Source organism: Oncorhynchus clarkii, unplaced genomic scaffold (assembly GCF_045791955.1).
Source record: "Oncorhynchus clarkii lewisi isolate Uvic-CL-2024 unplaced genomic scaffold, UVic_Ocla_1.0 unplaced_contig_13482_pilon_pilon, whole genome shotgun sequence".
Classification (NCBI taxonomy): Eukaryota; Metazoa; Chordata; class Actinopteri; order Salmoniformes; family Salmonidae; genus Oncorhynchus; species Oncorhynchus clarkii.
Genome location: NW_027258659.1, coordinates 1 through 61,109, shown reverse-complemented (window position 1 = coordinate 61,109; position 61,109 = coordinate 1). Strand labels below are relative to the sequence as shown.

The following is a 61,109-nucleotide window of genomic DNA, read 5'->3' as shown; positions in this document are numbered from 1 at the left end:
ACCACAGGTTGACTAATGGATATGTAATCACACCACAGGTTGACTAATGGATATGTAATCACACCACAGGTTGACTAATGGATATGTAATCACACCACAGGTTGACTAATGGATATGTAATCACACCACAGGTTGACTAATGGATATGTAATCATGACCACAGGTTGACTAATGGATATGTAAACTTGAGCGGTGCTAGCAGAATATTTGATCAAGGTGAGAGTCTAATATCAGCCATTAAATATAGATGAGAGGTCTATGATATGCAAATGTCATTAATACAGCTCAAATTGGGTTTTGATTAATGTATCAAATGAGGTTGCTTAGTGACTGATATATAGATGAAGCTTGGTCAATGTGTACGGATCATCACAATAAATACATTCATGGAGCCGACCAACAATTGGGAATATGTCTGTTCTATGCATTTAGAGCCTTTTACATTTATAACTTTAATGACTACTCCTTTTATATAAGGTCATCCACTGAATACAGACATTGAATACAGAAACTGTAGCTCTCTTGCCTCATGTACATTCATGAAAGGCACTGTGGCGCAAGTCTAAGAAATACAAGCAACGTGTTGTGCACAGTGTGCAGTCTGAACAATGTTGACATGATTATGAAATACTGTAGGAAGAGCTTTAACCCATGAATGGTAATTATAGACTGACCTTTAGAAAACATAGAGCTTTGAACATTTGCAAGTTGCAACATTGAACAACTTGATTTACAATATCACTGCTTAATCTGAAATCAAATCAAATCAGTGTGCTTGCGACTTGCTAAACTGTCAGAATGAATGAGCATGTTTGTTGTGACGTCTGGGTAAACAAACTCTAGAATATTGGAGGTTAATTAGTAGACTGTGTGTGTGTGTGTGTACGTGTGTGTGTACATGTATGTGTGTGTGTGTGTGTACATGTGTGTGTATATCTTGTCCGTATTTCCCGACTTTGCATCTGGATGGGACCATGCAACACTGATTTAGCACAATACGCATAATGAGTTTGGTTTGGCCAATTAGAAACCCTAATCAGCGTGGTATGAGAACACAGAACGGCCAATCTCAGCGTAGACAGGTGATTAAAGTGTTCCGTGATCACCATATTGATTGTGAGGAGCACTTTGATGTCCCCAGAGGCCTATTTCATTGACGTGTTACAGGAATGTATAGGAACCTACAGAGAAAGACGCTGCTCAATAAGTATGTTCAACCGTTCCAATTGTTTCATTTAATTGAGGATCAAGAACACAGAATCCTTTTTCACAGTGAACTACTGTGACTCATCACATACGCTGCTGTTACTGTTCATTATCTACCCTGTTGCCTGGTAACCTTTATCCCTACCTACAGTATATGTACATATCCACCTCAATTACCTCGTACCCCTGCACATTGACTCGGTATTGGTACCCCGTGTATAGCCATGTTTACTCATTGTGTATTTATTCCTTGCGTTTTTATTTTTCTATTATTTCTCTTGTTTTCTCTCTGCATTGTTGGGAAGGGCCCGTAAATAAGCATCTCACTGTCTACCTACACCTGTTGTTTACAAAGCATGGGACAAATATCACATATGGAATCATGTAGTAACCAAAAAGGTGTTAATCAAATGGATATATATTTTAGATTTTAGATTCTTCAAAGTAGCCACCCTTTGCTTTGATGACAGCTTTGCACACTCTTGGCATTCTCTCAACCAGCTTCATGAGGCAGTCACCTGGAATGCTCCACAATCGGGTGGTTGTGGAGACCAGGTCATCTGATGCAGCACTCCATCACTCTCCTTCTTGGTCAAATAGCCCTTACACAGCCTGGAGGTGTGTTTTGGGTCATTGTCCTGTTGAAAACCAAATGATAGTCCCACTAAGCGCAAACCAGATGGAATGGTGTATCGCTGCAGAATGCTGTGGTAGCCATGCTGGTTAAGTGTGCCTTGAATTCTAAATAAATCACTGACAGTGTCACCAGCAAAGCACCCCCTCATCATCATCACACCTCCTCCATGCTTCATGGTTGGAAACACACATGTGGAGATCATCCGTTCATCTACTCTGCGTCTCACAGAAACACGGCGGTTGGAACCAAAAATCTCAAATTTGGACTCATCAGACCAAAGGACAGATTTCCACCGGTCTAATATCCATTGTGTTTCTTGGCCCAAGCAAGTATCTTCTTCTTATTGTGTCCTTTGCAGCAATTCAACCATGAAGGCCTGATTCAAGCAGTCTCCTTTGAACAGTTGATGTTGAGATGTGTCTGTTACTTGAACTCTGTGAAGCATTTATTTGGGCTGCAATCTGAGGTGCAGTTAATTGCGGATTTCTGAGGTGCAGTTAACTCTAATGAACTTATCCCCTGCAGCAGAGGTAACTCTGTGTCTGCCTTTCCTGTGCTGGCCTCATGAGAGCCAGTTTCATTATAGCGCTTGATGGTTTTTGTGACTGTACTTGAAGAAACTTGAAAAGTTCTTGACATTTTCCAGATTGACTGACCTTCATGTCTTAAAGTAATGTTTGCCAACCCTACCGTTGTATGTAATAATACAGGCACCACTCTCACTTCAGTGCGTGCCATGTTGCGTTATGCTATGTGGGTCAATGTAAGGTCCATCTGTTCCTTGTTTGGTGATGCGTTCTTCGTGCAGCCCATTTCCTATTCTTTGTCTGATGGAGATTCTAATGATGATGCACTGACACACAATCAGCCATCGATCTGAATGGGGAGCCCTTTCAGACAGGCAAAATTGCCATGAAAATTGCTGTCATCAGTTGTTTCCGTACAACTACATGAGCTGGTTTTGGGTTTGATCTACTATGGGCAGTTTCCAGACATAATCAGACATAGGACGATAGGAAAGGAGAATGCATGTCTTTTTCAGTGAATTACATTCAAATATGTTCAGTTGTTATAGCCACATTGAAGCAGAACAGATTCATGTTCTCAAAGAGGCACAGTATTCAAAACCTCTCTCTCTACTGAGTGTAATGATTGCCAGGCCAAGGTAAAATATAAATCCCAAGATGTTCAAAATAAACCAGCCTATGACCGTGACAGTGGACTTTCTCAGCAAGCAGCCTGATACATGATCTTTCCCAAGGGGGGTTATAGCACAATGCTCTCTCAAGCTGAGGTACTCTGTTATGATTAAGTGAATCACTAGAGGGAAACAGACAACATGAAAACATAGAGGAGCTTTTCAATTCCACCATGTCACCTCACCTGTCATCACCCCTCCTCTCTCCTCTGTCCCAGTTTTCAGTTAGAATGTGACTACTTTGAAAAGTGTGTATATTTAGATAGTTACACTCCTATTCCCAAAATAGTTCAGACATTCATTGATATAGGCTAGTCTAACTAGAGCGAAGGAAAAACTTAAGCACTATGCTTATGTATATTTGTAATAGCCTATTATGCTAATATGCACACTCCATCATCAGTGGCAATGTTAGCATGTCAATCTTGGTGGGGCAAAACACATTTTTTATTGGGGGGGATGCATGCCAGCAAAACCACTACACAACACAACACTAAACAATTAATTGAACAATAACGGTAACAAACAGTGCCCAAAAACTATTAGGACCTATATGAAGCTGTCCCAACAGCAGTCCCAACACCTAACCACCGCTACACCTGTCTTTCAGCGGAACCTTGTCTGGCAGTGAAACAGTTCATTCAGCCTCATTTATTGCCTTTTAAAAAAACATAGCGGATATGGCTGACTTGCTTAAACAAATGTGGTTTCTACTGACAATTGAGATGTACAAACTATGGCATTGTAACGGTTTTCTTTAGGTAAAGGAGAGTCGGACCAAAATGCAGCGTGATGGTTATTCATGGTTTTTAATGAAGAAAACTATACATGAATAAACTAACAAAACAACAAATGTGAGAAAACCTAAACAGCCTATCTGGTGACAACAAACACAAAGACAGGAACAATCACCCACAAACACACAGTGAAACCCAGGCTACCTAAGTATGACTCTCAATCAGAGACAACTAATGACACCTGCCTCTGATTGAGAACCATACTGGGCCAAAACATAGAAATAACCCAAAACATAGAAAAACAAACATAGACTGCCCACCCAACTCACGCCCTGACCATACTAAATAAATACAAAACAAAGGAAATACAGGTCAGAACGTGACAGGCATAAGGGAATGATGAGCGGATAAGAGGCAATCCCTAATTTAGATTAAGACATTAATGAGCTAGCTAGGACGAACGTAGTCAATATAACTATCTGTTTAGCACTTCTGAAATGCACAGCGACAGAATTCAGAACAAGGGCCGTTCTTACAGTATTCTCCCTGTACACCAAGTCAGAGCCACAGGATAAATAAAAGGGGCATATACAGACAGTGAAAGCTTGTACAATATTCAATGAGGACATTTCTCTAAAACAGGCTACCACCAAGTCAGAACAGTAGGATAAATAAAAGGGGCATATAAGCAGACAGTGAAAGCTCGTACAATATTTGATGAGGACATTTCTCTAAAACAGGCTACCACCAAGTCAGAACAGTAGGCTATGTTATGAGGGGGAAAAGGACAAAATTATTAGGGTGAGGCACATGGGCTACTAACAGCTTACTACACAACACACACTTAGTATTACTTTTTTAGCTACAGTATACATATCTCCCTGGCATATTACATAATTTATGCAGCAGCATACAATACATTTTTGTTGTGCTATGCTCACTTGAACAGCAAAGTGGCGCGGTGGTCCTTCCTGTGGGCAAATTTGGTCATCTAACTGGATTTATGTCATCTCTGGATTTATGGTGCTTTCAAGACAACTGGGAACTGAAAAAAAACAAGGTTGAATCATGACGTCAGTGATCTTGAAGTCGGAGCTCTAGAAAGAGCCCGAGTTCCCGACTTGAAATTCCGAGTTGGATGACCGTTCAAAACGTATTTTCCCAGTCGGAGCTCGTCATTTTCCATGTTTCCAGTTGTCTTGAACTCACTGAAGTCTGAGATTGCCCAGTTCCGAATTTCCATTTATTTTGAACGAGGCAGAAGTCATGGCCAATGTATTCAACCTTTTCTGGACCATGGTGTTGCATGTGAATGTCAATCATTTTAAGTTTGGAAAAGAGACCCTTAAACACACCCTTTCCACTGAATAGCAGGCTAGTGATTGCTTTGCAACACTTACAGTTATCCACTGATTCCTTCCAAAACACTCATTGTTGAATTTACGATTTCCAACTTGTTGTGTAATGTTTATGTCCAATGACCGATGAGCACCGATATGTTTTATCTATCATTTCACTTCATATGACAATGATTGAAAAGGATTTGCCAGTAGATTGTCGACTTGATTCCTGATGATGACTGATTGTCTAGCTTGCTATTTGATCATTACAATCAAAGCTACAGTAGATATAACATGATTTGACGTCATTTTATGTGTGACCTTGAGCCTTCTTGGATGGGCATTTCTAATATAAATCTATGGCATCACCAAAGGGGCTTGAATTTCTAGAGCTCACCCTGTAGATTTGTTGGTGACGTGGTGTCCCCATGAATGACAGGACACTGAGCCAATCACGGCGCAGCTAGAGAACATTACCAACCCTATGCTCTGTATGTTCTGCTGGCTGCCCCTCCCACCACCACAGAAAGCACTGAGCTAGACTGAAACACCTGCATTTTGGAGCTGCCTTACTCAAGAAAGTAAAAAAGGCTTTATTAACTCAATTATATATATATATTTTTTACATTGTTTGTAAACTGATATGTGACTAGTATTACTGCCAAAATAACATGCAAAACAGGCGACAACAAAAATATATATATAAATATTGTTTTAGCTAAAGAGGTGGGGCATAAAACAGATGGGGCTGCACCTGCGCTGAATGACGGGTCGCCACTGCCCGTGATAAACAATCATGTCAACTGTTTCTCTGCTGGGGCTGTGCAATGCTGTAATCTACTGTTCTGTCTCAAGTTATTTAGAAAGGCTAGAAGTCTTCCCATGTTTTTTGAAATCACAAAAGTTATTTTTTTGCCAGAGAAAGAGATATTTGACTACAATAGATCATCTTCTAATATCAAAGCATATGATCAGTTTAAGTTTTAATCCCAAACGATTTTTTCATGATATAATGTTATGTACGCGATCAATTTAAATGGGAAGTTGTTCAATTGCAGCGGAATAGCGGATTTTTAAATACTTGGGTTGACGTCACTAAACTTTTCAAGAAGCGGTGCGCGCCGTCCGCGTTTGTGAATAGAGACAGAACAGAACCGTGCATGAACGAGAGAGAGCTGGGCGACAAGGAGACCGTACAAAACAAGGAATCTTTCACTTCATTCGGTGGGTTAATGTTTTCTCTCTCTTTTCTCTGTAGCCTATTAGGAAAAGGGGGAATGCATAGGCTACTTTTTGTGCAGACTTTTAAGTTTTCCTATGAGTTAGCCTATAACTAACGATGTTATGGCAATTTTGTTTCATTGCATTGCTGGTTCGATTAAACTGAATGTCTGCTGTTTTTGACAGCGCTGCGTTAATATACTCACTGTTTTTGTTATGCCGGGATTTCTTGCTGAATGGATTCTGCTGGAATAGGCTACGTTGTGTTTTTGCTTTTCTTATTTGTCTAACTATGGCAGGTGTCATTAAAGCGATTTTTCATGACTGATTTCAGACACGTTCTAAGAAGAGCTACACACGTGCTTATTTAAAAATATATATTTTTAAATACTCAGTATTTACAAATGAGTAAACAGCCAGAGTTAAAATAAACAACGTTGTAGTGAAAAGGGGGTTAATTTGTAGAAGGGTCACGTGTAATGTTTTAATAGCTATAGGCTATGTTGAATACAGGTTGTTTTTTAAAGACCTTAAATACATTAAGGGAGCATCTTCCTTTTAGCAAGGTTTGTAATGTGCAGCACACTGGTGTGTGAGCAGATCTGGCCATTCTAGGTCACTGTGGGTTATTGTGTTGCGCAACATTTTAATAGAGCAAAACGTTGAGTTTTAAGTGTCTCTCTTCCCCATTGTTAGACTGAAGCAGAGCTGGCCCGTGATGATAAAAGTTATGCTTGAGGCAAGAGCTTGAATTAGAAGATGTTCCCTGAATTGTATTCACCCAATGAGAATGTCCTCTTTAACCCCAAGAACAAGGCTTTATAGCAGAAGTTAAAACAGCCTGCAGGACAAATGCAAAAAGAGTAAATGATAATGAAGAGTTTTTTTTCTGCTCTAGACATGGAGCTTTGCAGCACCATGCTGTGATAGCTGATATCTATAACAGTCCTGCACTCTATACACACTAATAGACAGTGCTGCTTCTCCAATTTCAAACCTAACCACGTTAAATGCTCCCCTCTCTAAAGCTGCCGAATTTCACTTTGTTGATGCAAGCCACGCATGACTCTGATGCAGCTCATGCTTTGCTGGAGTCCACATGGACCACACATGTGTCAATCAATCAAATGTATTTACAAAGCCCTTTTTACATCAGCAGTGCTTATACAGAAACCCAGCCTAAGCCTGGCTAAGTCTAGTTTTTACCTTTTTTAATCAGCAACTGGTTCCGAATAAACTTAGTTTAGTGAGCTGGCTCTATGGCCAATTGATCAGACAATTAGGCTACAAGGAGTTATTGATAACAGCAGAAAACTCAGACAAGCACTGGACTCTACATTTATTTACAGATATTGTATGCTGCCACTGTTCGTACAGCCCTCACTGTCACATGGAATCAGTGCTCTGCTTTGTCTTGTGCTGAGGATGGCACCTGCTGCTGGATCCCTGTTTCTCCTCTCTTTATAATCATTAGCAGTACTCTAAGGCTCAAGTGAACCTGAAGCGGTGGCTAGGGCAATCCCATGCTGCTTGGTTAGCGCATCACTGTCAAATTAAACCCCTCGTTTGCTTCGTGGTCTGTCCTGACCACGGAGACGTCAATCCACCTGCCCTCTACAAACAGACATTTCCAGGCATCTCCCAGGGGTTGTAGTGACCTTTTACCTGAGGCTCCTTCCTACTTCCTGTGGGGATTCTGATGTTGCTGGCTCTACCTGCTGCTCTCTAGGAGAAGAAGCATCAGCATCACACAAGTCTGTCTGACAGCAGCACCCTACTCAGCTGTCAGAACACATTGATTCTCAAAGCAGGAGGAAGCTTAAGCACCCTGTGAAGAAGTTTCAACTCAAGTGAATCCATAGTAATACCGGCTAGTTATGGTTCTCTACTTTTATGTAACAGCATTAATGTCTTCCATATTAAGGTGGACTTCATAGACCAGTAAATGGATGCTGTTTTTGACGGTGCAATACACCACATAGCTCCATTATACTTGTCTGGACTTGCAGGCTGTTGAGGGTTTTACTATACTGTAGTTTTGGCATTCTCATTAGAAGGATAGCGGTTTAATTGGCTGAGCTTGATTAAGTGTTATTTCATAAACTGATATTAATTACGGGCTGCTGTACAGTTTGGCGATCAATGCTCTATAATCAAGATGCTTAGGCTAATTAATTGGTCACGTCGACTGGTGAGAGACTCGTCCTGAAACGATTGATAGTAAAAGAGTGATGCTCGATAGTGTCTGGCCGGCTGCCAATATGAGCACCTGTATTAAACCACTTTCTCACTGAAAAGTATTTTGTCACTCAGCCCAGAGAAAATGGAATCAGATCAGTTTGTATTGAGACTGTTTGGTCATGAAGGCCTATTTCTGTGTGCTTGAATCTGTTTTTTCCTGATTGGAAAGATGTGGCTCGTGTTAGTCAGCAGTACCTATATCTCTGAGTGATTTGTTTCAACATTTTGTTAAAAGTTTTAAAAGTTTTAAAAAGATTGACATCACACAGCGCTGTTAATTCAGACTCAATACTCAAGTTATAATATTTAATTCTTTGCTCATATAGAACGATTTGTGACTGGCCATAGAAATATGATCTATAGATTATATTTCTATGCGATTGGCTTTTTCTAGAGTCTGGAGAGAATTATGCTTCTGCATATAAATTATAGACATTTATTCATCTCCATTTTTCACTTGATTGGAAAGCTTTATTGATTAAAAAAATGAGCAGCACAAAATGGGACATTTCTCATTCATGAATTGACTTGTTTTAATGGCGGCAGCATCTCATTAAAAACGCCTGAACTGCCTTCACTCATTCATTATGGAGACTGCTGCAAGTTCTTTTGAAAATGGTCAGTTTAAACAGTTATTTAAAGTTAAAGAAATCAAATGAAATCAAAGTTCAAAACAAATCTAATAAACTTTTTTTAAAGTACACACTCCAGGCTCAAAGCTCATTGCCTTTAAAACGAATTCTGTAAATAAAGACAAACTCTGCAGCGATTTGATTGAGTCCCCAGAACACTGTGGCTCCACACTGACCTTCCTTTAGGGAAATACAAGGCGTGTTTAGACTGGACTTGTTCACCATCCATGCATGAATGGAATTGGATGTCGTTTTCCAATTATCTTATGCGACTATGTTGGGTTTCCCAGTGAGTGCTTTGAATTAGATTTGAATTCCACTTGAATTCCACAGTGGGCCAACTTCACTGTCATGCACCTATTTCACTGTCTGGGAGACAGTATATCGACTGATGTGCTCCAGAAGTCAGAAGTGTAACATTTATGCAATACACAATGAGGAACTGTGTGTGTAGCGTGTGCATAGTGTTTTCTTACGCATACTTTTCATACATAAACATTGTTTCGATCATAAAAGATAAGATATATATATAAGTTTTTAATATTGGAGGAACTAACATGCAGTAATTAAGCAATAAGGCATGAGGGGATGTGATATATGGATAATATACCATGACCAAGGGCTGCTCTTTTCACGAAGCAACGCGGGGAGTGCCTGGAGACAGCCCTTAGCCGTGGTATATTGGCCATATACCATAAACCCCCGAGGTGCCTTATTGCTATTATAAACTGGTTACCAACGTAATTAGAGCAGTAAAAATAAATGTTTTGACATACCCGTGGCATACGGTCTGATATACCACGGCTGTCAGCCAATCAGCATTCCGGTGCTCGAACCACCCAGTTTATAATGGTGAATAATGTTGCTTTCTCTCAGTCTCGACCATAGTTGTCAATGAGGTATGAGCACAATACTATTGTTCTACTACTCTGTCCTTAATCAATCAAATCAAGAGAATGCGTCAAATCAAATCTTTATTTGAAGTGCATTTTAAATTGGAACACACTTAACATTAAAACAACCAAATGAAGGAGAAATGAGCTCTTTAATATTGGTTGTTTCCAGTCACCAGTATAATGATCTAATTCATCCTCATGGTATAGTGAGTCCCTGTACACTGCTCAGTCATAATTCTCTCCTGAGGCAGAAGCACATTAATCACCTCATTGCTTTGGTTTGGCAGGTGTCCTTCCTATGACACACACAGATTAATGATTTAAATAACCCAATTGATCTGCGTAGAGGTGGCTAAAAAGACCCGTGTCCCAAAGTAAGCAGAGAAAACAAATGAAATGGAAATGTTGACAGAGCGAGAAGTCATGGTAAAACATAAAACTGGCTTCAATCTTGTTTTATATTGTTGTGAAGAACAGTTGTAATTGTTTTGTTAGTGAGCGTATTGAGTCTGTGGTCCCACTTTGCTGTAATCCAATTGGCTTTTCGTCTAAACAGGTCAGCCATATTGTTTGAGTGGAAAAGCCTGAAACCCCAAATCCTGCCCTCCTTTGACTCATATCATTCTAACAAGACTAATAATGCTCTAGTTTCTACTGTATCATGATGATCCTAACCAGACTAATATTACTCTAGTTTCTACTGTATCATGATGATCCTAACCAGACTAATATTACTCTAGTTTCTACTGTATCATGATGATCCTAACCAGACTAATATTACTCTAGTTTCTACTGTATCATGATGATCCTAACCAGACTAATATTACTCTAGTTTCTACTGTATCATGATGATCCTAACCAGACTAATGTTGCTCTAGTTTCTACTGTATCATGGTGATCCTAATCAGACTAATATTACTCTAGTTTCTACTGTATCATGATGATCCTAACCAGACTAATATTACTCTAGTTTCTACCGTATCATGATGATCCTAACCAGACTAATATTGCTCTAGTTTCTACTGTATCATGGTGATCCTAACCAGACTAATATTGCTCTAGTTTCTACTGTATCATGATGATCCTAACCAGACTAATATTACTCTAGTTTCTACTGTATCATGGTGATCCTAACCAGACTAATATTACTCTAGTTTCTACTGTATCATGGTGATCCTAACCAGACTAATATTGCTCTAGTTTCTACTGTATCATGATGATCCTAACCAGACTAATATTACTCTAGTTTCTACTGTATCATGATGATCCTAACCAGACTAATATTGCTCTAGTTTCTACTGTATCATGGTGATCCTAACCAGACTAATATTACTCTAGTTTCTACTGTATCATGGTGATCCTAACCAAACTAATATTGCTCTAGTTTCTACTGTATCATGATGATCCTAACCAGACTAATATTGCTCTAGTTTCTACTGTATCATGATGATCCTAACCAGACGAATATTGCTCTAGTTTCTACCGTATCATGATGATCCTAACAAGACTAATATTGCTCTAGTTTCTACTGTATCATGATGATCCTAACCAGACTAATATTGCTCTAGTTTCTACTGTATCATGATGATCCTAACCAGACTAATATTACTCTAGTTTCTACTGTATCATGATGATCCTAACAAGACTAATATTACTCTAGTTTCTACTGTATCATGGTGATCCTAACCAGACTAATATTACTCTAGTTTCTACAGTATCATGATGATCCTAACCAGACTAATATTACTCTAGTTTCTACTGTATCATGATGATCCTAACCAGACTAATATTGCTCTAGTTTCTACCGTATCATGATGATCCTAACAAGACTAATATTGCTCTAGTTTCTACTGTATCATGATGATCCTAACCAGACTAATATTACTCTAGTTTCTACTGTATCATGATGATCCTAACCAGACTAATATTACTCTAGTTTCTACAGTATCATGATGATCCTAACCAGACTAATATTACTCTAGTTTCTACTGTATCATGATGATCCTAACCAGACTAATATTACTCTAGTTTCTACTGTATCATGATGATCCTAACCAGACTAATATTACTCTAGTTTCTACTGTATCATGATGATCCTAACCAGACTAATATTGCTCTAGTTTCTACCGTATCAAGGTGAATACCTTCTTTCTTTGATACACATTCTACCCCTGCATCAAATGCTGAAGAAAAGTAAAAAGGTACTTCAAATGGAGACATGGCCAGATGGATGGCAGAGCACAATGGATCACTTCTCTAGGACACTCGGGGAAGAGGAACAAAACAAGTTCACCCTTGAGCTGAGTCATGTGAATATGATGTACTAGTGTTGTAGAAAGGAACTCTAAGGGGCCAGACACAGTACTTGGGAGTCTGAAGTACAATGATGTTTCATCCAGTGTTGCAGTAGTTCTCCAGGTGCAGGAGATATTTACGTTTAGCCCCCAGTGGTTTAATGTAGGATCTCGGCAGAGGGGGCTCTGATCCAAGACCCGTTCATTAGAGTGCAACTTCTCTTTGAAGCACATATGATGACCTAGGAATGTTGAACTTTAATGATTGGGAAAAAGCTGACCTTAGACCAGAGTGCTCTGATTGGATTCCCCTCTGCCTGAGGAGCGAGGAGGGCTTTTAGGTTGGGATCTGGGTAGAGAACTGATCTAGGGTCAGTTCAATGTGTTCTCGAACATCTCATTCTAAAATTGTGGGCATTAATATGGAGATGGTTCCCCCCTTTTGCTGCTATAACAGCCTCCACTCTTCTGGGAAGGTTTTCCACTAGCTGTTGGAACAGAGGTCAGGGCTCTGTACAGGCCAGTGAAATTCTTCCTCACCGATCTCAACAAACCATTTCTGTATGGACCTCACTTTGTGCACAGTGGGCATTGTCATGCTGAAACAGGAAAGTGCCTTCACCAAACTGTTGCCATGAAGTTGGAAGTACAGGAATAATCTAGAATATCATTGTATGCTGTAGCGTTAAGATTTCCCTTCACTGGAACTAAGGGGACTAGCCCGAACCATGAAAACAGCCCCAGACCATTGTTGTTCCTCCTCCACCAAACTTTACAGTTGGCACTATGCATTGGGGCAGGTAGCGTTCTTCAGGCATCCGCCAAACCCAGATTTGTCCGTTGGACTGCCAGATGATGAAGCGTGATTCATCACTCCAGAAAACACGTTTCCACTGCTCCAGAGTCCAGTGGCGGCGAGCTTTACACCACTCCAGCCGACACTTGGCATTGTGCATGGTGATCTTAGGCTTGTGTGCGGCTGCTCGGCCATGGAAACCCATTTCATGAAGCTCCCGACGAACAGCTTGTGTGCTGACGTTGCTTACAGAGGCAGTTTATACCTCGGTAGTGAGTGTTGCAACTGAGGACAGACGATTTTTACACACTAAGCGCTTCAGCACTCGGCGGGTCCCGTTCTGTGAGCTTGTGTGGCCTACCACTTTGCGTCTGAGCCGTTGTTACTCCAAGACGTTTCCACTTCACAATAACAGCACTTACAGTTGATCGAGGCAGCTCTAGCAGGGCAGAAATTTGACTAAAGACTTGTTGGAAAGGTGGCATCCTATGACGGTGCCACGTTGAAAGTCACTGAGCTCTTCAGTAAGGCCATTCTGCTGTCAATGTTTGTCTATGGAGATTGCATGGCTGTGTGCTTGATATGTATACACCTATAAGCAACGGGTGTAGCTGAAATAGCCAAATCCACTAATTTGAAGTGGTGTCCTCATACTTTTGGGTATATAGTGTATCTCCCAGCACCCACCTCACCCAGACCTCTGTTTGCAACACTGGGTGGGGACCACTGCTTCACAGAAAAACACTGAGGGTGCACTTCAATAGCCATAGCTTGGCAGTGTGTGGACACAGACCAGGGTAATGTTGAGATATGGGCAGGTCTAAAATAGATCAAATGACTTCACAGTGCTGTATTTGTATTAATGAATGATTAGATCTGTTATTCTGTTAATAAAATAGGACATTACGTGATATACCAGATCAGTATCTCAGCAATTACAATGCTTGTTTTAGACTGGGCGGTGTGCGTGTTGCTCAATTTCCTTTCGCGTTGGAGAAACAGGAAGGGATTTCCGGGGGCTGACAGAAATGGGACTTGGGTCTGATTTGAACCAAAATCCTATATGCCTGTCTACCACAGGATATAAAATCCATCTTATCATGGCCTGTCTGTGTGCTTTGATCCAGTTAATGGATATCGGTGGCTTGGTAATGTTTCACAATAGTCTCATATACTGCTTTCACATAGGATTTACGGTATTTTGTCTGTAAAAAAAAAAATTGGGCAAGGTTTATATGAATCTCTTACAAACAGGCCCATTTTTACCACATTCTTGCCTGCATATACCTTTTATACCTCTGTGGTGGTGGTTATAGTGGTGTTTGTGGTGTACAGATGTGGGTGGGCATCTATTTTAATAAATCCATTGAACACTGTATACACCATGAATTTGTTTAGGCAGGTCCTAAGAAACACAAGACTAATAAAATGTATTTTCATAACAATAGAATGCCATATTTTGAGTTTGTTACATCCAAATAGAATGAAATCAATAGTTATTATTTTGTTCAATAAATAGACAAGACACACCGACTGGATCACAGTCAACACACACATATTTTGAGTCTGTTACATCCAAATAGAATGAAATCAATAGTTATTATTTTGTTCAATAAATAGACAAGACACACCGACTGGATCACAGTCAACACACATATTTTGTAGTAAGAATATAATGAAATATAACAGAATAAAATACTACTCATATTTTCCCCACAACTTCCCTCACAGCAACGTGTGTAACCGTTGTCATATAAAAACGTGTGTAACCGTTGTCATATAAAAACGTGTGTAACCGTTGTCATGTAAAAAAGTGTGTAACCGTTGTCATGTAAAAAAGTGTGTAACCGTTGTCATGTAAAAACGTGTGTAACCGTTGTCATGTAAAAACGTGTGTAACCGTTGTCATGTCAAAACGTGTGTAACCGTTGTCATGTAAAAACGTGTGTAACCGTTGTCATGTAAAAAAGTGTGTAACCGTTGTCATGTAAAAAAGTGTGTAACCGTTGTCATGTAAAAAAGTGTGTAACCGTTGTCATGTAAAAAAGTGTGTAACCGTTGTCATGTAAAAAAGTGTGTAACCGTTGTCATGTAAAAAAGTGTGTAACCGTTGTCATGTAAAAAACGTGTGTAACCGCTGTCATGTAAAAAAGTGTGTAACCGCTGTCATGTAAAAAAGGGATATTTCGAAACAGAGCCCAAGGCAAGCCCATTCTTTTTTGATCGGATTAGTAATAGCAATCTATATTTTAAAAAGTATGTGAATCTCATGTTCATATTTCACAACCTCTGCAGGCTTTTGGAGTTGCCTTTACGCTATCGAGCAAAATAATAGGCTTACGCTTGATTTAGGCTACATTATTGCATGCTAAATGTTTCTGATCAGTGATAGATGAGCATACAGAGCTATACCACCAACTTATTTGCCCAGCCAGAGAATTAACCTCATGTACAGACAGAGATTGTGTGAAACAAAATCACATCGATTAGCAGAAAACCGTGTAGGCTAATGAACACATAGTTAGTCATCACTTCTTGTAGGCTATTTGCTGCTGTTTTTCACTAAATGAACATGACATCCACTGTCCCACTACTAACTTTACCATCGAATCTATATTGAGATGGGTTGATGGAAATATGGTGTGTTTTCAGTGCATGTAGATTACAGGAGGTACAGTATGTCCAACAGAGAACACAGAACACTGCTCAAACAGAGCACTTCTCCTTTGATCTCGTTGGCTGTTTTCCGTCAGTCTCAATGTATTCCAGCGCGGAATCCGCTGGGTTCTAAGGCATTGTTGGATTTGGAATGTGTGACTGTTCAGGCCAGTGGAAGCCTTGTGTATGGAATCTGCTGTGTGATTGTCGTGGTAACGGGCTTAGTTGAGCTTGGTGTTTGCAGGAGCTAGATAGCAGGGGCTGGAATAGGGCTATGGTTGGAGCCTTGGCATCCATTAGGAGCTCAATGTTACAGTCCTCCTTCCCCCTCAATGGGTTTCTGTCGTGTTCCTGCTGCAGTTATACACTACAGTATAACTGAAACATGAGTCCTTGTGGCATACGTACAGGCCAATAAGGGGTTCTCTCTCGCTCCTACTTTTGAATTGTTTGTATTTTCCTGTCCTCTCTCTGACCAGAGTGGTGAGTTTATGCGTGATGGATATTCGGCTGGAGCGGGAAGGAACTGCATTACCGAGATATGATAGCATAATAAAGCTGTCATCTCTGTAGTAAATGTGTTATGGAAATGCATTGTGGCTGGAGAAGACAAAGGAAGCGACCAACGCTGTGTTATGTAGGCACAGAGATGAATGACCTGGTGAAGCTACAGTTTTATCTTAGTTAGCTTTTATAAGGAAAATATAAATCTATTGTGTGGATAAATCCAGAGCTATATATAGCCCTAGTTTCCCTCACAGTGCTACCTTACTGTAGAATCCTCTTTATTGCTCATCTAGACAAGACCGGTATGACATGTCTGGCATATTGATTGGTCTCCTCAATGCTTATATCTGGATTGAATATTAATGAGGAAATATTAGTTTGCATAATAGACATGTAATATAATCCCCCTAAATAGTCTACATACAACAATACAAGTACTTTATATTCCAGTATAACTGGCCAAACACCATTCGTCAAGATAATTGACCTACATTTGGTAACAAAGGCGAGAAACAATATTTTCATTGTTTGGTGTGTCGCCCCCACCCCGACTGCTTAGAGAGGGTTTTATATTATTGTTATTAACAGTGCTTAACAGTGGAAATATAGGTCAATCTCTACAAAACCAGACACTCTTTCCAATGCTCTAGACATGATCATAAATCCTGTTTTGAATATCTTACTTGTCATTGGTCAATGTTTTAAGGTGGCTTATGAATCATCATTGTAAGAGAAAGGGATAATTCAGGAAAGTTAGGGTTATTGCTAGGTTTAGGGTTGAGCTGGGGTGTGGACATGAAGCTAGGTTCAGGGTTGAACCAGGGTGTGGACATGAAGCTAGGTTTAGGGTTGAGTTGGGGTGTGTACATGAAGCTAGGTTCAGGGTTGAGCCGGGGTGTGGACATGAAGCTAGGTTTAGGGTTGAGCTGGGGTGTGGACATGAAGCTAGGTTTAGGGTTGAGCTGGGGTGTGGACATGAAGCTAGGTTTAGGGTTGAGCTGGGGTGTGGACATGAAGCTAGGTTTAGGGTTGAGCTGGGGTGTGTACATGAAGCTAGGTTTAGGGTTGAGCTGGGGTGTGTACATGAAGCTAGGTTTAGGGTTGTGGGGTGTGGACATGAAGCTAGGTTTAGGGTTGAGCTGGGGTGTGGACATGAAGCTAGGTTTAGGGTTGAGCTGGGGTGTGGACATGAAGCTAGGTTTAGGGTTGAGTTGGGGTGTGTACATGGGGTTTAGGGTTGAGCTGGGGTGTGGACATGAAGCTAGGTTTAGGGTTGAGTTGGGGTGTGTACATGAAGCTAGGTTTAGGGTTGAGTTGGGGTGTGTACATGAAGCTAGGTTTAGGGTTGAGTTGGGGTGTGGACATGAAGCTAGGTTTAGGGTTGAGTTGGGGTGTGTACATGAAGCTAGGTTTAGGGTTGAGCTGGGGTGTGGACATGAAGCTAGGTTTAGGGTTGAGTTGGGGTGTGGACATGAAGCTAGGTTTAGGGTTGAGCTGGGGTGTGTACATGAAGCTAGGTTTAGGGTTGAGCTGGGGTGTGGACATGAAGCTAGGTTTAGGGTTGAGTTGGGGTGTGTACATGAAGCTAGGTTTAGGGTTGAGCTGGGGTGTGGACATGAAGCTAGGTTTAGGGTTGAGCTGGGGTGTGGACATGAAGCTAGGTTTAGGGTTGAGCTGGGGTGTGGACATGAAGCTAGGTTTAGGGTTGAGCTGGGGTGTGGACATGAAGCTAGGTTTAGGGTTGAGTTGGGGTGTGGACATGAAGCTAGGTTTAGGGTTGAGCTGGGGTGTGGACATGAAGCTAGGTTTAGGGTTGAGCTGGGGTGTGGACATGAAGCTAGGTTTAGGGTTGAGCTGGGGTGTGGACATGAAGCTAGGTTTAGGGTTGAGCTGGGGCGTGGACATGAAGCTAGGTTTAGGGTTGAGCTGGGGTGTGGACATGAAGCTAGGTTTAGGGTTGAGCTAGGTTTTAGGGTTGAGCTGGGGTGTGGAGGGTTGAGCTGGGGCGTGGACATGAAGCTAGGTTTAGGGTTGAGCTGGGGTGTGGACATGAAGCTAGGTTTAGGGTTGAGCTGGGGTGTGGACATGAAGCTAGGTTTGGGGTTGAGCTGGGGTGTGGACATGAAGCTAGGTTTAGGGTTGAGCTGGGGCGTGGACATGAAGCTAGGTTTAGGGTTGAGCTGGGGTGTGGACATGAAGCTAGGTTTGGGGTTGAGCTGGGGTGTGGACATGAAGCTAGGTTTAGGGTTGAGCTGGGGTGTGGACATGAAGCTAGGTTTAGGGTTGAGCTGGGGCGTGGACATGAAGCTAGGTTTAGGGTTGAGCTGGGGCGTGGACATGAAGCTAGGTTTAGGGTTGAACCAGGGTGTGGACATGAAGCTAGGTTTAGGGTTGAACCAGGGTGTGGACATGAAGCTAGGTTTAGGGTTGAACCAGGGTGTGGACATGAAGCTAGGTTTAGGGTTGAGCTGGGGTGTGGACATGAAGCTAGGTTTAGGGTTGAACCAGGGTGTGGACATGAAGCTAGGTTTAGGGTTGAGCTGGGCCAGGGGGTGAACCCATATTACTCACACACTCTGTAAAATAAACAACTATTCTCTTTTCCTGTCAGTCTGTAAATACTCTGCCTGCAGGTTCAATGTTAGGTATTTTGAAGCAGTATTTCTTCCCTTAAAGTCTCTGCTTCAACTTATCTTGACTGTCATCAGGTGACGTGGGTAATCGATCAGTTATGTCTAGAACGGCTCAGGCAAAACACTATTTGTCATACAGAAGTGTACCTAAAGTTTTTCTCTGACTTGCACCATCCAATTACATTTATTAAAAGGGAATTTTCTGTCCAGAACTATTCATCTGTCAAGAAATAGACAGTTTTGCCATTTTAAATTAGAGACTTGTGTGTTAGAAGGTGCAAAGAGAGGGTCTGGTTGAGTGTGTTTCCAGGGGTCCCCTGAGGGGGTTGACTGGCTATAGGGAGAGGGCCTGGCTGGGTGTGTTTCCAGTGGTCCCCTAAGGGGGTTGACTGGGTACAAGGAGCGGGCCTGGCTGGGTAGGTTACATGGTACTGGCCACAGGGAGGGCTTTGGGGGATGGCACAGACTTATCTACTCCAGACAGAGGACTGCAGATCAGTCTTAACGGGGATAGGGTTTGTCTCAATTGGCAAAATTAGATCTCCAATGTCCTCTGTGCTGAGCTGTTGTTTTCAGAGATGCAGCACAGGGAAACCAATACAGGTATTCACAGGGCCTGGAGTGTTCTGGTCCATGTTGGAGTGTGAGGGAGAGTGGATGATCCAACAGGCTCTGATACGACAGCTTCTACTAGAGGTCGAACGATTATGATTTTTCAACGCCGATACCGATTAATCGGACAATTAAAAAAATATATATGTATTTGTAATAATGACAATTACAACAATACTGAATGAAGACTTATTTTAACTTAATATAATACATCAATAAAATCAATTTAGCCTCAAGTTTATTTTTTATTTTTTTAATTTCACCTTTATTTGGCCAGGTCGCAGTTGTAAATGAGAACTTGTTCTCAACTAGCCTACCTGGTTAAATAAAGGTGAAATAAAAAAAATAAAAATAAAATAAAAAGATAAAGCATAGCAGTGTGAACAGACAACAACACAGAGTTACACATGGAGTAAACAATAAACAAGTCAATAACACAGTAGAAAAAGTCTATATATATATTGTGTGCAAAAGGCATGAGGAGGTAGGCGAATAATTACAATTTAGCAGATTAACACTGGAGTGATAAATGATCAGATGGTCATGTGCAGGTAGAGATACTGGTGTGCAAAAGAGCAGAAAAGTAAATAAATAAAAACAGTATGGGTATGAGGTAGGTAAATTGGGTGGGCTATTTACCAAAGGACTATGTACAGCTGCAGCGATCGGTTAGCTGCTCAGATAGCAGATGTTTGAAGTTGGTGAGGGAGATAAAAGTCTCCAACTTCAACGATTTTTGCAATTCGTTCCAGTCACAGGCAGCAGAGAACTGGAAGGAAAGGCGGCCAAATGAGGTGTTGGCTTTAGGGATGATCGGTGAGATACACCTGCTGGAGCGCGTGCTCCAAATAATGAAACATGTTCAATTTGGTTTAAATAATGCAAAAACAAAGTGTTGGAGAAGAAAGTAAAAGTGCAATATGTGCTCTGTAAGAAAGCTAACGTTAACGTTCCTTGCTCAGAACATGAGAACATATGAAATCTGGTGGTTCCTTTTTAAATGAGTCTTCAATATTCCCAGGTAATACGTTTTAGGTTGTAGTTATTATAGGAATTATAGAACTATTTCCCTCTATACCATTTGTATTTAATTAACCGTTGACTATTGGATGTTCTTATAGTCACTTTAGTATTGCCAGTGTAACGGTATAGCTTCCGTCCCTCTCCTCGCTCCTCCCTGGGATCGAACCAGCAACACAACGACAACAGCCACCACATCGAAGCAGCGTTACCCATGCAGAGCAAGGGAAACAACCACCCCAAGGCTCAGAGCGAGTAGCGCGCGCTAACTAGCCAGCCATTTCACTTCGGTTACACCAGCCTCAAGTCGTAAACAGCGCAATGCTTGACGCACAACGAAGCGCTGCTGGCAAAACGCACAAGAGTTCTGTTTGAATGAATGTTTACACGCCTGCTTCTGCCTACCACCGCTCAGTCAGATAGTTAGATGCTTGTATGCTCAGTCAGATTATATGCAACACAGGACACGCTAGAGAATATCTAGTAATATCATCAACCATGTGTAGTTAACTAGTGATTATGATTGATTGTTTTTTATAAGATAAGTTTAATGCTAGCTAGCAACTTACCTTGGCTTACTGCATTTGCGTAACAGGCAATCAGTCTCCTTGTGGAGTGCAACGAGAGAGAGGTAGGTCGTTATTGCGTTGGACTAGTTAACTGTAAGGTTGCAAGACTGGATCCCCTGAGCTGACAAGGTGAAAATCTGTCGTTCTGCCCCTGAACGAGGCAGTTAACCCACCATTTCTAGGCCGTCGTTGAAAATAAGAATGTTCTTAACTGACTTGCCCAGTTAAATAAATATTAAATGAAGGTGTAAAAAAAAAGAAAAAAAAGGGCAAATCGTCTCCCAAAATGACCGATTTCCGATTGTTATGAAAGCTTGAAATCGGCCCTAATTAATCGGCCATTCCGATGAATCAGTCGACCTCTAGCTTCTACCACCAGGCCATCAGACTGCTGAACAGATAATCCTAGCTGTCTGCCTGCACAGACCTGCACCTTAGAGACTATTTGACCTCGCACTACACATCCAACCCATACACACACTTACACAGACACACTTACACAGACACACTTACGCAGACTGCTGTTCTATTATATCATATTTATTCGACTGAGTGATTCATACTTTTAAACAACATCAACAGAGACATTGCTTAACCAGGACAACAGGTTTCTGGATCAGATTCCCTCCCATGTAGAAGGTGCTCCAGGACAACAGGTTTCTGGATCAGATTCCCTCCCATGTAGAAGGTGCTCCAGGACAACAGGTTTCTGGATCAGATTCCCTCCCATGTAGAATGTGCTCCAGAACAACAGGTTTCTGGATCAGATTCCTCCCATGTAGAATGTGCTCCAGGACAACAGGTTTCTGGATCAGATTCCTCCCATGTAGAATGTGCTCCAGGACAACAGGTTTCTGGATCAGATTCCTCCCATGTAGAATGTGCTCCAGGACAACAGGTTTCTGGATCAGATTCCTCCCATGTAGAATGTGCTCCAGAACAACAGGTTTCTGGATCAGATTCCTCCCATGTAGAATGTGCTCCAGGACAACAGGTTTCTGGATCAGATTCCTCCCATGTAGAATGTGCTCCAGAACAACAGGTTTCTGGATCAGTTTCCTCCCATGTAGAATGCGCTCCAGGACAACAGGTTTCTGGATCAGATTCCTCCCATGTAGAATGTGCTCCAGGACAACAGGTTTCTGGATCAGATTCCTCCCATGTAGAATGTGCTCCAGGACAACAGGTTTCTGGATCAGTTTCCTCCCATGTAGAATGTGCTCCAGGACAACAGGTTTCTGGATCAGATTCCCTCCCATGTAGAATGTGCTCCAGGACAACAGGTTTCTGGATCAGATTCCTCTCATGTAGAATGTGCTCCAGGACAACAGGTTTCTGGATCAGATTCCTCCCATGTAGAATGTGCTCCAGGACAACAGGTTTCTGGATCAGATTCCTCCCATGTAGAATGTGCTCCAGGACAACAGGTTTCTGGATCAGATTCCTCCCATGTAGAATGTGCTCCAGGACAACAGGTTTCTGGATCAGATTCCCTCCCATTTAGAATGTGCTCCAGGACAACAGGTTTCTGGATCAGATTCCTCCCATGTAGAAGGTGCTCCAGGACAACAGGTTTCTGGATCAGATTCCCTCCCATGTAGAATGTGCTCCAGAACAACAGGTTTCTGGATCAGATTCCCTCCCATGTAGAATGTGCTCCAGAACAACAGGTTTCTGGATCAGATTCCTCCCATGTAGAATGTGCTCCAGGACAACAGGTTTCTGGATCAGATTCCCTCCCATGTAGAATGTGCTCCAGGACAACAGGTTTCTGGATCAGATTCCTCCCATGTAGAAGGTGCTCCAGGACTTTCTGGATCAGGACCCATGTAGAATGTGCTCCAGAACAACAGGTTTCTGTAGATTCCTCCCATGTGAATGTGCTCCAGGACAACAGGTTTCTGGATCAGATTCCTCCCATGTAGAATGTGCTCCAGGACAACAGGTTTCTGGATCAGATTCCTCCCATGTAGAATGTGCTCCAGGACAACAGGTTTCTGGATCAGATTCCTCCCATGTAGAATGTGCTCCAGGACAACAGGTTTCTGGATCAGATTCCTCCCATGTAGAATGTGTGGCAGAATACACATAAAGAAGAAACGAAGATGGAGCCAGTCATTTCTCTCTCCACAGTGCAACCCTGTTAACTTGCATTGCTGCCTGATTGATCGAATGGACACACAAATAATTTCTCACTGCCTTAAAAACCATACGCTCCATTAAGAGTGTTAGAATGTATACAGCTATGAGAAATGTCTAATGTATCTTCCATCACACACAAGCTAAATGATGGGTATGTCAGGAGAAGGGGATAGTGAGCCTTAGCCTGTTTTTGTCTTTTAAGCTTGTCATGCAAATAACTGTCAAGTGTCCTGTCAGAAGATGATGATATGAACACCAGCCCTGTTTTCACATTACTGAGACGTGTCCTAAGGGACATTGTGAACGTATCATTTATACTGTATGGATAAGCACCGTTAAATGTTTCTGAGAGTTTTGTCTTTGAAATGGGCAACGTGCCATATTATAGATCCTGTAGGGGGGCCATATGTTCCCTATAGCAGCTTTCCCTCAACCTCGTCCTCTTTCTCTTTTTCTCTTTCTCTCTTTTTCTTTCTTTCTTGTTCTCTCTTCCTCTCCTTTAAATAAAAATCTTTCTCCCTCCCATCTTCAAGTTCTATCCTATTTTTGGTTCTGTATGTTCATTGGTTGAATATCTATAAGGGGAAAAGGTTAAGCCATTTACTGTTGTAGTGTGGGCTGTCAGGTTGCTGTGGTGATGCACATTATATTCTAATGGAAGGAAAATGTTCCAGGAGCCAAATCTCAGTTGGGATTTGATGTGTGTTATTTTCCCTGGGAGAGAAATGGAGAAAATACCATTACTCCATCAGTATTGGTTATAGAAACAATGTCAGGGGGCTTTATACTCTCTACTCCATAGTATACTATGATACACTACTGTATATACCAATATTGCATAACCTATTATGCTTCATGTTTGAATCCGTGGAGCAATATAGATGCAGATGATTAGAGCCTTGTCTAATATAAAAATGTGTTCTTCCAATTTGTAGTCATAATCTTCCAATATTTTATGCCTTAAAGAGATGTCATATTATAATAATGTACGGTTACCATGAGAAGATCCTTCGTAATCATCATGGGGATGATAATCAATACTTCCTCTGTTTTTCTCTCAACAGGAGAGAGGGAACTGATGAGTCAGAGGGGAGGATAGATGAGTGACAGACACTACTAGTGGGTTCCAGACACACAAATCCAAACCAAGAAGGTACATTCATCTTCCTCTCGTCACAACATGTTGTTCCCTGAACATTTCATAAAGGTACAGGACCACTCCTGTTCTTCTACATGATAATGGAAACGTATTGCAGGTGTAAAGGACAGGTAACACAATACTGTTCCAAATGGAGCTCTGTTGAGTGTGTCAGTTAGTGAGCATTCTTTAGTCCTGTCATGTTCCCTGATTGGTCACATGCAGTATGTGCTACAGATGTGGGATTGTAATTTGATCACCCTTTTCAAGGAGAACTTTGCTCCATTGCATGACATTTAAAACTAACAGTGTATTTGAGATTTAAAAAGGCTTCTGAAGTTTAATTTCCACTTTTAAATTTAAGACTTTAAATTTATCAACCCCTACAAAAATGTCCATGAATTATAATCCACATAATAATTCACATTTCCTCTTGTTGAAGGATTTTTTTTTTCCTGCTTTAGCAAACAGTCTCAAATTTAAGATCCGACATACAGGTCTTTATTTATTTGCAATCCGGTACAGTATGTGCAACATTAATACCAAGGTCAAGGAGCTGAGTATGTCTTATAGTAATGGTATAGCTGGGATATGTTCTCCCTTGGTTAGAAAAATAAGTCTTAACAGTGCCATCTTCGGCTTTGACAAATGTTTCTCAGAGAGTACTGAACTTGCAAAGTTCTCTATTTTCTTTCTCTCCTTCTCTTTCTTTCTTTCTTTCTCTCTTTTTCTTATCCACTGGAAGTAAAAAGCAGGACCATAGTTTTAAACTTAGTTTAGTCTGTCCTTGCCCTCGAGGGCTTGTATTTTCTCAGCCTCTGAGAGAACCACTTCCCCTAGGAAATCAATGCTTGACAGTAAAATATGGTCACATTATGAATGTCTCGGTCTGGTATTCCGTGGGTAAAAGTCCTTATCATGCAAAAACAGCCATGAAGATTAGAGTGAAATTATTAAAAAGGGTTTAAGCCTTAAACGGTTCACCGGGAATCACTCAGTGAGATTTATAGACCTGCCTCATTATACTAGAGTGCTTTGTCTTGTCGTCTCTCACACACACACACACACACACACACACACACACACACACACACACACACACACACACACACACACACACACACGTCTCTACAAAGCAACGAAACGACTAGCTCAAGAACTTTGAGAGCGGCAGACATCAGTCATGGCCTCAAATCAACTTCACATTGCTCAACTTCACATAGCATAAAGGCACACGCCACCCCAAAACAACAGAACTACACTTCCCCCTCCAACCCATGACAACCATTGCCACATAACCTATCAGAAAGGAGAAGAGAAAAGAAAACGGGCCATAGTGTTTGAAACAGCCGCCTCGCACCCGGCACTTGAAACTGCCAATCAGATTTGGAATTTCCTCATGACTAAAGTAAGGTTGTGTCCCATAGGGCTCTGGTCAATAGTAGTGCACTATATAAGGAATAGGATGCCGTTTGAGACGCAGTCCAAGTAATTAGTATGAATGCTATTCTAATCTGGCTAATAAATGAGCACAGTAAAATAGGTTAGTTAAAAGGGGCAGTCTGCAGTTTCCAGCCCTATCCCTCAGCCTTTTTACCAAAACAGTGGTGTTGTAACAATTGTTCCAACTGCAGATTGCCCCTTTAAGGGGGTTCTGAGTACCTCTCTGGGAGTAACTATGAATCTAATAGCCTTCATTAGTCAGAATGGGTCCCTGATGGACACACACTGTTGTTGTCTTCCTAGGTCACACATTCGTTTCCAAGAAGTGTCTGGATCATCATTTGAGTAGACAGTAGAGGCTAAATCCTAACTTCCGTCTAAGCTGAATTTTCACTTAGTCAGGCATTGATGTCAATGGGAGACTAAATATACATTTGACCCCAGTGGAATTTAGGATACTTGCATATGTGAGAACATTTTCTTGATGACTAACACTTGGGTGAAAAGTGTTTGAGAAAACCAACCGATGTCTTTGATTTCTCTTCAATTATGACAATTTATTCCGTCAATGGGTTTTCTAACTATGCATGTTATAGCGCGTTTTACACTTCCTGGGTTTGTAGGATTGTCTTTTGACATTTCTTACAGTCATCGGTGCCGTGTACGGCCAATTCTTTTTAACTGTAATGGTTGCTATTTGACAGCCATAAGCAGTGACGGCCTCAATCACCCTGGCCCTGTTTTATTCTGAGTGAGGACAGACTAAACTCAGCTCCCACCAAAACACGTTCCCCCAAATGTAAATGACCTGTTCAGCGTGGAGATTTGATCCACGGATCCCTATAATGGAAGACGATTTAATAAGAGGTTAATAAGGTTCCTGGAGGAAGGAAGACGATTTAATAAGAGGTTAAGGTTCCTGAAGGAAGGAGGACGATTTAATAAGAGGTTAATAAGGTTCCTGGAGGAAGGAAGACGATTTAATAAGAGGTTAAGGTTCCTGGAGGAAGGAAGACGATTTAATAAGAGGTTAATAAGGTTCCTGGAGGAAGGAAGACGATTTAATAAGAGGTTAATAAGGTTCCTGGAGGAAGGAAGACGATTTAATAAGAGGTTAAGGTTCCTGGAGGAAGGAAGACGATTTAATAAGAGGTTAATAAGGTTCCTGGAGGAAGGAAGATGATTTAATAAGAGGTTAAGGTTCCTGAAGGAAGGAAGACTATTTAATAAGAGGTTAATAAGGTTCCTGGAGGGAGGAAGACCATTTAATAAGAGGTTAATAAGGTTCCTGAAGGAAGGAAGATGATTTAATAAGAGGTTAATAAGGTTCCTGGAGGGAGGAAGACCATTTAATAAGAGGTTAATAAGGTTCCTGAAGGAAGGAAGATGATTTAATAAGAGGTTAAGGTTCCTGAAGGAAGGAAGACCATTTAATAAGGTTCCTGAAGGAAGGAAGACCATTTAATAAGAGGTTAATAAGGTTCCTGGAGGGAGGAAGAACATTTAATAAGAGGTTAATAAGGTTCCTGGAGGGAGGAAGACTATTTAATAAGAGGTTAATAAGGTTCCTGGAGGGAGGAAGACCATTTAATAAGAGGTTAATAAGGTTCCTGAAGGAAGGAAGTCACTTCTTTTTTCTCCTTTTTTTTTCTCGTAACTTTAAAATGGCTTCCTGTCTAGTATTTTCAATTTAGATTTATCTGGTGTTACCATGCATCCATGGAAATCTAATTACACTTCCGTTATAGTCCATGTGCCACATTTAAAGTATTAAAGTATTTAAAGCATGTAAATTGAAAGTCGTTCACTCTCCAAGGCTTTGAGAGGATGGATAATACTACTTAGAGACACTTGTCAATGGAAGTGCATGATGGAAGTCCATTTTAATGGATCCTTTATGGGTTTATATGGTGTTGGATTGTCAGTGTATGACTGACATGTTATTGAATTGATGACAATGATTTCTGAGGTTTCCTCTTTGTATGCGTGTAATGATGGTCCATTAATTTCTTCCCAATACCCTCAATCTGCAATAAGTGTATTTTTGAAACTTCTGTACATGTTTTTCATGACAAGAATATCTGTCTTGGCTACAGCCAGTGTATTCATTTTTTACATGAGGTGTAGTCTCACCAAGAACAATGAACTGTGATGTCACCCATTGAATGAAATAACAATAACTGACCCTTGACCCTATGACTTTCTTTTTCAAAATCAATATTTTGGCTCCTTTGTGTCTGTCGTTAGACCATGCATTGATTCTAGCCTGTGGAGCTTAAGTACATGTTGTGATTTTGAGTCTGACTGTGTTGCCCTTAATTAATTCTTCATCTCAGACCCTGTTAGATTATGTCCCAACAAGACCAAAACAAAGCTGCTTATACAAAGCTAATTTAACACATATATATTAGACGTAGTTAAACCTGTCTATCTGTGCCATGACATTTTTTTAAAGTGTCATTTAAATAAAAGAATGAGGTCATTTCACAGAGGTTGGCGACAGTTTCAGGGAGGAAAGACTTTTCTCTGTGTCTAAGAAGATGGAGTAGGAACCATATCAACTATGAAAGTCTCCACTGCATACAGATGTAGGCTGTTAATTTGATCACCCTGTTGCAGGACAACTTTCCTGCATTGTAGGATATTTTCAACTTGTAGTGTATTTGAGGTTAAAAAAGGCTTCTGGAGTTTGTAATTTCCACTTGGACATTTCAGACATGATTTTTCCCTTACACAAAATGTATCAACCCCTAGAAAATTGTGCATTAATTATAATTGACATTTCATGTTGCTGTAGCATTATTTTCCAGCTGTAGCAAATTGGCTCAAATAAAGAGCCTACATTTGTACCTACATCCACAGCTGTCAGAAGTCTCCGTCCTACGATCTTAGTAAAAAGGTGAGGAACGTGGCAGTACGTTGAGAACTCAAGCTACTTGCAGCATGTCAGCCTTTTCGCTCCATCAGGCTAAGAAGCTGTAGTTGGTGAGGAATATAGGAAGACATTCCAGTTAAACAAGAGTTTATGGCTGATATAGGGATTTTCCACCTACAAGTGCTACTGAACATGATAGTGGCCTTGGTTATACCTTTGGTAACGTTGATGGTAACGTCCATGGTGTGAGAGACCGTTCAGCTGAGTCACCACCAAGCCTCACTAGTTTACATCTCATGCACTTGTCATATAGGGAAGTGAAATCATGAAAAATGATAAACCTCTGACCTAATCGTTTGAACTGAAATGAACTGGTCTGGCGATATGGAATATGCTACATTCACAAGCAGACTGTTCACTAGTGTTACTCAAGGCAACATGTTTATTTTTGCAATTGTGTTAACAAAGGGATATTGTTGCTTTTCTGTGGGATGACTGGGTTTAAGGCATGACTGTTTAAGTCGAGCGCTGGCTAAAGCTTAGCATGGCTTGAATGATTGGATCAGGGATAATCGTATAGAGGTATACATTCTAAAGGCTGAACATTGTTTTTGGTAGAAGCAGAAATGTATTGAAAGAAATGTGTTGTGTGTGTGTGTGGGGGGGGTTTACCACTAGGTGCATCCATGTGAATGAAGGTCACAATAGTCCTGTCCTCTGTCTCCAACCCATATTTCCTTTACCTACCAACACCATACCAAACGTCAATCTAGCTCCTGTTTTCTTTAGATCCCAACACCAGACCAAACCTCAATCTAGCTCCGGACTCCAGTCATTTAGCTTCACATTGATCTCTCACTGCACCAGTTAGCCAAGACAAGCCAATACAGATGGATGTCTCTCTCTGAGTGTGTCTCAAATAGCTCCCTATTCCCGACGTGGTTTTGACCTGCTTTTGACCACGTGCCTTAATAACCTTTTTGGGATAGGGGGCAGCATTTTCACTTTTGGATGAATAGCGTGCACAGAGTGAACTGCCTCCTACTCTGTCCCAGATGCTAATATCTGCTAGCGGAACGGGGCTCTGGTCAACAGTAGTGCACTGAATAGGGTGCCATTTGGGACGCTGATCTCTCCTTCCCCAGCCATCCCCTAACCCACAGCCCCTCAATGTCCTTGACCTTGACTTGGTGGTGTTTTCTCCCTCCAGGCTCCTGATCCACTGCAGAGCCCAGGTCTCAGTACCACCATAGAAGCTATCGCAGTATGAACCGAGCTTTCAACCGGAGAAAAGGTAACAGCTCACTGTATTCATTGAGTGCATTTGAAATAACACCATGTTTCTTATACACAAACAGCACAGTCTTTTGAAAGCATGTTGACCTCAAGTACTTACCCACTGGGCAAGACCTGGTTGAATCAACGTTGTTTCCATGTCATTTTTAATCAAATTTAATGTGATGACGTTGAATCAGAGTGGAAAACTGGATAAAAATAAATCAATGTAAGGGATTATTTTTTTTTTTACCTAAATATAATCAGATTTTTTGGGGTTTGATTTCATGTTAGTTGACAACTGAACCAAATGTAAATCAAACTTTGACATTGAAATGAGGTCTGTGTCCAGTGGGTAGAGACATTTCATGTTGTACTTCTTTATGGAATATATGTGTTACTTACAGAACATAATGTAAAGGCAATTTGTACCTACTCAGGTCAATTTAATTCCTGATGAACAAATGTCTCAATTATCTCAATCTCTTCATTAGTGTCTCTTTCTGTCGCTCTAGTAGTGTCTACACTTTACACTTACATGCGACTTCTGCTATCATAATACGAAGACGGATCTAGACGCACAAAAGTGGCTTTGTCGTCAGATTGTGTTCAGTTCTGTCTGACCACTTCAGGAGGTGGTCAGGGATGCATTGTGTGCAGATTTCTCCTCAGTCTGGATGCAGTCAGGCTACCGAAACGCATGGCGTGGGCGACGTCATCAGCACTCCTCCCACAAGTCTCCAGAAAACTTGTGTTTTGGGACTGAGAGGCACCATTTCATTAGAACGTTGGCGGAAATATGTTACTAGCATGTAGGGAACCTGTTTGCTGGCCTCATGGTATCCATCTAGCTAATATTTAGAAAAAATATTTGGCTAGAGTCATGCTGACTCGTTTGCAGTCCCTTTAGCATTCCTTATTAGCTTGCTGGCTAGCTACAGTAGTTAGCTACTGCCATCAGCTGTTGTGGTGTTATCATATTTTGCCTATTCCGCCGTTTGTAGAATGCATACTTGATTTTGAATATTGTGCGGGAATGGACACAATGTGGACACATTTTAAATGTAGACAGACGGATGACGTGTTTGGAATTCCATAATCAGAACTCCATTATCAGAATACAAAAGCTGCGTGAACTGTCAAGTCTAGACACAATCTCTCGTTCTCGCTTGCGCTCTCTAAGCTGCAAAAACTCTAGACATGGCTGGTTACATCTGTCAGTGTGCTGATACAGGTGTCTCTGACCTGATGTTTTACTAGACTAGTGACTTTCCTCCTTTCCTAATATGCGTGCACATACGCCGCCTCTGGCCTCCGATGCTCCACCGTCTTTACCTCACCACCAACGTCTGACCAGAGTTTCTCACTTAGCCGTCGCAGCAGTAGCTGGGTTTGGTGGTCTGAATATTTCATAAGGATGCTGTGAGGCGCATTCTATTCTGTTGTCAACCCCACTCTACAAATGTCCACTCACTTTCCTGCTACTACTTTTAAACATCCATAATAGTGTGTGTGTGTACTGGATTTTAAAGCAGCCTCTACTGATGACAGTATTTCCAGGATTAGTTAGTAGACACATTGTTACTCTCCCACAGTCCCATTTCATGTACACACTTTTATTTATTTGTATTTTATTGTTCATTTTGTCATTTGTGATGTCTCCTATCTCAGAGACATACAGTGCCTTGCGAAAGTATTCGGCCCCCTTGAACTTTGCGACCTTTTGCCACATTTCAGGCTTCAAACATAAAGATATAAAACTGTATTTTTTTGTGAAGAATCAACAACAAGTGGGACGCAATCATGAAGTGGAACGACATTTATTGGATATTTCAAACTTTTTTAACAAATCAAAAACTGAAAAATTGGGCGTGCAAAATTATTCAGCCCCTTTACTTTCAGTGCAGCAAACTCTCTCCAGAAGTTCAGTGAGGATCTCTGAATGATCCAATGTTGACCTAAATGACTAATGATGATAAATACAATCCACCTGTGTGTAAGTCTCCGTATAAATGCACCTGCACTGTGATAGTCTGAGGTCCGTTAAAAGCGCAGAGAGCATCATAAAGAACAAGGAACACACCAGGCAGGTCCGAGATACTGTTGTGAAGAAGTTTAAAGCCGGATTTGGATACAAAAAGATTTCCCAAGCTTTAAACATCCCAAGGAGCACTGTGCAAGCGATAATATTGAAATGGAAGGAGTATCAGACCACTGCAAATCTACCAAGACCTGGCCGTCCCTCTAAACTTTCAGCTCATACAAGGAGAAGACTGATCAGAGATGCAGCCAAGAGGCCCATGATCACTCTGGATGAACTGCAGAGATCTACAGCTGAGGTGGGAGACTCTGTCCATAGGACAACAATCAGTCGTATATTGCACAAATCTGGCCTTTATGGAAGAGTGGCAAGAAGAAAGCCATTTCTTAAAGATATCCATAAAAAGTGTTGTTTAAAGTTTGCCACAAGCCACCTGGGAGACACACCAAACATGTGGAAGAAGGTGCTCTGGTCAGATGAAACCAAAATGGAACTTTTTGGCAACAATGCAAAACGTTATGTTTGGCGTAAAAGCAACACAGCTGAACACACCATCCCCACTGTCAAACATGGTGGTGGCAGCATCATGGTTTGGGCCTGCTTTTCTTCAGCAGGGACAGGGAAGATGGTTAAAATTGATGGGAAGATGGATGGAGCCAAATACAGGACCATTCTGGAAGAAAACCTGATGGAGTCTGCGAAAGACCTGAGACTGGGACGGAGATTTGTCTTCCAACAAGACAATGATCCAAAACATAAAGCAAAATCTACAATGGAATGGTTCAAAAATAAACATATCCAGGTGTTAGAATGGCCAAGTCAAAGTCCAAACCTGAATCCAATCGAGAATCTGTGGAAAGAACTGAAAACTGCTGTTCACAAATGCTCTCCATCCAACCTCACTGAGCTCGAGCTGTTTTGCAAGGAGGAATGGGAAAAAATGTCAGTCTCTCGATGTGCAAAACTGATAGAGACATACCCCAAGCGACTTACAGCTGTAATCGCAGCAAAAGGTGGCGCTACAAAGTATTAACTTAAGGGGGCTGAATAATTTTGCACGCCCAATTTTTCAGTTTTTGATTTGTTAAAAAAGTTTGAAATATCCAATAAATGTCGTTCCACTTCATGATTGTGTCCCACTTGTTGTTGATTCTTCACAAAAAAATACAGTTTTATATCTTTATGTTTGAAGCCTGAAATGTGGCAAAAGGTCGCAAAGTTCAAGGGGGCCGAATACTTTCGCAAGGCACTGTATTTACATGGAGACCATCTGATGCAGCGAGGGTCTCCAAATGGGCCCCTATGGGCCCTGGTCAGAGAGAGTGCACTGTATAGGGCCATACGGTCGCATTTGAGACACTGCGTCTTTATAGCCTTTCCTGTTGGTCGTAAACTGTAGAGACACATTGGCACTGAATGTGATTAATCAAGGTGAATGAAAAATATATAGTGTTTTCATGAGAACTATTCATTAGGTGTGGCTGTTCCATCCATACCTTGCAGTTAGTGTATATTATCCCCGTCAAAGTGAGAAAGAGTTGGAATAAAATGAGGCTGTGTGCTTTCCTACCAGGAAAAAACACAATGCATTTTCTTTATATCTGAACCACAAACCTCACTCTCATGTGTCCCTGTTATATTAATTTACATTAATATTACAGATCAACTTACAGTACAATCAGTGCCAATGTGTCTACAGTAGGCAGAACCAGCACATTTCCAACTGACTGAATGTGTTTCTCTTACACCAATACTACCTGATGTGTTCATTTACATTGAGTACAAAACATTAAGAACACCTTCCTAATATTGAGTTGTCACTATATGGAGATTACCCTAATACTACCTGACCTCTATATGGAGGTTACACCAATACTACCTGACCTCTATATGGAGGTTACCCTAATACTACCTGATGTGTTCATTTACATTGAGTACAAAACATTAAGAACACCTTCCTAATATTAAGTTGTCACTATATGGAGATTACACCAATACTACCTGACCTCTATATGGAGGTTACCCTAATACTACCTGACTTCTATATGGACGTTACACTAATACTACTTGACCTCTATATGGACGTTACACCAATACTACCTGACCTCTATATGGAGGTTACACTAATACTACCTGACCTCTATATGGAGGTTACCCTAATACTACCTGACCTCTATATGGAGATTACCCTAATACTACCTGACCTCTATATGGACGTTACACTAATACTACCTGACCTCTATATGGACGTTACACTAATACTACCTGACCTCTATATGGAGGTTACCCTAATACTACCTGACCTCTATATGGAGGTTACCCTAATACTACCTGATGTGTTCATTTACATTGAGTACAAAACATTAAGAACACCTTCCTAATATTGAGTTGTCACTATATGGAGATTACCCTAATACTACCTGACTTCTATATGGAGGTTACCCTAATACTACCTGACCTCTATATGGAGGTTACACTAATACTACCTGACCTCTATATGGAGGTTACACTAATACTACCTGACCTCTATATGGAGGTTACCCTAATACTACCTGACCTCTATATGGAGGTTACCCTAATACTACCTGACCTCTATATGGAGGTTACCCTAATACTACCTGACCTCTATATGGAGGTTACCCTAATACTACCTGATGTGTTCATTTACATTGAGTACAAAACATTAAGAACACCTTCCTAATATTGAGTTGTCACTATATGGAGATTACCCTAATACTACCTGACTTCTATATGGAGATTACACCAATACTACCTGACCTCTATATGGAGGTTACCCTAATACTACCTGACCTCTATATGGAGGTTACACCAATACTACCTGACCTCTATATGGAGATTACCCTAATACTACCTGACCTCTATATGGAGATTACCCTAATACTACCTGACCTCTATATGGAGATTACCCTAATACTACCTGACCTCTATATGGAGATTACCCTAATACTACCTGACCTCTATATGGAGATTACCCTAATACTACCTGACCTCTATATGGAGATTACCCTAATACTACCTGACCTCTATATGGAGATTACCCTAATACTACCTGACTTCTATATGGAGATTACACCAATACTACCTGACCTCTATATGGAGGTTACCCTAATACTACCTGACCTCTATATGGAGGTTACACCAATACTACCTGACCTCTATATGGACGTTACACTAATACTACCTGACCTCTATATGGAGATTACCCTAATACTACCTGATCTCTATATGGAGGTTACACCAATACTACCTGACCTCTATATGGAGGTTACACTAATACTACCTGACCTCTATATAGAGATTACACTAATACTACTTGACCTCTATATGGAGGTTACACTAATACTACCTGATGTATCCCTCTATATGGAGGTTACCCTAATACTACCTGACCTCTATATGGAGGTTACACTAATACTACCTGACCTCTATATGGAGGTTACCCTAATACTACCTGACCTCTATATGGAGGTTACACCAATACTACCTGACCTCTATATGGACGTTACACTAATACTACCTGACCTCTATATGGAGGTTACCCTAATACTACCTGACCTCTATATGGAGGTTACACCAATACTACCTGACTTCTATATAGAGGTTACACTAATACTACTTGACCTCTATATGGAGGTTACACTAATACTACCTGATGTATCCCTCTATATGGAGATTACACTAATACTACCTGACCTCTATATGGAGGTTACACTAATACTACCTGATGTATCCCTCTATATGGAGATTACACTAATACTACCTGACCTCTATATGGAGGTTACACTAATACTACCTGACCTCCTATATGGAGATTACACTAATACTACCTGACCTCCTATATGGAGATTACACTAATACTACCTGACCTCTATATGGAGGTTACACTAATACTACCTGACCTCTGTATGGAGGTTACCCTAATACTACCTGACCTCTGTATGGAGGTTACCCTAATACTACCTGACCTCTGTATGGAGGTTACCCTAATACTACCTGACCTCGATATGGAGGTTACCCTAATACTACCTGACCTCCTATATGGAGGTTACACTAATACTACCTGATGTATCCCTCTGTATGGAGGTTACACTAATACTACCTGATGTATCCCTCTGTATGGAGGTAAAATCTGTATTCTCTCTCTCTCTCAGTGACCTTTCTGTAATCTCCATGGTTCTGTATGGAATGTGGAAGGAAGGCTTGAGCACATGGGGAGCAGTAGCCTTTGATGTTGGAACTCAACTCAGCGGGGCCACTGGTCTAATGCCAATGCTAAAAATTGCTGTGGTTATGCTCACCTGTTATGTGAAGGTTAACATAGACACAGGCCTCATCATTGATGGCATGTATAGATAACTCCTGATACAAGACACTAGTTCCTCTTCTTGTTGTTGCATTAATAAAGATGAACACAATCACAGCAAATGCATCATTGGTTTAATTGTCTGTTACCTTTTTTTAAATATGATTTGTTTGTTCTGCCATCACTTTCTATCTAATTATTTAGCTTATAGATACTGCAGACACTTTCTGGGGAAGAAGAACCCGGTTCAGTTCTAATCCTGCATCTGTTTAAGGCTTGGATGGCAAAGAATTGTGTATATATGTTTTAAATCTTAAATATGTACTTTTTTTCTGTATCACATTTCAATACATGTATGTACGGTTTTAACCTTCGTTTGTTTCAGATAAATCTGGAGGGATGACAGGCCCCGAGGCTTTGGCCAAGAATCACATAGTGTACAATGTCAAGGTAGGATCTTCTAATTAAACTTCCGCCAGGCGTTGAGCTCAGAGGGGAATAGCACCATCTACTGGACAGAAAATGATGTGCTGTTTTATCGTGTTGCAGTTCCTTGGCGTGACAGAGGTTGACCAACCAAAAGGCACAGATGTCATAAGGATAGCAGTGAGAAAGCTGAAGGTATGCTCTTAAGAATTTCCCCCAGTACTCAAACAATTTTGATTTTATAGGAGCTTAGATTTGTCACTTCCTGTTCACCCCGTTATCATCCAGAAGGCGAGGTCAGTACAGGCGCATCAAAGTGAGCACCGAGACATTAAAAAACAGCTTCTACTGTATCTCAAGGCCATCAGACTGTTAAATAGCCATCACTAGCACAGAGGCTGCTGCCTACATCCAGACTTGAAATCATTGGCCACTTTAATAAATGGAACACTAGTCACTTTAATAATGTCACTTTTTTAATTTAATAATGTTTACATATCTTGCATTACTCATCCTATATGTATGTTCGGCATTCTATCCTATTCTACTGTATCTTAGCCGATGCCGCTCTGACATTGCTCGACCATATATTTACAGTGCCTTGCGAAGTTATTCGGCCCCCTTGAACTTTGCGACCTTTTGCCACATTTCAGGCTTCAAACATAAAGATATAAAACTGCATTTTTTTGTGAAGAATCAACAACAAGTGGGACACAATCATGAAGTTGAACGACATTTATTGGATATTTCAAACTTTTTTAACAAATCAAAAACTGAGAAATTGGGCGTGCAAAATTATTCAGCCCCTTTACTTTCAGTGCAGCAAACTCTTTCCAGAAGTTCAGTGAGGATCTCTGAATGATCCAATGTTGACCTAAATGACTAATGATGATAAATACAATCCACCTGTGTGTAATCAAGTCTCCGTATAAATGCACCTGCACTGTGATAGTCTCAGAGGTCCGTTAAAAGCGCAGAGAGCATCACGAAGAACAAGGAACACACCAGGCAGGTCCGAGATACTGTTGTGAAGAAGTTTAAAGCCGGATTTGGATACAAAAAGATTTCCCAAGCTTTAAACATCCCAAGGAGCACTGTGCAAGCGATAATATTGAAATGGAAGGAGTATCAGACCACTGCAAATCTACCAAGGCCTGGCCGTCCCTCTAAACTTTCAGCTCATACAAGGAGAAGACTGATCAGAGATGCAGCCAAGAGGCCCATGATCACTCTGGATGAACTGCAGAGATCTACAGCTGAAGTGGGAGACTCTGTCCATAGGACAACAATCAGTCGTATATTGCACAAATCTGGCCTTTATGGAAGAGTGGCAAGAAGAAAGCCATTTCTTAAAGATATCCATAAAAAGTGTCGTTTAAAGTTTGCCAGAAGCCACCTGGGAGACACACCAAACATGTGGAAGAAGGTGCTCTGGTCAGATGAAACCAAAATTGAACTTTTTGGCAACAATGCAAAACGTTATGTTTGGCGTAAAAGCAACACAGCTGAACACACCATCCCCACTGTCAAACATGGTTTGGGCCTGCTTTTCTTCAGCAGGGACAGGGAAGATGGTTAAAATTGATGGGAAGATGGATGGAGCCAAATACAGGACCATTCTGGAAGAAAACCTGATGGAGTCTGCAAAAGACCTGAGACTGGGACGGAGATTTGTCTTCCAACAAGACAATGATCAAAAACATAAAGCAAAATCTACAATGGAATGGTACAAAAATATACACATCCAGGTGTTAGAATGGCCAAGTCAAAGTCCAGACCTGAATCCAATCGAGAATCTGTGGAAAGAACTGTAAACTGCTGTTCACAAATGCTCTCCATCCAACCTCACTGAGCTCGAGCTGTTTTGCAAGGAGGAATGGGAAAAAATGTCAGTCTCTCGATGTGCAAAACTGATAGAGACATACCCCAAGCGACTTACAGCTGTAATCGCAGCAAAAGGTGGCGCTACAAAGTATTAACTTAAGGGGGCTGAATAATTTTGCACGCCCAATTTTTCAGTTTTTGATTTGTTAAAAAAGTTTGAAATATCCAATAAATGTCGTTCCACTTCATGATTGTGTCCCACTTGTTGTTGATTCTTCACAAAAAAATACAGTTTTATATCTTTATGTTTGAAGCCTGAAATGTGGCAAAAGGTTGCAAAGTTCAAGGGGGCCGAATACTTTCGCAAGGCACTGTACATGTTCTTAATTCCATTCCTTTACTTAGATGTGTGTGTATTGGGTACAGGTTGTGAAATTGTTAGGTATTACTGCACTGTCGGAACTAGAAGCACTATAGCGCTACACCCGCAATAACATCTGCTAAACACGTGTATGTGACCAATAAAATTAGACTTTGATTTGACGTTTCAATCCTGCAGTTCCAAAGGCATATCAAGAAATCAGAGGGACACAAAACACCGAAGGTGGAGCTGCAGGTATCCATCTACGGAGTGAAATTATTAGACCCCAAGACCAGAGTAAGTCCACTGTGAGGGGCCTCATAATAGGCCAGATTCATTGGGTATTTTGTGAAGAATAAACTCACCAAGCAGTCAGCCCTTACTAAAGCGGTCTCTGTCTTAATATTTTGTTTATGAGTAGAATTAGATGAAGCTCATTTATCTTCATTCATTATAGGATGTACAGCACAATTGTCAGCTTCATAGGATATCCTTCTGCGCGGACGACAAAACCGACAAGAGGATATTCACCTTCATCTGCACAGAGCCAGAGACCAAAAAACACATCTGTTATGTGTTCGACAGTGATAAATGTGTAAGGAAAAAAAGTATAATTTAGTGTTTGTTTTTCATGAGTTTTTATATGGATTCTTTAGAGGTTATAATAACCTTCTATGAATCTTAGATGTCAATTTATTAGAAGTTAGTCCATAGTATGAGGTCACGGTGGAATGGTAGCATTATTGAATTCATCCTAGCTAGTTGTTTCAGGTTTAAAGAGGTGTTAGGGGTTTTCTTTTTAAGCTAGTAGTTCTGAAAATAGCGGTCAAGAGCAAAATAGGCCCCGGAAAATCGTGTACTACATCATAAATAGCGGTCAAGAGCAAAATAGGCCCCTGAAAATCGTGTACTACATCATATATGTGCAACACATCAAAGGGTACTTTCACTGGATGTTTGAGGATACCCATGATGCACTGGATGTTTGAGGATACCCATGATGCACTGGATTGCAGGCAGAGGAGATCACCGTCAGCATTGGTCGAGCATTTGACCTGGCGTACAGGAAGTTTCTGGAGTCTGGCGGGAAAGACGTGGAGATGAGGAAACAGATCGGCAGTCTGCAGAAAAGAGTAAGTCTTCGTTCCTTCTACAGTGGACTACTGTTGATCACAACTCTCTGGTGCACTATTTAATCATGGGGAATGTAGTGCCACATCCAAACATAACTAGAGCATGAAAAAGGCCTAACAAAATGGGACCTCTTAGATTATGATCTTGTGTTTGTTGACTTTAGATTCTGGAACTGGAAACTGAAAATTCCAAGTTGAAAGAACGACTTCAAGATCTAGAGGATCACATGGCAGTTTGTCAAGGCTCACCGGTAAATTAGCTACTAATCTAACAGTTTCTGTCTCACACTAATCTCTAGAAATGTCTGCCGTAACAATACCTTACCTTCCTGACATCAGTGATAACAAATCGCTACCCGTTTCTTCTTTCTCTGGCTGATTTCTCCTCAGCTTCTACACTTGAACTCTTCTAACGAGGCCCACATGCTGCCGAGTCCCTCATCTATGTTCTGGGGTGACAGTGTCAGCCTGAACGCCCTTTCCTTTCTAGAGATGTCCTCTGTGGCTCTAACCCCAGCCAGCTCTCCAGACTCCAGTATCTCCGCTGGTCTACTAACACCGCCACCCAGTAAACCTTCCCAGCCCAGGCTACCGCAGCATTATGGAGGTTGCTTACCTCGACCGCGAGTAAATAGCTACTTCTCTCTCGCTTTTCCTTACTACACTGCTAGAAGAAATTCCGCTATAGAGAAGCAAAAGGGTTCTATGGTTCACCTCATATACAGAGGTTATATACAATCACAGAAACGCCCTTATTTTAGACTGTGTGTGTGTGTGTGTAGTTATGACTTTAGCCTTAGTACGACATCCAGCTGCCATTCAACCTCTTTGTATTTGGTTGTCCCCCCCCCTCAGGCATGGAGCACCATATCCAGGCGTCCCCCGACGGACGTTTTCGACATGGTTCCATTCTCCTCAGGGTCTCCTATGGCAAGGAAACCTGCCATCAATGGGTCCTCTCCTCCTCCTCCCTCCTTTTTCCCTCCTCCACCTCCTCCACATGTTTTCCTGAGAGAGAGAGGTGACTACTCTGCCGCACTATGCTCCTTTTTACATTATGTCGTAATGAAATTCATTGATAAACTGTTGTATTAGTATTTATGCAATTGCATACAAGTTGTTCAATGAACAATTTCACACATACAGTATGCTGATTCAACTCCTGTCTTCCCTCTCTGCTGTGTATTTTCCCCTCCCTCATCCTTCCATCTCTCCCCTCCAACAGGAACAGATATTTTGGGGGCGGAGCCTTTTGACCCGTTCCTCTGCAACACGTCCTTTCCTCCTGACGTCCAATCTAAACTGGATGAAATGCAGGTGTGTACATTCATCTGTAGGAACAGCAGTGTTTCTAGAGCGAGTACATGTCATGCTCATATTTATGTTAAAAAGGGGCATATTACCTATAATGTCAAAGTACACAGGCATTATGTGCTCAGTCATTGGTGTAAGTAATAGCATTGCCTCTAAACAAATATAGCAAAGCTCTACCATTATGCTGATTAGCTGTTTATCAAAGGTAAAATACTGTATGCTTTGGCTGCGTTCCAATCGACATGGATTCTGCCTTTAGAATGGGACCCAGCCCTTCCAGAGTTTATACTGGACCCGTTTTATAAGAGTTGAATGTTCATCTTGTCATTATTGTAATGCCGTATACTGTTTACATGGTCTGAGTAAATATTTTACATATATTAAGTATAAACTCAGGAGAAAAAAAAACGTCCGTTTTTCAAGACCTTGTCTTTCAAAGATAATTTGTAAAAATCCAAATAACTTCACCGATCTTCATTGTAAAGGGTTTAAACACTGTTTCCCATTATTGTTCAATGAACCATAAACAATCAATGAACATGCACCTGTGGATGATCGTTAAGACACTAACAGCTTACAGATGGTACGCAATTAAGGTCACAGTTATGAAAACCTAGGACACTAAAGGGTCTCTGCTCATCTGGGTCTCTTCTCATCTGTGTGAACGTGCCTTAGGAATGCTGCAAGGAGGCATGTGGATTGCAGATGTGGCCAGGGCAATAAATTGCAATGTCATTACTGTGAGACGCCTAAGACCGAGCAACAGGGAGACAGGACGGACAGCTGATGGTCCTCTCATTGGCAGACCACATGTAACAACACCTGCACAGGATCGGTACATCCGAACATCACACCTGTGGGACAGGTACAGGATGGCAACAACAACAACTGCCCGAGTTACACCAGAAACGCACAATCCATCCATCAGTGTTCAGACTGTCCTCAATAGGCTGAGATTGGCTGGACTGGGGGCTTGTAGGCCTGTTGTAAGGCAGGTCCTCACCAGACATCACTGGCAACAACGTCGCCTATGGGCACAAACCCACCATCGCTGGACCAGACAGGACTGGCAAAAAGTGCTCTTCACTGACAAGTTGCGGTTTTGTCTGACCAGGGGTGATGGTCGGATTTGCGTTTATCGTCAAAGGAATGAACATTACACCGAGGCCTGTACTCTGGAGCGGGATCGATTTGGAGGTGGAGGGTCCGACATGGTCTGGGGCGGTGTGTCACAGCATCATCGGACTGAGCTTGTTGTCATTGCAGGCAAACTTAACGCTGTGCGTTACAGGGAAGACATCCTCCTCCCAAATATGGGAGGAGGTACCCTTGTGGTACCCTTCCTGCAGGCTCATCCTGACATGACCCTCCAGCATGACAATGCCATCGCACACAGAACAAGCAGTATGGCTGATTTCCTGCAAGACAGGAATGTCAGTGTTCTGCCATGGTCAGCGGAGAGCCCGGATCTCAATCCCATTGAGCACTTCTGGGACTTGTTGGATTGGAGGGTGAGGGCCATTCCCCCCCAGAAATGTCCGGGAACTTGCAGGTGCCTTGGTGGAAGAGTGGGGTAACATCGCACAGCGAGATCTGGCAAATCTGGTGCAGTCCATTAGGAGGAGATGCACTGCAGTACTTAATGCAGCTGGTGGCCACCAGATACTGACTGACTTGATTTTGACCCCCCCTTTGTTCAGGGACGCATTATTCCATGTCTGTTAGTCACATGTCTGTGGAACTTGTTCAGTTTGTCTCAGTTGTTGAATCTTGTTATGTTCATACAAATATTTACACATGTTACGTTTGCTGAAAATAAACACAGTTGACCGTGAGGACGTTTATTTTTTTGCTGAATCTAACAAGATTATGACCTACAGTTCATCTCACTATATATAATCTAACTGTAGATTGTAAACGACAGTATATAATCATATTCTCTCTCTTCACTGTGCAGCGTCAGCGACGGTTAGTTTACTCTCACCTATGTGTATGCTTCACAATGCCCATCACATATTTTTTTTCCCATGAAACATGCATTCACATTTTCACTGATGTCTGCCTCTATTTATCTCTCATGAAAATCCATTATGTACATAGAGGCCAACTGTCAAAGTACATTATGATTGTAGCATACCATGTTTGCTCCCAGTCCTGCTAATTTCCTATCAATTAGCCATCATTTTGCTTTTGTCATAACATAGATTAAGTGTAGACCTGAATTAAAAAGCAAGGTTTCTTGAGAATCTCAATTGAGAATGTGTCTAGGATACTGGCCCGTAATTACAGCATTACTCATTGTTGTATAGGACACACTGCTCTAGACTTCTGTACTCTCTGGTTGGATCACTGACCTGTGTGTGTGTGTGTCTCTCTCTCTGAAGGAGGGGTTCAATATGGGACTAACCCTGGAGGGCACCATCTTCTCTCTGGACCCAGTGGACAGTCGCTGCTGACCACACCGCAACCCTAACATGGACAGTTGACGCTGACCACAACGCAACCCTAACATGGACAGTTGATGCCGACCACAACGCAACCCTAACATGGACAGTCGACACTGACCACAACGCAACCCTAACATGGACAGTTGACGCTGACCACAACGCAACCCTAACATAGAACAGTTGACGCCGACCACAACGCAACCCTAACATGGACAGTTGACGCTGACCACAACGCAACCCTAACATGGACAGTTGATGCCGACCACAACGCAACCCTAACATGGACAGTCGACACTGACCACAACGCAACCCTAACATGGACAGTTGACGCTGACCACAACGCAACCCTAACATAGAACAGTTGACGCCGACCACAACGCAACCCTAACATGGACAGTTGACGCTGACCACAACGCAACCCTAACATGGACAGTTGACGCTGACCACAACGCAACCCTAACATGGACAGTCGACGCTGACCACAACGCAACCCTAACATGGACAGTTGATGCCGACCACAACGCAACCCTAACATGGACAGTTGATGCCGACCACAACGCATCCCTAACATGGACAGTTGATGCTGACCACAACGCAACCCTAACATGGACAGTTGATGCTGACCACAACCCTAACATGGACAGTTGATGACCCCAATGCTTTCATTTTTGTAGAAATAATTTAACTGGTAAAGAAGTATTTGTATAAAATCAACATTTCTGGGACTACAGAAAGGGAAAATAGTATTTGATCCCCTGCTGATTTTGTACGTTTGCCCACTGACAAAGAAATGATCCGTCTAATTTTAATGGTATGTTTCTTTGAACAGTGAGAGACAGAATAACAACAAAAAAATCCAGAAAAACACGTCAAAAATGTTATAAATTGATTTGCACTTTAATGAGGGAAATAAGTATTTGACCCCCTCTCAATCAGAAAGATTTCTGGCTCCCAGGTGTCTTTTATACAGGCAACGAGCTGAGATTAGGAGCACACTCTTAAAGGGAGTGCTCCTAATCTCAGTTTGTTACCTGTATACAAGACACCTGTCCACAAGCAATCAATCAATCAGATTCCAAACACTCCACCGTGGCCAAGACCAAAGAGCTCTCCAAGGATGTCAGGGACAAGATTGTAGACCTACACAAGGCTGGAATGGGCTACAAGACCATCGCCAAGCAGCTTGGTGAGAAGGTGACAACAGTTGGTGCGATTATTCGCAAATGGAAGAAACACAAAAGAACTGTCAATCTCCCTCGGCCTGGGGCTCCATGCAAGATCTCACCTCGTGGAGTTGCAATTATTTCTTTGTCAGTGGGCAAATGTACAAAATCAGCAGGGGATCAAATACTTTTTTCCCTCACTGTACGTATTGGTTTAAATGGTGACCAATGTCATGATAAATGCACTGCAGTAGATGACTATTTTTCTACCCCATAAATAAAATGTATGTGTAATTTTTGTTTGTGGGGGGTGCATTGCTTTTGTGATTTGGATTATTGTACAGTCATTAAATGTGATTAGTGGTTGACAAGATTGGAAGACCATTAGCTCATTGACTTCCTGTCATTTTATAGACTCATGCCCTTCCTTGCACTTTAACAAATATTTTTCTGTGTAATTTTTCACCAGGAAGCTCTTTTTAAATTACTTTACCTTTCATTGTTGTTCGTCAATAAACGTTGTATTGGTTAGAGGTAAAGAGATTTGTTTGGCGCCAGGCAGGTATTAACCCTGCCGAATGGAAGAGTACCACACCAGACAAACATCAGGAGAAGAGGCCTGTTTGCTAGGTAGCCAGTGGAGAGAAAGGATAAGGCGCCATATAAAACACACGTCACAGCACAGGTGTGACCCAACCAAATAATACCTCATACAATAATAATGGCAGAGCAATTTAAAAGGCAACGTCATCTAAACAATTGACAAGGAAGAACCCTGTCATAACACTTAGAGAATTTGCAATATTCGGTATTACCTGGGAGTAATGAGAGTGTGTGTGTGTGTGTGTGTGTGTGTTCAAAGACTAAACAAATAAAGCCTTAATGCCCAAAAACTTCTTGGCCAAATGTCAAGTCAATACTGTTCAAACCAACTCACACAACCTCCCTTTAACCCCCCTGCTGCGTTTCTGGTTGAATTGGACCGATTTACAAGTTCTCTCTCTGAAAAATATACTTCATTTGATCTGTCATAAGGTTCCATGATCGGGCATCTGAACACACAAAATACATTTGATTGTCATTACATGTTGGGTATTTGACTTTGTACACCTGTGGTATTCCCGGTCATTAGAAGTCAATGGGTGAGACTACAATTAGTTTATAAAATTGAGTTCAGGCACATGCCCATTCATAAGATGGACACACTTCTCCTAGACTCCCATATGCATGTGTTTGAGCACACACACACCTCACTCCCCTTCTTGGCTTCCATGGCAACCCCCACAGGAACCTTTCCCCAATAGAATCTTTCCCCCACTGGAACCACACCTGGCACTCACAAACAATCGCAACATTGTTTCAATAATATATGTAACTTTTCTCACAGTATGTAAAGCTTTGAGGTCATGCTCACAATTCATTATTATTGTGGATTTATAATCAGCTATAACGGGGCGGTCATTTTGAACCGGGAACACAATGAATTAACATGAAACGAACACAACATGAGGGTTAACTAAAATGTCTAGCAGTCATAACGTGCATTATTAGCTCACCAAAGGCACTGAACATAAAAATGGAGCGCAGCACAAAGCAAGCAATTATTTCAGTGTAAAGCACTGAAGAAGGAGATGGTCTTAGTTGATGCATCCAGGGTTGAACGTGCATTAGTCCGTCCTACACAATCCTTGGTTGTTTGTTTGACAAAAGCTTGCAACAATGTTGCTAGTAATCCATGAGATCAAACGATGCAGGGTTCCAACTCGTCAGGAGTAGCGCCGTAACAAAGGCGATCAAACTCAGAATTTTTAAGCACGCTGAATTTTTAAGCACGCTGACTTGTAGATGACCTGGAGCTAGTGGGTCTGGCGACGAATATGTAGCGAGGGCCAGCCGACTAGAGCATACAGGTCGCAGTGGTGGGTGGTATAAGGTGCTTTAGTACAAAACGGATGCCACTGTGATAAACTGCATCCAGTTTGCTGAGTAGAGTATTGGAAGCTATTTTGTAGATGACATCGCCGAAGTCGAGGATCGGTAGGATAGTCCGTTTTGGCGGGGTGAGTGAAGGAGGCTTTGTTGCGAAATAGAAAGCCTATTCTAGATTTGATTTTGGATTGGAGATGTTTGATATGAGTCTGGAAGATGAGTTTACAGTTTAGCCAGACACTTAGGTACTTATAGATGTCCACATATTCTAGGTCGGAACCATCCAGGGTGGTGATGCTAGTCGGGCATGCGGGTGCAGGCAGCGAAAGGTTGAAAAGCATGCATTTGGTTTTACTAGCGTTTAAGAGCAGTTGGAGGCCACGGAAGGAGTGTTGTATGGCATTGAAGCTCGTTTGGAGGTTAGATAGCACAGTGTCCATGGAAGGGCCAGAAGTATACAGAATGGTGTCGTCTGCGTAGAGGTGGATCAGTGAATCGCAGCTAGAGCAACATCATTGATATATACAGAGAAACGATTCGGCCCGAGAATTGAACCCTGTGGCACCCCCATAGAGACTGCCAGAGGACCAGACAACATGCCCTCCGATTTGACACACTGAACTCTGTCTGCAAAGTAGTTGGTGAACCAGGCAAGGCAGTCATTAGAAAAACCGAGGCTACTGAGTCTGCCGATAAGAATATGGTGATTCACAGAGTCGAAAGCCTTGGCCAGGTCGATGAAGACGGCTGCACAGAACTGTCTTTTATCGATGGCGGTTATGATATCGTTTAGTACCTTGAGCGTGGCTGAGGTGCACCCGTGACCAGCTCGGAAACCAGATTGCACAGCGGAGAAGGTACGGTGGGATTCGGGATGGTCAGTGATCTGTTTGTTGACTTGGCTTTCGAAGACCTTAGATAGGCAGGGCAGGATGGATATACAGTGCCTTGCGAAAGTATTCGGCCCCCTTGAACTTTGCGACCTTTTGCCACATTTCAGGCTTCAAACATAAAGATATAAAACTGTATTTTTGTGTGAAGAATCAACAACAAGTGGGACACAATCATGAAGTGGAACGACATTTATTGGATATTTCAAACTTTTTTAACAAATCAAAAACTGACAAATTGGGCGTGCAAAATTTTGGGGTTTTGGGGGTCGATTCCTGCTGAGATTGCCACAGGAAAAGTGTATTAAAGTGGTTGCAAAATGTGCATATTATATTCTGTGGCTTACTTCATCTCCTGTCATTGGTCTGCACAGATTTGTTTTGACCTATCCTGTGACCTCAAATTGTTGTAACTAGAGGAGGAGACAAGGGGAGAAAGAATAAGAATAAGACTGTAACGCAACAAAATGTGGAAAAAGTCAAGGGTTCTGATTACTTTCTGAAAGCACTGTATATCCATAAAAATTAAGCTGATTCATGTTTTTGACTGGCTGAGAAAAGCTGCCTGCCTGTCTGTCTCATCCCAACTCCCGAGACGTTTATTACTATGGAACAGCTGGAGATCAAATTTGAATATTGAAACAATGTTGAAAATGTCAGAGAGACAGACAAGAAGATTTATACAAATCTCCACTGTTGATAACTAAATGTTAGTCTAAAAGAAATAGTGTCTATGGTGTTTATGGTTTCCATTGTACTCTACTGATTTAGCAGGTTTCAGCACATTCATAATCCCTCTTCTTTAAATCCTTTTTAAGTCAATATCAAACAATAAGAATAGGCCTTTTATGCAGAGGGGGAGGATCGTCACTATGGACAATTTCTTACTTTGTTGGCAAACAAGTTGCTTACAAAGAAAACAAGTCTGGCTGGCACCATGAACAAAGTGAGATGGGAGCTCCCTCCCTTTGCGCAAAATAAGGCTCCTTGGCAGCCGAGACATTTACACACTAAGAGAGACAGACAGGAAGGTTTATACAAATCTCCACTGTTGAAAACTAAATGTTAGTCTAAAAGAAATAGTGTCTAGATGTTTTTTTATAGTGGAGATCAAGGTTATAAATTGCCTGGCTGGGCTGATGAGACAGTGGATTGGCAGTCAGATGGAAAATCGGCATTTTAAAGTCCTAGATTTAGCCGGTTGGTAACTTGTGGAATAGACACTGGCTGGAATGCAGTTTTAACCAATAAACATTCCGGATTAGACCCACCCATTGTATAAAGTGGGCTAGTACAGTAGGCTAGGGTGAGTACTATAGCGTCATAAGTAATAGCATGTGATGGAGTTCCATAAATTGTAATTGGAGGATAGATGTGAGGGTTATTGAATCAGGATCAAATTGTCTGTTCTCCATTCTGTTTAATATGACATGGAGTGGCCTGATAACTTGTAGATGCAGGCTTGTACCTAAAAATGTCTCTCACGCTACAGTAGCTTCATAGGTGTGGCCACATCACTCATGGAGTCCCTGTTTTGGGGAGGGAGGGGTGGCAGACCATGTTGAACCGAACCTTGCTTTCACTTTGCTGTGGCACAAAAGGTTGTCCCACAGTAGATGCTTATCATTCACTTATCTAACACAGAGGTAGAACATACGGTGCAGCCCTACAGACTACTACAGATCATCGGTTGAATTCACACAAGAAGCCTCACAACATCACAACAAAGAGAAAGAGCTTAAAGTAAGTTCATATTTGTCATAAAGGGCCAATGTTGTAAGGAGTGATATTCACAACCTGGTCTCAGAGCATTTTGTGTTATTCTGTATTTATATCTGAGACGTGCCATTTAGCATGTTATGTTATGTTTCATGCGGTATGTATTCAATTGTGGATGTCCATCACCCATTTTGTATGGTATGTTACAAATTACAATTCGTATTATAAGTTGTGATTTTGCAAACTGTACAATGTGTTACGGACCTGCAAAACTTACTATATGTTACAAATTTTCAAAACGTATGATATGCTACAAATTCTATATAGTTCGCTAATGTTAACTATCTGGCTGATGTTAGCTAGGCTAGGGGTTAGGGTTAGGGATCAAGGTTAGGGTTTGTCACGACTTCTACCGAAGTCGTTGCCTCTCCTTGTTCGGGCGGTGCTCGGCGGTCGACGTCACCGGCCTTCTAGCCAATATTGATCAATTTTTCATTTTCCATTGGTTTTGTCTTGTCTTCCCACACATCTGGTTTCAATCCCATTCATTACCTGTTGTGTATTTAACCCTCTGTTTCCCCTCTTGTCTTTGTCAGAGAATGTTTTATGTCAAGTGTTGTTTTATGTTGTATAGGTGCGCGGCGACGAGTTCTTGTACCCATGTTCGTTTATGTATGTACGTATTTAGTGTTTGGAGCATGTTAAGTGGACTTATATTAAAAGGCTCCATTTACACTCCGTTTAACTCTCCTGCCACCTATACACACGACTTTGACAGGGTTAAGTTCATGAGTTAGGTTGAAGGGTTAAACTTAGTGTTTGGGGAAGGGTTAGCTAACATGCTAAGTAGTTGCAAAGTAGATAAAAAGTAGTAAGTAGTTGAAAAGTTGCTAATTAGCTAAAACGCTAAAGTTGTATGTGATGAGGTTTGAACTCACATCCTTTGGGTTGCTAGACGGTCGTGTTATATGCCTCCCCATCCACCTCGTCCAACCACCCTACTTTTGTTATTGCCCTAAGTAACCATCTATCTTATGTAACCATACAAAACGTAGCATATCATACTAATACATATCATTCTAGTGTTCCGGATTTACATTTACTATGTTACGGCTAGTCTATGAGACCAGGCTGGTATTCAAGGTGGGTACACAATTAAATAATTTAATTGTGATTAATTGTCAGAAATCATGAATTGATTGTGGGCAAAAGTTGTCTTGATCTTAATGTTTTGCCAAGAGAAATTGTAATTCAATTCAATAGTTTTTGTCACGTTCTGACCTCTATTTCCTTTGTTTTGTATGTAGTTTGTATGGTCAGGGCGTGAGTTGGGTGGGCAGTCTATGTTTGTTTTTCTATGATTTGGGGATTTCTATGTTTCGCCCTAGTATGGTTCTCAATCAGAGGCAGGTGTCATTAGTTGTCTGTGATTGAGAATCATACTTAGGTAGCCTGGGTTTCACTGTGTGTTTGTGGGTGATTGTTCCTGTCTCTGTGTTTGTTGTCACAGGATAGGCTGTATAGGTTTTCACGTTCCTTTTGTTGTTTTGTAGATTTGAGTTATTTCATGTATCGTTCAGTTTTCCATTAAAGAACATGAGTAACCACCACGCTGCTTTTTGGTCCGCTTCTCCTCCTACAGACGAACGTCGTTACAGTTTTGAATTTGTATTCCCCAAATTGAATTGAGTGCATACTTGCACTTTATGATTAAAACATTCAGGTTAAAATGTATATTTCAATGTATTAAAATAGCCTATTGAAATGATGAAGAATAGCCTATTGAAATGTATTACATTTATGTAAACCTATTGAAATAATGACAGTATTGGTATATTACATTTAAATAGTCATATGTTACAGCTTTATTATTATTATTATTAATTGTGTCCAATATTATTATAATTATTATAATTATTATGTCCAATATTATTATTATTATTATGTCCAATATTATTATTATTATAATTATTGTGTCCAATATTATTATTATTATTGTGTACATTATTATTATTAATATCATCATCATTAATAAGAATACGATTATTCTATTATTATTATTATTAATATTATAAATACGATAGAATGTGCCCTAGTGGGCTAAACCGGCATTGCAGCTTGTTTGACAAAAGGGGAGTGGGGGGTCGACTGAGAAGTCACTACAGAGTTAATAATTATAACAATTGAAATGCTAATCCTTACACATGAACGCTCACTCAGTCGGGAACAATTGCAATCAATATATATATTTACGCTCAGTGTGTCGTCTTGATCGCTGGTGAAAAGTACAGTTATTTTGCAGAATTGTCCGTCTCTCTCCCTCTCTCTCTCGGTTGTGGTTAGAAAGAATTGTTCAGAGTGACATTCGTTATAGAATGGATGTTTCGGCGGTTGTCGTTCTTCGCGTTCAATGATGCCGAATTCCTAGCTGCAGACTAGTAATTAGTATCAAAACGCACCAGTTCATAGCTGGAATCTTCACTGATCTTTTTACACTTTCTCTGAAACATGAAATGTGTTCGTACCTCACGTTCTGTGAGGTGGAAGGATTTCCTTTGTCTCCATGAAAAACGACTCTCTATAACTGTGTGTCCATGAGGCAGGGTCTTCCTTAGGAGTTTACGACCTCACTCTGCCCACAGCATGATGCTCGATGTACTCAAAGAGGGCAACATCATGACACAGGTTTCAGCACATTCATAATTCCTCTTCTTTAATTCCTTATTAAATCCATATCAAACAATAAGAATAGGCCTTTTATGCAGAGAAAAGTCAAATCAACTGTCTGTACTCGGAGTAGGCTACACAGTGAGAGCATGCGCAATTTTACATGTTGAATGGCTTTCAATATCTGGGAAAATATCAACATCGGGCAGCAGGTGAGCAAGTGTCAGAATGTGGTGATGAGGCTTGTGGAACCTTACCTTGGTAAGGGAGGATCGTCACTATGGGCAATTTCTTCCTTTGTTGGCGAACAAGTTGCTTACAAAGAAAACAAGTCTGGCTGGCACCATGAACAAAGTGAGATGGGAACTCCCTCCCTTTGCCCAAAATAAGGCTCCTTGGCAGCCGTTGCACCCCAGAAGTGCTGAAGAATGACAAGGGGACAGGGACACAATAAAGAGAAAACAGGAGACATTTACACACTACAACCAAACAAAGTATGTCAAAGTGTGACAAACAAGTGAAAGTTAAGACGATTTTGCCATCTGTTAGAACCAGGGATAACAGCTAAATGAAATCCAACTGATGCCATTGGTGAATACACACAAGCTGACAATAATTGACTATTTTTGACTGCTGTCATGTGATACTTATATTAATTTCAATGCCATTATTGATTTTCACTATTTATCAAGGCCACTTGGCCCTTATGATGATGCTTAGGCTACGGATGTTGTCATCATTTGACCGCGCGTCTTGACTGGTCTGGGTGGTTGAGGTGTTTTACTTTTTATTTTGTTTTTATAAAAATAAGCTGTTACCATGTTCCAACACATGTGCTTTCTGTTTCATAGTTTTAACAAAGTCACTCCACAAATAAAATGTATGTAATGCTTGAATGTTTGTGTTTTTTGTGTTTTTTAGTTTGTACATACAAACTAACTACATACAAACTACATATAAACTAATGAAAATGCTATTGTGTTATTTAAAATAAAATAAAAATGGTAATCTAATGTTGTTACCCAAGGCCTTCATAAACACAACCAAAATATTATTTTAGCTTTAGCATGCTGTATATAAAATGTATTAATTACACTGTTAGAATGTTGCTGTCAGAATGACTGCTCATTAGTTTAAAGGGGGGCCCTTAATGTAACCTATGTTGATTGGCCATCCAGAGCCCCCCTTCATTTTCCTGGAGATGTTGAGAAGAAGAGCAGCACGGTCATCTGGACATGAGCCTGAATCTCTTGACTGCCCCCCTGAAACTCCTGACACCAGAGAGATGAGAGACTCCCCCACAGCCCCACTGACTGACAGAACAGACCAGGAGGTGGAGGATCACACAGACAACAGGTAAGTATGGAGATATCAGGATATATGTTTGGGGGGACCAGCTGGATTAAGCTGATTGAAAGCCAGTTTGCCTTGATTTTCCCTGTCTGATTGTTCAGTGCATCACTGATAATATCCCTGTCAATGTTTTGATTATGACAGGGATAGTGAGTATGTTGTGATGATGATGATGATGTTGTTGTTATCATCGTTGATTGTTGATTGTGACATGATCCTCCTATAGGTCTCCAATAGATCAAATGGCTGACATGCACCAAACCAGGAGTCAGAAATGGAAAGTGGTTTTGATCATCCTGTGTCTGTCTGTCACAGTATCTGTCACACTGTCTGCCCCTTTGGTGACTTTCAGGACCAACTCTACTCAAGCTCACTCCCTTCCTCCCCCTGTTCTCTCTACCTGCCCTCTTCACACAGCCAATGAGACTATAACACCAGTCAAGGGTTCAACTCATCTAATGGTGTCTGCATACCAGGACCACAGGGAAAGGGGAGCCACGCGCATCATTGCCATGGTCAACAGAGACCGACCCATGTCTCTGTACTGTGTGTTGTGCTGCTCAGGACACGCCCCCCAGGTCGCTCCAGCTGCTGTCGTAAGGCACAGCGTCCACTATGGTTACTCGTATGTGGCAGCAGACATGCTTTGCCTCGAAGAACCAGGATGCAACGCCACACACCTCACTCTTGGCACATCCCTCGACATCCAGGACTCCCTCAACCAGACATTTCTGAGCATCCAGAACCGGGAGAGACGGGAGGAGGACTTCCCCTTTTACCTCACCGTGTGCATGTCCAGCATGTTTGGAGACTACAACAACGTCCAACAGTTTGTCCAGACCATGGAGTTTTACAAGCTCCTGGGGGTGCGGAGGGTTGTCCTCTACCTCACCAGCTGTGGACCTGACCTGGAGAAGGTCCTCCAGTACTACGCAGAGGAGGGCACTCTGGAGGTGATTGGCTGGCCCATCAACCACTTCCTCAAGCCCTCTACTGGGTGGAAGGCCCAGGAGCTGGAAGGGGATATCCACCTCAACGGCCAGCTGACCATCATGAACGAGTGCATCTACAGGAACATGTACAGGTCACGGTACGTCCTCCTGGCTGACGTTGATCAGCTCCTGGTCCCGGCCTCACACAGCTCTCTTCTGCCCCTCATGGAGGACCTGCAGGGGCAGCATCCCGACGCAGCCGTGTTCCTGATGGAGACGCACCTCTTCCCTGCCACAGCCGGTACTGCTACGCAAGACCATTCCGCACGGAGAAGGGCGCCGGGGGTGGATCTGCTGGACTACGTCTACAGAGAGCTTGTTCTTGAAGACGCCTTCCGCTCCTACAAGATGGTGGTCAACCCCCGTCTGGTGCTGCAGACGGCCATGTTTGAGGTGACACAGAGCTATGGGGACTCTGTCAGGGTTCCGTCCGACGTGTGTAAGATCATGCAGGTGAAAGAGGCTCAGAGAGAAAGCTGGACCAATGAGCAGCTGATCCTCGACAGAAGGCTCTGGGAATTTGGAGATTATCTTGTGCCCTCTGTTGATGAAGTTTTACAGAAATTAGGAATTCAGACATCTCCTTGGGAGCGTGTAGTACTGTAGTTGGTTAAATGCTTTCCAATGTTTTTCATTTGATAGAGATGAGAGAAACAGTGAATGAACTGTTACCTGCCTCTGATCTTCAGTCTATGTTGTTCGACTCAACCTTGAACTTTTCTTCTTGTTTGGATGTGTGGTAATTTTTCCTGGGGGAATTGAACTTAATTAATTATGCCTATAATTGTTACTGCTTGTTCTAAACTTTCTTACCGTTTTTAATGCTGACTTTCATGTAAAAGCTCTTGTAAGATTTATTACGCATGACAAATAAACAACTTTTTTAAATCAAGATGCCGTGTTCATCTACCGTGGTGCTCTAACACATTGGCACCCTTGCACTTTACAATGGAGCGCAATAGAGCAGAATATTGTGGTTTCTATTGTCAAAACTGGTTGAATGGCTAATTTGACCCTGTAGGCACCTGCAACTTATCACCTTTAGTCCAGGCCATTTGAGTGAAAAATCGAAATTTCAGTTTATAATTTTTTCTCTTGGTCCTGTGCAGTTATAAATCAAACAAATACACGTGTGAACACCAAATGGTTTTTCACTTATTTTTTTGAAGAAATATTGAATCTTGCAAGTGTGCCAATATATTAGAGCACAACTGTATAGATGATAATCAAGGAAGAACATCTATATCCCTCCAAACTAGGATTAGGATTTCTATGTAAACTGTAATTATATCCTTCTTTAATTACACATTAGACAGTATGTTAATAAAGAAATCGAACATAAATAGTTTGTGTGCTCTTGTTAATTTTTCCTTCTTGGATTATGTCTCTTTTCTAATTGGTGAAATCTCCCCAATTTGTAATTCCAGGGGTGCAACTTTCACTGGGGACGGGGGGGACATGTCCCCACCTTCTGAAATTGCTAAAGAAATATAAATATTATGCCCCCCCCCCACTTCTAAAATCAAAGTTGCGCCCCTGCGTAATTCAAACACTGTTATTAAATGGGAAGGAATTTGTTTTATTCATCCTGACCTGAACCTTAAACCAGATTGACTGAAAAGGGCACGAGATTCATTTTATTGGGTGTAACACCATCAGTGGACAGAAGAAAATATCATAATATCAATAATAAACAGGAATAATAAACGTGTGAAGAGCAATTGACATTCTTATGTTGCATTTACATTAGAAAAAGGAATACAATTGTTGTTGTTTTGTCTCTACATCAAGTGACAGTATATCTATTTAGTGGCATTCACTGAGAAACTGGTAAAGAAATGTATGATGGAACGTCGTACAACACTGACACTTAAGCTCCATAAATTGTCATGTTTTCAACAAGCTGAAACCTTCAAGCCCTGAAACTCCATTATGACACAAACTTCTTAATACAATTCACCTGCATTCCTCAATAGTAATTACTACCAGTACCATTGCACTAACAACTTTAGTTGTTTCTTGGAAAGAAGCAATAAATATTTTAGTAGCAGGCAGTACATATACTGTACTGTAGTTTCTCCGCCCTGCCTTTATGTACAAAGCTGATTGCTTCAGCAGGTAGTCCAAGAGTCTTGGGAATGTTTAACCCTTTGGAGGAGAATGGACAACAACATTCCTACCGATTCTAATTGATGACATCACAAGGGGTTGTTGTTCATTATTAGTTATTGAACTGAAACCTAATTCTTCAAGGGGCAATCTTTTAAATGAGTGATATATAGCCATTGATTCTTTAAGAATGTAACTTAAAAGTGAGTGCTTTTTTGTTGTTTGAAATCCAGATTGCCTCTTTGAAAAGGATTGAGGATGGCGTTCTAAAAAAAATCACTCCTCATAAGGTTAAATAAATCCATCCATCCGTCCATGTGTGTTGGGTTTAGGAGAAACACACAGGGCCGATGTCCAGGCCAAACTCCTGATCCTCCTTGCCTATGTCCATGGGGGCCAAGTCTACGATAGGTAGTCTGGCTGGCGTCTGAGTTCTGTACTCAATCACAGTCTTGCCCCACTCTCCATTCGATTTCTGCAGACACAGGAGAAGAAGACATACTGTAGCTATACCTCTGAATTCAACTCATTGTCCTATACAACGTAAACAAGTAAACAATAGGACAGAACCACATAATCAGATGATTATGAAGGCATACATGTATGAAAGCTTGTATACTTATTTTAAATGTATGTAGTTCTGTCCTTGTGATGTCTCTTAATGTTCTGTATTATATGATGTTTTATGTGTTGTGTGGACCCCAGGAAGAGTAGCTGCTGCTTTAGCACTAGTTCATTATACAATACTAAATACTAAAAGACAGGGTGGGTGGGCTTTTGTTCCCACTTCCCAGACCAACTTTGGCACACCCGATTCAAACATTCAACAACGCATGTAGGTAGATGGTTGGGTGGGGGCGGGCGGGTGGGCGGGCGGGTAGGTAGGTAGGCAGGTAGGTAGGCAACTAGGTAGGTAGGCAGGCAGGCAGGTAGGTATAGATAGGTAGTAGGGCTGTGGCGGTCATAACATTTTTTCAATCACCGTGTGGTGAGTTTTAAAAGCACATACTGTTTTTATATTTTTTTAAATGTGATTTTCTATTGCATTTGCATTGATGTCAGAGTGGTTGAAGGGACGATAGAGCCCTGAGTACCAGACCATTAGGACCTGATGGAGGGACAATAGAGCCCTGAGTACCAGACCATTAGGACCTGATGGAGGGACAATAGAGCCCTGAGTACCAGACCATTAGGACCTGATGGAGGGACAATAGAGCCCTGAGTACCAGACCATTAGGACCTTATGCAGAGACAATAGAGCCCTGAGTACCAGACCATTAGGACCTGATGGAGGGACAATAGAGCCCTGAGTACCAGACCATTAGATCCTGATGGAGGGACAATAGAGCCCTGAGTACCAGACCATTAGGACCTGATGGAGAGACAATAGAGCCCTGAGTACCAGGCCATTAGGACCTGATGGAGGGACAATAGAGCCCTGAGTACCAGGCCATTAGCGATTAGGACCTGATGATAGTTAGCGAGTTGGGTACTCCTAATGCATGTCTAGAGTGCATAAGAGAATATTACCATGACTCAACAGTCAAGCTGAATTTTACTGCTGTCATGACTGCCGGTGTGGCGGTAATAGGGCCACCGCAACAGCCATAGTAAGTAGGTAGGTACACTATATACAGAAGTATGTGGACACCCCTTCAAATTTGTGGATTCGGCTATTTCAGCCAAACCCATTGCTGACAGGTGTATGAAATCGAGGACAGAGCCATGCATTCTCCATAGACAAACATTGGCAGCAGAATGGACTTACTGAAGAGCTCAAGTCAGCTCATCCAATTTCTGCCTTGATAGAGCTGCCCCGGTCAACTTTAAGTGCTGTTATTGTGAAGTGAAAACGTCTAGGAGCAACAGCGGCTCAGCCATGAAGTGGTAGGCCAAACAAACTTACAGAACGGGACTTCCAAGTGCTGAAGCGCGTAACGCGTAAAAATCGTCTGTCCTCGGTTGCAACACTCAAACTGCCTCTGAAAGCAATGTCAGCACAAGAACTGTTCGTTGGCAGCTTCATGAAATGGGTTTCCATGGCCTAGCAGCCGCACATAAGCCTGAGATCACCATGCGCAATGCCAAGCGTCGGCTGGAGTGGTGTAAAGCTCACCGCCATTGGTCTCTGGAGCAGTGGAAACGCGTTCTCTGGGGTGATGAATCACACATCACCATCTTTCAGTCCGACGGACGAATCTGTTTTTGGCGGATGCCAGGAGAGCACTACCTGCCCCAATGCATAGTGTAATGTTTGGTGGAGGGAAAATAATGGTCTAGGGCTGTTTTTCATAGTTTGGGCTAGGCCTTTTAGTTCCAGTGAAGGGAAATCTTAACACTATAGTATACACAGACATTCTAGACAATTCTGTGCTTACAACTTTTTGGCAACCGTATGGGGAAGGCCCTTTCCTGTTTCAGCATGACAATGCCCCTGTGCACAAAGCAAGGTCCATACAGAAATGGTTTGTCGAGATCGGTGTGGAAGGACCTGACTGGCCTGCACAGATCCCTGACCTCAACCCCATCAAACACCTTTGGGATGAATTGGAACGTCGACTGCGAGCCAGGCCTAATCGCCCAACACCAGCGCCCAACCTCACTAATGCTCTCGTGGCTGAATGGAAGCAAGTCCCCGCAGCGATGTTCCAATATAGTGGAAAGCCTTCCCAATAGAGTGGAGGCGGTTATTGCAGCAAAGGGGGACCAACTCCATATTAATGCCCATGATTTTGGAATGAGATGTTCGACGAGCAGGTGTCCACATACTTTTCGTAGATGTAGGTATAGGTAGGTAGGTATACTGTAGGTAGAAGTAGGTATAGGTAGGTAGGTATACTGTAGGTAGAAGTAGGTATAGGTAGGTAGGTATACTGTAGGTAGAAGTAGGTATAGGTAGGTAGGTATACTGTAGGTAGAAGTAGGTATAGATAGGTAGAAATACTGTAGGTAGAAGTAGGTATAGATAGGTAGGTAGGCAGGCAGGTAGGTAGGTATACTGTAGGTAGAAGTAGGTATAGATAGGTAGGTATACTGTAGGTAGAAATACTGTAGGTAGAAGTAGGTATAGGTAGATATACTGTAGGTAGAATAAGGTATAGATAGGTAGGTATACTGTAGGTAGAAATACTGTAGGTAGAAGTAGGTATAGGTAGATATACTGTAGGTAGAAGTAGGTATAGATAGGTAGGTATACTGTAGGTAGAAATACTGTAGGTAGAAGTAGGTTTAGGTAGGTAGGTAGGTAGGTAGGTAGGCAGGCAGGTAGATAGGTATACTGTAGGTAGAAGTAGGTGTACTGTAGATAGAAGTAGGTATTGGTAGGTTAGTAGGTTGGTAGAGGTTGGTATAGTAGGTATACTGTAGGTAGAAGTAGGTATACTGTAGGTAGAAGTAGGTGTAGGTAAGTAGGTAGGTATACTGTAGGTAGGTAGATACAGTAGGTATCCTGTAGGTAGAAGTAGGTATAGGTAAGTAAGTAGGTAGGTTGGTAGAGGTTGGTATAGTAGGTATACTGTAGGTAGAAGTAGGTATAGGTAAGTAGATAGGTATACTGTAGGTAGAAGTAGGTATTGGTAAGTAAGTAGGTAGGTTGGTAGAGGTTGGTATAGTAGGTATACTGTAGGTAGAAGTCGGTATAGGTAAGTAGATAGGTATACTGTAGGTAGAAGTAGGTATAGGTAAGTAAGTAGGTAGGTATACTGTAGGTAGAAGTCGGTATAGGTAAGTAGGTAGGTATACTGTAGGTAGAAGTAGGTATAGGTAAGTAAGTAGGTAGGTATACTGTAGGTAGGTAGGTACAGTAGGTATCCTGTAGGTCAGGGGTGTCAAAGTCAAATGGACGGAGGGCCAAATAAAAAAATCAGCTACAAGACGAGGGCCGGACTGTTCGAATGTTCATTGAAAATTTTTTAAATGACGCATATAGTCTAGTGAACCTAATTGAACCTACTGAAAACCTAACAAATATATTACAATATGATCAGATAAATAAAGCAATATTTTCTTATGGCTCTGTCAGTAATCTTTAATTTTCAACAGACACAAAAGACAAATTTCCTTTATATAAATATCCCCATAACATGAACATTAAATGAAAGAAACCGGTATTCAAGGCACCATCAGTAGACTATATTTTCTATTTTAGCAAAAGTGGGCTAAATTTACTTCAAAGAAAAAACAATAATAGCAATTTTCTATCATCCACTCAACTGAAATATTTTTAAAATATAATTGGATTGAAATACAAAAAAATAAAGTGCAAAAATCTATTAATCAAAAACAACACTTTGTTTAAGGAGAAGTAACATGCAGTGAAAACAAATATTAAATTTTTACTTTTAAACT

General features: G+C 41.5%; 1 protein-coding gene across 4 annotated transcripts; it reads left to right on the top strand.

Annotated features, from left to right (window-relative positions):
• Positions 1–5,931: 5,931 nt before the first annotated feature.
• LOC139398025 (PTB domain-containing engulfment adapter protein 1-like) lies at positions 5,932–55,996 on the top strand. Of its 4 annotated transcripts, none has more exons than XR_011631305.1 (13): positions 5,935–6,342; positions 24,404–24,492; positions 30,006–30,089; positions 36,821–36,885; positions 36,985–37,056; positions 39,245–39,343; positions 39,504–39,641; positions 40,063–40,179; positions 40,344–40,430; positions 41,035–41,200; positions 41,405–41,496; positions 53,487–53,664; positions 53,888–55,996. XR_011631305.1 is itself a non-coding variant. In XM_071144275.1 (13 exons), exons 3-13 carry the CDS (start codon positions 30,062–30,064, stop codon positions 43,947–43,949), a joined length of 1,173 nt encoding a protein of 390 aa, XP_071000376.1. In that variant the 5' UTR covers positions 6,223–6,342; positions 24,404–24,492; positions 30,006–30,061; the 3' UTR covers positions 43,950–44,138. The 4 variants fall into 4 exon arrangements, 2 of the variants coding, with proteins under 2 accessions (XP_071000377.1, XP_071000376.1); XM_071144275.1 differs by lacking the exons at positions 53,487–53,664; positions 53,888–55,996 and adding exons at positions 40,570–40,806; positions 43,878–44,138 and having other exon boundaries at positions 6,223–6,342; XM_071144276.1 differs by lacking the exons at positions 53,487–53,664; positions 53,888–55,996 and adding an exon at positions 43,878–45,488 and having other exon boundaries at positions 5,932–6,342.
• The last annotated feature ends 5,113 nt before the right edge of the window (positions 55,997–61,109 follow it).

Bases quoted from the DNA above. Each gene is read 5' to 3' on its own strand.
- LOC139398025 (XM_071144275.1), top strand. From the start codon at position 30,062: ATGAACCGAGCTTTCAACCGGAGAAAAG. The intron at 30,090-36,820 runs GTAACAGCTCAC...CGTTTGTTTCAG, and splicing joins AGCTTTCAACCGGAGAAAAG to ATAAATCTGGAGGGATGACA. The intron at 41,497-43,877 runs GTGTGTACATTC...CTCTCTCTGAAG, and splicing joins CTAAACTGGATGAAATGCAG to GAGGGGTTCAATATGGGACT.